Source organism: Gossypium hirsutum, chromosome D06, assembly GCF_007990345.1.
Source record: "Gossypium hirsutum isolate 1008001.06 chromosome D06, Gossypium_hirsutum_v2.1, whole genome shotgun sequence".
In the NCBI taxonomy this organism is placed as follows: Eukaryota; Viridiplantae; Streptophyta; class Magnoliopsida; order Malvales; family Malvaceae; genus Gossypium; species Gossypium hirsutum.
The window spans coordinates 4,504,045-4,560,520 of NC_053442.1; the positions used below are offsets into that span (position 1 = coordinate 4,504,045).

General features: G+C 34.7%; 8 protein-coding genes, 1 long non-coding RNA gene and 1 pseudogene across 13 annotated transcripts; 7 read left to right on the forward strand and 3 right to left on the reverse strand.

Annotated features, from left to right (window-relative positions):
* The first annotated feature begins 2,359 nt into the window (after positions 1-2,359).
* LOC107939578 (MDIS1-interacting receptor like kinase 2-like) lies at positions 2,360-3,907 on the forward strand. Its single transcript, XM_016872918.2, has one exon. It carries the CDS (start codon positions 2,360-2,362, stop codon positions 3,905-3,907), a length of 1,548 nt encoding a protein of 515 aa, XP_016728407.2.
* Positions 3,908-3,951: 44 nt separating this feature from the next.
* LOC121203584 (MDIS1-interacting receptor like kinase 2) lies at positions 3,952-5,764 on the forward strand. Its single transcript, XM_041095120.1, has 2 exons — positions 3,952-5,137; positions 5,220-5,764. Exons 1-2 carry the CDS (start codon positions 3,952-3,954, stop codon positions 5,513-5,515), a joined length of 1,482 nt encoding a protein of 493 aa, XP_040951054.1. The 3' UTR covers positions 5,516-5,764.
* A 4,798-nt stretch (positions 5,765-10,562) lies between these two features.
* Positions 10,563-12,311, reverse strand: LOC107900327 (uncharacterized). Its single transcript, XR_001684891.2, has 2 exons — positions 11,850-12,311; positions 10,563-11,126 (listed from the first exon to the last, which is right to left on the reverse strand). It is a non-coding gene; the product is annotated as an uncharacterized lncRNA (long non-coding RNA).
* Positions 12,312-16,631: 4,320 nt separating this feature from the next.
* On the reverse strand, positions 16,632-20,432 carry LOC107901451 (pentatricopeptide repeat-containing protein At5g42310, chloroplastic). 5 transcript variants are annotated; one of them, XR_001685256.2, is made up of 6 exons: positions 20,263-20,432; positions 18,420-18,471; positions 17,905-17,961; positions 17,663-17,714; positions 17,491-17,562; positions 16,632-17,009 (listed from the first exon to the last, which is right to left on the reverse strand). XR_001685256.2 is itself a non-coding variant. In XM_016827467.2 (3 exons), exons 1-3 carry the CDS (start codon positions 17,695-17,697, stop codon positions 16,899-16,901), a joined length of 234 nt encoding a protein of 77 aa, XP_016682956.1. In that variant the 5' UTR covers positions 17,698-17,896; the 3' UTR covers positions 16,632-16,898. The 5 variants fall into 5 exon arrangements, 1 of the variants encoding a protein (XP_016682956.1); XR_001685258.2 differs by having other exon boundaries at positions 17,491-17,578; XR_001685257.2 differs by lacking the exon at positions 17,905-17,961.
* Positions 20,433-24,459: 4,027 nt separating this feature from the next.
* Positions 24,460-26,341, forward strand: LOC121218725 (MDIS1-interacting receptor like kinase 2-like). Its single transcript, XM_041096417.1, has 2 exons — positions 24,460-25,558; positions 25,773-26,341. Exons 1-2 carry the CDS (start codon positions 24,460-24,462, stop codon positions 26,339-26,341), a joined length of 1,668 nt encoding a protein of 555 aa, XP_040952351.1.
* A 37-nt stretch (positions 26,342-26,378) lies between these two features.
* On the forward strand, positions 26,379-27,398 carry LOC107900030 (MDIS1-interacting receptor like kinase 2-like). Its single transcript, XM_041096418.1, has 4 exons — positions 26,379-26,673; positions 26,774-26,871; positions 26,991-27,071; positions 27,156-27,398. Exons 1-4 carry the CDS (start codon positions 26,379-26,381, stop codon positions 27,396-27,398), a joined length of 717 nt encoding a protein of 238 aa, XP_040952352.1.
* A 407-nt stretch (positions 27,399-27,805) lies between these two features.
* LOC107901453 (putative pumilio homolog 8, chloroplastic) lies at positions 27,806-36,019 on the reverse strand (annotated as a pseudogene).
* Positions 36,020-37,157: 1,138 nt separating this feature from the next.
* Positions 37,158-39,367, forward strand: LOC107900031 (probable LRR receptor-like serine/threonine-protein kinase IRK). Its single transcript, XM_041096419.1, has 5 exons — positions 37,158-37,242; positions 37,362-37,499; positions 37,634-37,924; positions 38,814-39,095; positions 39,141-39,367. Exons 1-5 carry the CDS (start codon positions 37,158-37,160, stop codon positions 39,365-39,367), a joined length of 1,023 nt encoding a protein of 340 aa, XP_040952353.1.
* A 5,581-nt stretch (positions 39,368-44,948) lies between these two features.
* LOC121218726 (MDIS1-interacting receptor like kinase 2-like) lies at positions 44,949-46,218 on the forward strand. The gene is made up of 2 exons (XM_041096420.1): positions 44,949-46,046; positions 46,114-46,218. Exons 1-2 carry the CDS (start codon positions 44,949-44,951, stop codon positions 46,216-46,218), a joined length of 1,203 nt encoding a protein of 400 aa, XP_040952354.1.
* On the forward strand, positions 46,202-47,553 carry LOC107901454 (MDIS1-interacting receptor like kinase 2). The gene is made up of 2 exons (XM_016827468.2): positions 46,202-46,926; positions 47,009-47,553. The coding sequence occupies exons 1-2, from the start codon at positions 46,224-46,226 to the stop codon at positions 47,302-47,304; spliced, it is 999 nt and encodes a 332-aa protein (XP_016682957.2). The 5' UTR covers positions 46,202-46,223; the 3' UTR covers positions 47,305-47,553.
* Positions 47,554-56,476: the final 8,923 nt, after the last annotated feature.

Consider the following 56,476-nt stretch of genomic DNA (forward strand, 5'->3'; position numbering starts at 1 on the left):
CGTATATCGATAGCTTCCGGAGGGGGCGACAATGGTTCCCAAATATCCCCACTTATATCGTAAACCTCGCCAAAAATTCAGAACCCATACATTCGAAGACGTAAATCTTTCCTTCAGCAGCAAGAACATGGGGAAAAGACCGAGGGAACAACATAGAAGTAGTTTTTCTCCACCCACGTTCAAGGTCCTTCAAATCTAATTGGAAAACATCGTTTACATCATCATAACCAAAAGGAGTAGCATCATTTTTGCGTATTCCCCCAATAACATAAACGTGGTTGCCACAGGAAACGGCAGTGGAACTTGAAGGAGCATCAGGTGGCATCGCCTTAATAAAGACTTTATTGCTTTCCAGATCAATAAAGTGCAAACCGAGCGTTCTTTTACCATCGGTACCCGGCCGTTTCTGGACGAGGGCCCTGATCAGTTCATCTGGCTCTCGCCCATCAAAGTAACTGGAGGAATCACTAGTATCGCCGCTCATGGTTCACCCTCAGCTTCGCCTTTCCAGATCCAAAATCGCTTTTAGTTTTAGGGTTTCTAGCTTGGGTTTTTTTTTTTTTTTAGTATGGTTTGGGTTTAGTAGTCATTGACAAAAAAGGATTTAAAGTTAAATAAATTTGTTGACAAGTTAGTAAACGGTTGATATATTTTTTTAAAATAGTAATTTGCTTGTCTCAGTTGTTAATTTCCAAAGTAGAGATATTGTCAATATGTGACTATTTGTATTTTAAAATTATTTATTAATTATGATTATTTTAGAATCAAAGCTGCTAATGGGTAGTAATTGCTACTAAGAAGAAATTGCCTTCGATCTTGGTTTATCTATTCAGAAAATACAGTGTCTGACACAAGTGTTGAAGTTGTTTACAGTGCTGGGCAGGTAATAGCATTTTGGATCAAGTGTAACATAAAATCTTTCTAAGCTCGGACAGAACTTCAGGAAGCAAAGTAAGGCATTGATTGGTTCTCTTTCCATTGAACAATCAATCCACCAAAGCTCTTTTAATTCGCTCAAATAACATTCAGGTCGCCTACTTGAGAAGACCAGAATGATTTCTTTTATAGAGACCATAACGATAACAAGAAGGGAAAGGGAGTCTCAGTCTCAAAGACGGTGAGTTATCTATATTCAAATGCCTATGCACAACCATTTGTCTGTGCATTACTATTTAAATAAAAATACAGAGTTGAAAGTGAAAGAGCTTTCTTTACAAGGAGGTATTGTTAGAGATGATCAAGGAATATCGTCAGTCTTACATTGTTAGTTGTTTGCCAAACTTTCGCTTGATTTTAGATACACTATCATCTTTCAATCTCTGGGATAGCGTTTTTTTTAACCGCATCACTTCACTTCTTGTATGTGCTCATTTTTTTTAAGACATTGTCATGATGTGAGTTCTTTCTTTTTTATGCTCGCCATTTGTCCCCTTAGAAATTTTCATTTTTAGTTCTGGTATCTTAGTTCTTGTTTTGGAACACTGAATTCATTGAAACACAATCAATTTTTGTTTCAATTATAGTTGGAACAGTGAGATATTCATTTGTACACATCTCCCACTTCGAGCCTCGTATGATATTTTATACTTGTTTAAGTTAGAGAAGAGTTGGTATAAACTCTGAAATGCTATAGCTTGGGACCCAAAAGAGACAAAAGAGAAAAGCTTATTGCCTGCGTGAATGCCCAAATAGAGAGGGAGAGTCTATCATACGTCAAGTATAAAAAGTACCAACAACCATTCACAAAGACTTAGATGCAAGTCAACAATGGTTTGAAAAATGGGTGAGAGACTTATGTTATTGCATTCTATTCATTTTTCCAGATCTTCTGTTTCAAGTCTCAAATGACAATTTTAACTCTGTAATAACAGAAAGGTTGATCTGAAATGCGATTGCTTTGGACCCAAAACAGAAATGAGCTTTTAGCCTGTGTGAATCAAAAGGGACAGTGTATCATACGTCAAGACTAAAAGGGGCAAAGGTCTCTTGACCTTGAATGGGGCTAACATAAATTACTATAATACAAAGACTTCAACTTTGGAGTGAAAAATGGGTGAGACTTTTAATAGTTAGTTCCTATATAGAGGGAGATAAAAGCTTATTGCCTATGTGAATGTCCACATCTCCATTTTGTAGTCTTATATGACAGTTGTCTTCTTGACACTAAATCGGCCAACATAAATTATTATAATACAAAGACATAAAACTATGGAGTGAAAAATGGGTGAAAGACTTAATAGTTTTTTTATTTGAGGGTTGAAAGACTTAAAAGTTAGTTTGATCGTACAGGCTACTGCAATTAACCTATATATAACCTTCATATCATAGCTGTTACTTGCATGCAGAGCATTTGTTACTCATGAAGAGTTTAACCTTGCTTGCTCCCTTACTCTTGTGTGTTACTTTACTATTTTCTTCTCTTAATGTCGCTTCTGATTCTGCAGCTGAAGCATTGGCAATCCTCAAATGGAAAGCCAGCCTTCAAAGCCAAAACCATTCTGTTTTGCTTTCCTGGAATACTTCCAACGACCCATATACCAAAACAAGTCCTTGTGCTTGGTTTGGAATCCATTGCAATCATGCTGACAGTGTTACTAAGATTAACCTCACTGGCTATGGTGTAAAAGGTACGCTCCATTCATTTCCATTCTCGTCTTTGCCTAATCTTGCAGAGTTGGACCTTAGCATCAATGAACTTTATGGCATAATCCCACATAATATCAGTCAGCTCTCCAAACTAACCTACCTCGATTTATCCTATAACCAGTTCTCTGGGCAAATACCACCTGAAATTAGCCACCTTCTACATCTTCAGACCCTTCACCTTGCTGGAAATCAGTTGAACGGCTCAATTCCTCAAGAACTTGGTCAGCTCAAATTTCTCACTGACCTTGCCTTGTGTAGCAACAAGCTAAATGGTTGCATTCCTGCTTCTCTTGGTAAACTAAGTCGACTTCTTTCCTTAATTCTCTTTGATAATTCCCTTTCTGGTCCCATTCCTCCAGAATTGGGAAACCTTAGGAATTTGGTTGAAGTTTACCTGGACACCAACCATCTAACTGGTCCAATCCCTTCCACGTTTGGAAACTTGAAAAAACTGACGGTGCTTCAGATGTTTAACAATAGTCTTTCAGGTCCCATCCCCTCTGAGTTAGGGAATATGGAATCTCTTTCTGAAATAAGCCTTTATCACAACAATCTATCTGGCTTGATCCCAACCTCATTTGGTGACTTGAGACATCTTACAGTTGCCCACCTTTATGAAAATCAACTCTCTGGTCCAATTCCTGAGGAGATAGGAAACTTGAATTCTCTTGTTGACCTGGAGTTGTGTGAAAACCAACTCAATGGCTCTATTCCTGCTTCACTTGGCAGTTTGAGCAACTTGGAAATTCTGTTCCTCCGAGACAACCGACTCTCAGGTTCCATTCCTAATGAAATCGGAAACTTGATGAAGTTGATCGTGTTAGAACTAGACCACAACAATCTGACAGGAAATTTGCCGCAAGGCATTTGCCGTGGTGGATCACTTGAATACTTCACAGCAGCTGACAACCAGCTTACCGGGCCAATCCCTCAAGGGTTGAAAAATTGCACTAGCTTGAAGAGAGTCTACCTTGAAAGAAACCGACTCAGAGGAAATATATCTGAAGATTTAGGCGTTTACCCAAACCTAAGATTCATTGAATTAAGTGACAACGAACTTTATGGTGAAGTGTCTTCCAATTGGGGATTGTGCAGGAGCTTACAGAGCCTATCTATTGCAAGGAACAATCTCAGTGGCACAATACCAGCTGAGATTGGAAACTCACGTCAGATACACAGGCTTGATCTTTCTTCAAATCATTTAGTTGGGGAGATTCCAAAGAAAATTTCAAAGTTGACATCTTTGCTTTATCTTTTTTGAATGGGAATCAACTTTCTGGTAGTGTACCCTTGGAACTAGGACTTATGTCCAAGCTTTTGTATCTAGATTTGTCTGCAAACCAATTGAGCAAGTCCATCCCTGAAACTATAGGGAATCTGTCCAGGTCATTCTACTTGAATTTGAGCATCAATCGGTTTAGCCAAAGAATTCCAATTCAAGTAGGTAAGTTAACTAGGCTGGTTCATCTAGATTTGAGTCATAACATGCTTTCAGGGGAGATTCCAGGGGAATTTCAAAGTTTGCAGAGCTTGGAGACACTAAACCTTTCTCACAATAATCTCTCTGGTGAAATACCAGCCTCTTTAGAGAAGCTCCGAGGCTTGTACACTGTTGACATTTCAAGTAATGAACTCCAGGGTCCCATTCCCAACTGCCAAGCATTTCTAAATGCTTCAGTACAAGAATTGGGACGGAACAAAGGATTATGTGGCAATGCTAGAGGCTTACCGCCTTGCACACCTTTTTCTAAGAAGGGTCACAACAACAACAAAACCTTTTTAGTAGTTATGTTCTTTCTTTTATCGGTTTCTTGTCTCTTGATTTCATCAATTGCTTTGTTGTTTGCCTTCAAGAGGAAGAAAGATACAGATGAAGAAAGACAAAGCAATGCAAGTGATGAAATATTTTTCTCTGTAACTCCCTTTAATGGAAGAATATTGTATAAAGAGATCACTAGAACCACCAAAGAGTTTGATGCTAAATATTGCATTGGGAAGGGAGGATATGGAAACGTATACAAAGCAGAGCTGTCATCAGGAGATGTTGTAGCTGTGAAGAAATTCCATCCGTTGCATACCGGTGAAATGGCAGATCAGAGACAGTTCCTAAATGAGGTAAGGGCATTAGTAGAAACAAGACACAGAAATATCGTGAAGTTCTACGGTTTTTGTTCCTCTGCAGGTCATTCCTTCTTAGTATACAAGTACCTTGAAAGGGGTAGCTTGGCTTCAGTTCTCAGTAAGAATGAAGAATCTAAGAAATTGGACTGGAACAAGAGGGTGAACATTGTCAAAGGTGTTGTTAATGCCCTCTCCTATTTGCACCATGACTGTTCACCGCCCATTGTTCATCGAGATATAACAAGCAACAACATTTTGCTTGATTTGGAGTATGAAGCTCACCTTTCAGACTTTGGCACTGCTAAGCTTCTCAATCCAGACTCATCCAATTGGAGTAATATTGCTGGAACATACGGATACATAGCACCAGGTGATTTTTCATTTTACTTCCATAGATGACATAGCATAGAGGATAATATTTGTTATCAACTATTATTTCTTTTTCTTTGCAGAGCTTTCCTACACCATGCAAGTTACTGAAAAATGTGATGTGTTTAGCTTTGGAGTGCTGGCATTGGAATTGATAGTTGGGGCATATCCGGGTGAATTTCTCTCTAATCTATCAATTTTAACAGCAGAAAGCATTCCACTAAACAATGTGTTAGATCAAAGTCTTTCGCCTCCACCACCAGAAGTTGTGAACAAACTCATATTCATCCTGAAGCTGGCTGTTTCATGTTTAAATATCAATCCAAAATCTAGGCCAACCATGCACACTGTTTCTCAGCTGGTGTTCGACCACATCTAGTCCCATCTAGGACTCTTTGATCTTCATCTAAGATACCACCTTAGAAACGTTTGGTATTTGCTCTAATGTTGTTTCTTTAGCTGTTGTGTAGTTATAATGGGTTAATGGATTAGCATTTTTGTACCCTCAATTACCTTTTTCCTTGAGAATTGCTACTAGCTTGTTGGTAGCGCAACAAGAGTTGTTTCCGATATTTGTCTGTGACAGTTTATCATAAATTGTATTCTAGTATCATCTTTTCAAAGGTTTCATCCTCTAATATTGATTGGGTCCTTCAAAGAGCTAAGCCTTTCGAAGCTTTCAACACCCTCCCTATTGCTATTAATCCAAGTCCTATTGTCTCATATTAGTCCTACATCAATTAAAGGATTCGCTAATCCATGTATTAATGCTCTCAAATTTTAATGTCGTCCCCGTCCTTTTTCTCTAAAGGGCCATACCTATATCAACCATCACTTGTATTTCATGGAGTGGTTTTCTTTTAATTGAATCTACTTGACCAGCCTCCATTAACTCCTACCTTGAATTAACTTAAATGTAGAACTCAAAGGATGGAGGAGTACGTTCTTTGAAAACCTACCTCGCTTTCTTCAATTGTAATACCCAACCCAAAATAAAATCTAATTATCTTTTTAGGATTTTATTTTATTTTTACTAAAGCCTACTATGAAAAAAAAATTGCAATAGGTGGATTAAAAAGAAAGATGAGAGAAAAAACATAAGAGAACAAAAATTGGGGAAAATGAAGGAGGATGGAAATTGAAGTTCTAGCCATAAATTCCCTGTTTTGATTGTTTAAAGAAATATTTATTAGATTGCTACAATTTGATGGAATTAGTTGAAAGAAAATTGATTAGTGAATAGACTTTGTAAAATTATTAGGTTTTATTTTATCACCTATTAAGAGATATAAGTATGATTTTTATTAGATTGAAGGGTTAGTAGATTAATCATAGCTTCCAACACATCAATACTTAATAAACTAATCTGCACATTCAAGCCTATATAATCAAGCATAAATAGTTAATTATCAAAAAAATAAAATTCAACCATGTTAACATTATAAGCTAAACTATTAAAATACCTGAACTTTTTTAAGTTACAAGCCCATCAACCTAGTTACATGCTATAAGACTCAAAACATTTATATATATATACAAAATTGCAACGAAATGATTTGAGTTTAGCTGAAGAAAATGAATGCTTAATCTCGAATTTACTAAAGCCTCTGCCTGAGATTTGCGCACAAAAACAGATATAACCGTACCCTAAACAACATGTACTCAATTATACTAATATGATTCGAATTCAATTATAAACGTAATAATATTGAATAAACAAATAAGTAAAAAGATTAAATATATTATTCATTAGCCATTTCAATATCAACATTAATATGCATATACCTATAAACCACTATTCCTTTAGAAGATTCATAATCATTTATCATTCCAACATGTTCATACTTGCTTACAAATCACATTATCTTCAAGGTATTTGCATTTATTTTTACCATATCAATTTCATATATCATATTTCCATTATTATCAAATTTCACTATACAAATGTTTAACATATAATTTCACATTTTAGCCTCTATTAACATAATCGAACTCAAAAACGGATATTCGGATAAATCCACCAACACACCAGTATATGCACCGAAGTGCTGACCATACATAAATTCACCAATCCTACCAATCACACCAGAATACGCTCATACTCTCAAGAAATTTGAACTGACGATGACAATTTGTTCTCGACCCTCAAGAAATTAGAGAATTATAGCAATAGACCCTATGACATGCCAACTATACCCGTGACTCTATCCAGCAATGTTAATAAAGAAATTTCATAATTAAAGACATATCATCAAGAAAGCATATACATATATAATCAATTTACCAAATGATCGCAAAACACATAGTTTGGCATATATGTACCTTTAAAATACAATCTCATTGATAGTTTACCATTTTTGAATATTTTACGAGTTGAACATATTCATATAATTATTTAATGAACTCAAATTATGAGAGTACAAATTAGATTATCTATTTGTCAATGCCCTTGGCTTTCCCTTTGCCTTTCGATGTCCCAGTGTCGTCTTTAGCTATGTACGAAAAAATCGAATACGGGAAATTAATTAATTATACAATTCAGACATAAAAGCATGATGATACAAGCCCTTATATTCGAAACACTCGTACCTCACAATTCACCGAATCAAATTTAAATATGAATAACAAATATAGTACAAGAACTTCCTACAACCATTTTTTATTATCAAACCTCAAGTTTTCATCCCTTACAATTAAGTCATTAATAACACATAAATTATCAATTTTCTAAGTTTGATTCAAGCTTAATTTAACACTTTTTACTAAAATTTTAACATATTCTACTATGATCTTAATTTATATCAACATGCATGAAATTAAATCTTTAACCTCAAATATTCTCAAGTTTTTCCATCAACGGAAAACCATATCAAAGCTCACTAATTCACTAGATTAACTAATGGGTTCTTAATAATCATTCGCTATTAACAAAAATCCTATTGAAATTCAAAGAAAACAACTCGCTAATGCTTGATGCAAGGTGCAGCAATGGTGGCTTGATGAAGAATTCTTCTTTCTTTTGTTTGTTTGTCTTAGCCGATTAAGGAAGAAGAGAACTGAATTTTCTCTTTCATCCGACTACTTTCGTATTTATATGCATAATTAGCATAACGCTTGACATAATTATTTCACTAATCCATGGTTAATCGACCCATAATATTAGTTTGTGGAAAACGATTGATATGGCTTTTACTTAACTATTAACATGAATTAACAATGATTTTATTACTACTAAAGTCCTCGACATAATTATACTCAAGCCCCTTAAATATATATTTTTAATTCCCCAATTAAAACCACTTTTCAGTTTAGTCCATGTACTATAATTATCAATTGACCCAAGTTACTTCCGCTAAACGATTCACACCTAAATGGACTATACCAATTTCTAGTGACTTGTTTTAAGAAATTTAACCCTAAAATTGAATTTATCGATGTCGATAAAATTAAGAATCGTTACAATTTACTGTTGTCATAATCTCCCTTTTTTGACAAAGATGTCAAAGAGACTTCTTCTCACCATATGATCTTCTTTAAATCAATCCAGCAAAGTGCATAAATATCCAATAAAGTAATAAGGTTTAAGAACAAAATCAAACACAACCACAATTAGCTTCAAGTATGCATAGTACAGAGATAGAACCTACTCTCTCAAACTTCTTATTTTATTCAACATTATTAATTTCTTATTCAAAATTTAGGTAAATTTCATTATAAATGTCACAACTGAATTAATCCATAAATGGATTTAGAAAAATTTTAATTCGGGTTCTGTTTAATGTATTGTAATCTATGCAATCTCATCTATGTCTTTATTTATAACAGTCAATCTAGTTCTGATAGTCAAGAGAAGTTATGTCTCCAATTAGAATTATAGAGGACATAATAATCCTAACATGAGTCATTTCCTCTTTCTGATGACTACGCATCTTTTAAATGAACTAATAATATAAGTTTCTCTTGCATTATAATCAATTCCTGTAATGCAAATTAATATTAATTAAATCTTAGATAATCAGTTGGGTTAAGGGCACAATTGGGCTAAGGGCACAATTTCTAACAAAAAGTACATTCTTAGGTTTGAATAAAGCTCTCTTATATTTTCCTTTAACATATTAAAGGATAGCTTATGCAATCCAACAACTAAGTTTTTCATAACAAATTCTGTTGGAAAAATTGATTAAGAAAATGGTTATTTTAGATACAATAAAAGTTTAATTTCTTTTCTAAAATTGAGCCATTTTGTTATTTATAACAATAAATTTATTGACTGAAGTAGTACATGTGCTTTGTACGAGGCGATTAAGTCGATCCTGACTTTTAATCGAACTACCTTCTTCACTATCCTTAAATTATGAATTGCCTCGAGTGTAGGCTTGAGCAACACAAATCAAATCTCTAAATGAAAACTTTTAATTAACCTTCAGTAGGTAAGTTAATTTCTCTCTTTCACTAGTAACAATACATTTTTCCTAGAAAATAGAATTTATTCTTGTTAAATATTTTTTTTACTATTTTCTCGCAGAATAACCAAATTATATGATGTGTGTATAAATTGTATAACTAGCATTTCTTATTTATAAAGAAAATGTATAAACTTTCTATTTGAATAATATCTAATTAAATAATAATATTTTAATAAAAATAACTATAGTATGGGGGTGGTGACAACCTTAGTAAAACACTAGGGGCACGTTTGGTTCGCTGTAATGGAATAGATGCGTAATGGAATAGAGGCGTAATAGTATTCTTGTGTTTGGTTAAATGGAATGGAGGTGTAATAGCATAAGGGAAAAAACTAAAATGACTAGATCATACCCTTAGCAGAATTTTTTTTAAGTTGAGGATTATTGTTTTGTTATAAAATTTTAATAAGATTATTAATATAAATAATAAATATTTTAATCATATTTTAACATAATTATTATTAAATATAATTTAATAAAAAATATATAATTTAATAAAATTCTTAATATAATTATTCTTATATGAATTTACTAAAATCATAATATATAATACTATAAAATATAATTTAACATAATTATTATGAAATATAATTTAATAAAAATATATAATTTAATAAAATTCTTAATATCAAATATTCTTATATGAATTTACTAAAATCATAATATATAATACTATAAAATATAATTTAAAATAATTATTATTAAATATAATTTAATAAAAATATATAATTTAATCTAAAGTTTGAATGTGTATTTACCTAGCAAAAATCAACGAACTCTCGTGTAACTATAACCTAATAATATATGATGTATAATTAATATTTCGTGACTAATTAATAGCATAGAGATAAATATAGTATACGATTAAAATGCTAATAATTTATAGTATACAATTAAAATATTATAAATAAAATAGTAGTAAATGATATATAAGATAAATTAACATATAAATAATTCATATATTTAGAAGGAATAAAGATAAATTTAGTGTGATAAAATACAACATTACTTTGAAATCAAGGTTGCGAATTAGTTTTCGTGCAAGCTTTTCCAAATGCTATATTAATGATATTGAACAAGTAGTAATGTAAAGCTCTTTTCTTATATCCTTCAAATACTTCAACTGATTTCTCCATTTATCAACAAAATAAAAGCCATCCTGATCAGCAAAACAACTTCCAAATATAGCATTTGATCCTGTCATCCTCATAAACAAACAAGTCAACCCCTATTACAAGCCTCAGTTCCCAATAGGCAATAGGAGAAAAACAAGATTCCAGTGGCAACATAATTCCAAAATATATAAACATGCATTTAAAAATTTTTAGATCAAACATCAAATTTACTGGCAATGCTGCAATAAAACTGCTTCACCGCTTCAAAGTTGTTATCGTCAAGGGAGAAATTGCTCAGTCTATTAACCATGGCATCCTCAGTAACTTGATCAAATTGGTACCTATTCCTGAACAACAAGTAACTTCCACATTCCCAGGCTGAGATGGCATGAGAGGCTGCACAAGTTTTCTGTTGGATGGATTAAAATTAATCCATCAGTAAGTTTTCAACAATATTGAATCCTCCAATTTGACATCAATTTTGATAAAACAAACCTACCACAATCTAGATTGTAATGTTCTGAAATTAAAGATGACAAAATCATACACTCATAAGGCTGTTCTGTTTTACATTTTCTGTCTCCTTGTTCTTCATAAATGATGATTGTCTACATATAAAGCTCTACAGATGCTGCAGTACCCTATCATCTTAAAATTAACTACTATAATTTGATGTGACAACCAGTAAGCCTGTCCAGTTAATGATATCAAAACTTTGCTTTCCTGCTAGTATTGCAGATCCCATGATAGGTAAATATATTATGTTCTTAAATAACTAATAAAAATTTGCCACACGTCCATATACTGCCACATCACTAGTGTAATTTTCCTCCCTATTTAGACTATAACCCATCACATGGCATTATATTGACAAGTGATGTTTTTAGTGGGTAATACTAATATTGAACATATTTGCTTCACTCATCATTTTGCACATCCCATTTACTCTGTTGGTCCAAGTACGATGTTTTCTAAAAATACTTAATAAAAATGTACAGGTCCATACTTCTCAACTAAAGAACAGTTTATTGTAGGTTCTTTTAAACGAAATAACTTGTGAGCAGAAAACAAGCTTATTTTCACGATGGAATTATACAAAATGTTCATACATCAAAAGATCATGTCTACTAACCTCAAACTGATAACTCAAACAACAATTTGTTCAGTCATGACTTGCTTTAGCCATATGGGTTATTGTTGGATCTAAGTGCTACAACAGCAAGCTTCAACAGAATGCTTGTTTAGCAAGTCTCGTGACTTGCAGCAGAAACAAAGCAAAAAACTCAAATAGATTTTGAAGCAAAACTAAAAATAGAGAGCATATGGATGAAAACTTGTTGAATTCATTCAAAAAACTGAATATGGCTTAAAGCCAATACATAAACAAGCTTACAACTTGACAAAACAGTAGGTTAACCTAAACTTCACCTACTACCACTAACAAACTTAGTAACTTGAGCTAATTAACTTGTACAAATCAACAAAGCTGATTAATCAGCTCAATCACCATCAGTTTTACATCAAATATAAACCTAACATAGTTGAAATACAACTAAGTTACATTGCATTAACTTAAAAATACAAAATAAGTGAAAACACAACTTGCTGGCTTAATGAACTTGCAGCTTCTGCATGTAGTGCCCTCGACAGTCTTGGTTGCTGCATGCTGACCATTGCTTCAACACTCCTCCTTGGTTAGCATGTTGCAAACTGCCATCTTAGTTCTTAGGTGTTGAAACTTGGAAACACTGAGTGACTTTGTCAAAATGTCAGCAGTTTGCTCTTCAGAACTACAATGAACTAATTTGATAACATGAGCTTGCTCCATTTCTCGAACTGCATGAAGTTTGATGTTGAAATGCTTGGTCCTTCCATGAAAGACAGGGTTCTTTGCAATTGCAACAGCAGATAGGTTGTCACACATTATCTCTGTTGCTTCCTTTTGCTCATGGCTAAGATCAGCTAAGATTTTTCTAAGCCATATGGCTTGATTAACTGCTGCAGCAGCAGCTATGTATTCAGCCTCTGCAGTAGATTGTGCTATTACTGCCTGTTTCTTTGAACTCCAGCAAATCATACCAGAGCCTAGGTTGAATGCATAACCTGTTGTGCTCTTCATATCATCCAAAGAACCTGCCCAATCACTATCACAATAGCCAACTAACTTTAAGTTCTCAGCCTTGGTAAATTGCATTCCATAGGACAAAGTTCCCTTGATGTATCTTAGAACTCTTTTTGCAGCTCTAAAGTGACTTTCATTTGAGCAATGCATGAACCTTGAGGGTAGACTCACAGCATACATTATATCAGGTTTGGTAGCAGTCAAATACAACAAACATCCAACTAGACTTCGATAGGTTGTTTCACAGACCTTTTCATGCTTATCTTGGCTCGAGAGTTTTTCTCCAACAGCAATTGGTGTGCTGGTTGCTTTGCAATTCTCCATTGAGAATTTGTTGAGAACCTTCATAGCAAAGGTCTTTTGACTAAGCCAAATTCCATTTTCAGCTTGAGTTACTTCCATGCCTAAGAAGTAAGACATCAATCCCAAGTCAAACATCTCAAAGTGCTGTTGCATTTTAGCTTTAAAGCTGCTTAGCATCTCTCGATCTCCTCCTGTCACCAGTAGGTCATCGACATATATTGACACAATGAGCTGAATTTCAGTACTAGTCAATTTAACATAGAGAGTTGGCTCACTTAGACTTCTCTCGAATCCCAAACTGGTCAGATATCCATCAATTCTGCTATACCAGGCCCTTGGAGCCTGTTTCAAGCCATACAAGGCTTTGTTGAGTTTGTACACCATTTCTTCCTTGCCAGACACCTTGCAACCTTGAGGTTGCTCCACATAAATCTCCTCTTCAAGGAATCCATTCAGAAATGCTGATTTTACATCAAGTTGGTGTATCAGCCACTGTTTTTGTGCTGCTAAGGCAACTAACAGTCTGATGGTGTCTAGCCTGGCCACTGGTGCAAAGGTTTCCAGGTAGCCTGATCCATACCTTTGACTGAAGCCTTTCACAACCAATCTAGCCTTTAACTTGTTTAGGCTACCATCAGCATTGTTCTTGACTCGATAAACCCATTTGACACCAATAATCTTCCTGTTTGTTGGTCTATCAACCAGACTCCAGGTCTGATTCTTTTCAATCATCCTGATTTCTTCAATCATTGCTTGCTTCCAGTCCTCCTGGCTTTCTGCTTCTTCAAAGCAACTTGGTTCAACAGTAGCCACTTGTGCTCTTTCATAAACATCAGCCAGTGATCGAGTGCCTCTGATTGGAACATCATCTACATCTATTTCAGGTGTGTTTTCATCATTTTCAACTTGGTCCAATGCCAGATCTTCAGCCACTGCCTCTGGTTCAGCCTTCTCCCAATTCCAGTGTCCTTTTTCATTGAAAACAACATCCCTGCTAACCAATATCTTGTTTGTAGCAGGTTCTAAGATTCTGTAGCCCTTTTTAACCAAGTTATAGCCGATCAGGATCCCTGCTTGAGCTCTTTTATCTAGCTTGCTTCTCTTCTCAGCTGGAACTTGAGTGTAGCACAGACAACCAAAGGTTCTGAGATGAGCCAGTGATGGCTTAAACCCAAACCAGGCTTCAAATGGAGTCTTCTCAGCCAGAGCCTTGGTTGGGAGCCTATTTTGGAGATAAACTGCTGTGTTAATAGCTTCAGCCCACAGAGTTTTGGGTAAATTCTTCTCAAACAGAAGACATCTTGCCATGTTCATCAAGCTTCTGTTTTTCCTTTCACTGACCCCATTCTGTTGGGGTGTATACACATTAGTCAACTGGTGTTTGATACCTGCTTCTTCATAGTAGGCTTGGAACTGAGCTGAGGTGTACTCAGTTCCATTATCTGACCTCATTGCTCTAAGTTTGCAACCAAACTCAGTTTCAACAGCAGCTTTATACTTCAGGAACACAGATGGAACTTCTGATTTCTGTTTTAGAAAATAAATCCAGCAGTATCTTGTAAAGTCATCAATAAATAGAATAAAGTACCTGCTTCCTTTGAGAGACTCAGTCTTCATTGGTCCACACACATCTGTATACACAAGCTGGAGCTTCTCTGATGCTCTCCATGTTGTACTTGTTGGAAATGGCAATCTTGCCAATTTTCCTTGCTGACATATCTCACAAAGCTCATCATTCTTTACTGAATCGATGAAATTTTCTGCCAGACCTTCATTGACCATGCGGGCTATGGATTTGTAGTTTGTATGTCCAAGCCTCTGATGCCAGAGTCTAGAGTCATCAGTGGAGGCTATGCAGGCTGAATGTAAGTCATTTGGCCAGTCTACTTCAAAACATTTATCAGTCATGGTGACTGTTATGAGGTTTGATCCACTTGGATCAAAAATTTGACATTCTTTCTCCTTGAACACAACTGAGTAACCTTTCTCAAGTAGTTGAGTTATACTGAGAAGGTTCCTATCGATTTCAAGTACCAAAAGTACATTTGAAATGATTTTGCCACCTGTAGAGGTATGAATCAGCACATCTCCTCTTCCTTCAGCATTAATCAACTGACCATTTCCAATTTTTACCTTGGTTTTGCAGGTTCTGTCCAGGGTTTTGAAGATAGTTGCATCTGGTGACATGTGGTTTGTGCACCCACTGTCTAAAAGCCAGCCCTTTAAACCCTTCTTCTGATTTGCTGCACATGACACAGCAAAAACATGTTCTTCTTGATCACTGCTTTCTTCAGCTACTCGAGCTTCTACCTTTTGTTGCTGAAATTGATTCTGTCTTGGTTTGCTTCTATTCTTGCAAACATTTTCAACATGGCCTTTTTTCTTGCAGTGTTGGCATACTGCATCTGGTCTAAACCAGCATCTATCTTCTGTATGACCAGCTCTTTTACAATGTCTGCAGAGTTGGTCACTGCTCCTAGCAGCGTCAGGCTTAGGCCTGTTTTTCCAGAACTTTTTGCCTTTGTGAGTTTTGATGCTCGAGGCTTATTTGGCTTGAAAAGCCCCTTCCTGGTGCTCCTCTTGTCTGCTGGCTCTTCTTTGCTCTTGTGCATACAAGGCATTGATTAGCTCAGTTAAGGAGATAGTTGTCAAGTCCCTTGAGTCTTCGAGGGATGAAATTTTAGCTTCATACCTCTCTGGTAGAGTGGACACAACTTTCTCAACTATTCTAGCTTCACTGAATTGCTCTCCTAGGAGCCTTATGCTGTTTACAACAGCCATAATCTGATCTGAGTACTGCTTAACTGTTTCTTCCTCTTTCATTTTGAGATTTTCGAAATCTCTTCTCAAGTTGAGCAGCTGTTGTTGCCTTGTTCTCTCAGTCCCCTGAAATTCTTCTTTCAGCTTGTCCCAAGCCTCCTTTGGTGTTTCACAGGCCATGATCCTCATAAAGATCACATCTGTCACACAATTCTGTATGCATGACATGGCCTTGTGCCTTTTTGTTCTTTCATCAGTGTGTTGCCTTATTTGAGCAACTGTTGGATTAGCTTGAAGAGGTGCTGGCTCAGCATCTGAGTTAACAACTTCCCATAGGTCGAATGCCTGCAGGTAAGTCCTCATCTTAACTGCCCAAATTTTGAAGCCCTCTCCATTGAAGACAGGTGGTGAAGCTGGTGAAAAACCTGATGATGCCATGGTTTTGATACTGAACTACAACAGGTCCTCTAAGAATATGGCTCTGATACCAATTGTTGGATCTAAGTGCTACAACAGCAAGCTTCAACAGAATGCTTGTTTAGCAAGTCTCGTGACTTGCAGCAGAAACAAAGCAGAAAACTCAAATAGATTTTGAAACAAAACTAAAAATAGAGAGCATATGGATGAAAACTTGTTGAATTCATTCAAAAAACTGAATATGGCTTAAAGCCAATACATAAACAAGCTTACAACTTGACAAAACAGTAGGTTAACCTAAACTTCACCTACTACCACTAACAAACTTAGTAACTTGAGCTAATTAACTTGTACAAATCAACAAAGCTGATTAATCAGCTCAATCACCATCAGTTTTACATCAAATATAAACCTAACATAGTTGAAATACAACTAAGTTACATTGCATTAACTTAAAAATACAAAATAAGTGAAAACACAGCTTGCTGGCTTGATGAACTTGTAGCTTCTGCATGTAGTGCCCTCGACAGTCTTGGTTGTTGCATGCTGACCATTGCTTCAACAATTATGGATTGTCAACTATGACTTCACTGCCTGCTTTATGTATCTTAGAGCAGACCGCAACATTGCCCTAGCTTTCCTATCAGGAGTGCAACCAGACAAAATCATCTCTTCATATACAGCTGGGACCTTAATCGAAACCACACAGAGTATCTTTAAATAACAAAACATGGATGTTACAATTGAAAATAGATGATGCATGCAATGCATTACGTTAAGAGCAACTGATGTAGAAGCAGAATTGATCAAACCAATACCACAAATCTGTTTGATCTTTCAACGTTTTTTAGTGGACAGGAAAACTAGAATAAATGTTGCTATATGCTACAGAAGAGAGGGGAGGGGTGAGGGATTGTCAGATCTCGGTAAGATGCAAGTTTATAGTTGTTTCAGTAGATGGTGACTTACAACCGAGATTCAAATCTCCAGTAACTATAATCAAATGACTCAACATAGTCATATAGGGAAAAATACAAAAACAGCAAAAAGCAAAGCTAGCATGCAACTGATCCAAATGGCTATCTATACAAAGGCACAGAAAATATTATGTGTGATGCAAAAAAGCAAAGGGCTATTATCTCGTTCTCATAACAGGAAGGACACGTTATACCTTATGAAACTTGTCAACACGGATAAGAGCTTTCATAAGTATGGTATATGTGACAACGTCTGGTTTCACACCCTGTATATAAATTGAACTAGATAATAGTGTCATAATTATGACCTAAAAGAATAGTACTAATAACTTCAAGGCAAGCAAACGAAGGTAACAGGGTACTCACGTTTGAATATGCAGGAGCAGCCTGTAGAAGAACATTCATTCTACCATCAATTCTAACAATGAAAAGATAATTAATAGCAGTTTGTCAGTTTGCCCTTCCAATAGAGGTGATCAAGTGCAATTTAGCAAATAAAACTGTTTATAGTGATATTCATAACCCCATTTCAAAACCAGAGGTCACAATACAAACAAACTCACACATACAATAACATGCGAAGCCTGAGAAAATTAACAAGAGAATACCATAGATATCCTGCTGAGGTTCTGCATCAGTATAGCTGCAGCTAAACCTACATCCGGCTAAGACAAGTCAACAGTTTCAGAAAAACATTTACCTCTAGGCTTGGGTTCAACCATAAATTTATTTTTTTTAAAAAAATTTGTAACAATATGAATCTAGTAGATAGCCATTTAAAATGTTTCAGCTATATCCGATAGCTCTTTGGTTCATAAAAGAAATTCCTAAGCTACCTCAAAGAACAAAGACTTGCAATCAGAAACTATGAGGCTTCACAGAATAAACTTTCTCGGATACATCACAGAATCATACTTCACCTCAAGAATTATTTTTCATGGAACAGAAATATACAAAGTTATACGCAACAAGTAATAGAACCACATTGAAAAAGTTTTCATATGTTCAATCGAACATGCAATAGAATCAGTCAAAGAAAAGCCGAATGAAAATCATAAGAAAGGAATCAAAATTAGGAGAACAAAAAACAAATATTCCAGATTTGAGTAAAAGCAAAACTAACCTGTAAAATAAACAGGGAACCAGCTACCTGCTAAAATAATGAAGGTAACGACCTGCTAAAATAATAAGTAGGTAGGTACTTAGTTATTAAAAATGAGATATTAAAATTATTTTTTTAATATTTTTCAAGATTATCCAAAATAATATGAAATATTATATTAAAAAGGTTAAAACTAAAAAATAAATAACATTTTGAAAATCAACTTTTACATTTATCCGAAAAATATAATTATATTTCATACTTAATTTTTATAAATTTACTAAACATTTTTTTGAATATAATTTTGTAATATTTAATATTTAATTTATCATGGTTTAAATATAAATTATTTGTTTTCATATTATTATAGAAGAAAAGCTTAATATAAATTAAACATAAAAAATGAATTTGGTTGGATTCAATTAATTTCAGTGTAAATCCAAAATTGAACTGAACAAAATACACTCAGGCATTATAGTATTGACAGCATATAGATAATTTTTAGAGGTTGATTATTTAAATCTATTTTATTTCATGGGTTAAAAATTTATATTAAGATATCTAATTTTAATAGTATTAAAATTTATTGGTTTTGAAGAATCGGAAGAAATATTGGGAGATGTAACGTTGAGTAAGTTGAATTATGGGTTATCTATGATGGTCTTTAATTTACATGGGAAGCTAAATGAATAAATGTTATCGTAGAGACAAATTGTGTTCTTTCTGTTGAGTCCATTCAGGGTAGATTTTAAAGTATAGAATAAAGTGTTAATTGAGAAAAATCAGCTCAATTAAGAGGTTAATTGAGCAGGGACGAAATTATCATTTATTGAAAGCTTAGGGGAAAAATGGTAATCAACATCCTACATTAAAACAGTTTTAGACAGCAACAATAGGATAACTTTGAAAAAATCACCATAAATTGTGAAAATCGAATTAGTTGATGAAAAAAATATGAAATTAAAGCTTATTGAGTCTAGTTTCTCATATAAGAAATGGTGTAATCAATGAAATTATAAATCATGAGATATAATAAATTTTTTGAGACAAGGTCAGAATGAATTCGGGTTCCCCTGTTCTGACTTTGGAAAATCATCAAAAATTGGATAAAAATAATTAAGGGCTTAAATTTATATGTTTAAAATTATAATGAGTATATTTTCAATAGAAACAAACAGGAACATCATTTGAATCCCGTACTAGGAGAAAATAAATTTGTAGTGAAGAAGGGTCGAAAATGTCAGACAGCATAATAGGGATGACTTTATAGAATTAACTGTACTTATTGACTAAACCATAAATTCTGAAAATTTTATGGTAAGAAGATATGTGAGTTTAGTTTTGGAAAAATCAAGCGGATCTTAATTTGGAGTTCCGTAGTTCAAGATATAAATAATTTAGTGACTATGACTCCTTAGAGACAACTCTGAATGAATTATAAATAATAATGGAATTATAGAGAATGTTACATATGAACATGAAATGTATTAAATTAATGATTAAATTTATTTATTTAAATCCAAAAAATTCAAATAAGAAGCTAGATCGAGGAAAAGAAAAAGTTTGGGATTAGTAGACTTTTTGTATATGAACAAGTATCGAGGTAAGTTCGTGTAACTTGAATTATATTCTTAAATGCTTGAAATATATTTTTATTGATGTGAATATGATTTGGATGTTTATTATATGATAATTGATGAAGTATTGATATTCTTCACTCAAAACTGAAGAGTTAGAAAATGGAAAAAAGAAAAACGAAATCGATTTTACAGAAAAGAAAAGAAAAACAGGGAAAGAGTGCGAGCATTTTTCGTTGTTAGAAGAAGAAGAAACAGAAATCGATGGAAGAAGAAGCAGAAATTACCTGTGCAATATCGATGGAAGAAGCAGAAATCGATGAGGGTAGAATATGGAATAGAAAATAAGAAACGGTAAGGAATCCCTAATCGGCGCTCAGCGTGGGGAATGCCTATTACGGGCAACCAAACGCCCGTTTGGTGGTGGGCCCGCAGATTAGGGGGGAATGCACTCCTATTCCCCCAACCAAACATAGTGTAGGATTTGCTGCCACTTACAAGGTATAAGGCCAAGTTGGGTTTTTTTTGTATTGAGTCTAATTTTATATGTTTCTTACACTTTAATCCAACATTTATAATTTATCCAACCCAAAGTCTAATTTTTAAAATATTAATTAATTAATTTTTCAATTAAATTATTTTCTAAACTTAATTCTAATTCTATAGAAGTCATTTCAACTTTATCATATCAAAATTTATGAGAAACTATATTTAATTGCTCTATTCAACAAATTTACGATGACTAATTAATTTAATTCATACTTCAAACTCTAATATTTTATTTGTAATTAAATAAATAATAATTCGAAGAAATCAAATTAATTCCTATGTCTTTTTTGTACTTAGCAAGAAAATGCATTCATTGTGGATAGTGATACATGCGATCTATTTTTCTTACTTCATCATTTTCATTCATTCCATATTATTGGTTCTGCATGCAATTCGTTTCTGGTTATCTCGAGCTAGGGAGGGACTGGTTGAACATATATAATTAGGCTCAAATAATTTGTAATTAAATTCCAATTTTTCACCTATTAACTATAACATTATTCAGTGAAAAAGTCATTCTACTAAAGTATCATGATTAAGCTCTCCCGTATTATATACCATTATGAAAGTCACTCATTGAGTGCTCGTCCAATGACCTTGTTATAAGTGTGTTAAACTTATAGAATATTCTCAATCTCTTTGGGATAAATCAATTCTCCCAGTATAATCATATTTTATCTCACGGTAAGTATTACATCTTCTTTTATGAAAAGTTAATTACTAACAAATAGTAATTAAATCATTTCTCACAAATACAAATAACTCATGACCACACTACTTTTCATCTATCATGTAATGTCGATGAGAGAATATCATTTCCTCTTTAATTGGGCTATAAATTTTACTGTTGTGAAATGATGCTACATACTGCAGAAGTTGTATACTCGACGCACCAGCTTTCAGTTTCTTACCTATTTGAACTCAAACTTTCACTTACATAAAATTATACGAGTCATGCATACATAGCTCATCATCCACTCAAGATTGAGGTAGGCCACACTATGAAAGTTTCAAGTAAATAGATTCATAAACAGATTTAGGATTTATTTTACTTGGGTCCTATTTGATGTATTGTCAATCCAATCAGTCACATCCATGTATGTATCTTTTAGGATTTAATTCGCTTCGATATCTAATACAATGTATCTCCTCAATTGAACTTGATAAATGTTATATTAGTCCTTTAATTGATTTACTCAATTTCAATTAGACTAATGATATGTTTAGATTATCTACTAATATAAGCTATCTTTCCGCATTGCAATCCTACCACACAATGTTGCTTAATATTAGTTAAATATTAGATAATCAGTAAACTAATATTTGCTTTCATTATGCTTTGTGTGCAAAAATCATTGAGGAGAATATACAAAAGATACTAATAATACTGATGCATATTTATTTAAACCATTGATATATTCAAAAAATTACAAGTACATAGTCGAAAATACTACACTGAAGACAGTAGATCCCAACACATTCATGCTAACATGTTTTAAATTTCTATGCCATAACCAATATGCCTCTTCACTATTTGTCATAAAACAAGAATGAAAAGAATCTAAAACATCTAGATGCACCACATAAATATTACCTAACCTATGACCTACAAAAATAATCCCATTAGACTCTAAATTTACAACTATTGAATGAGGTTTGAAGGATATTTTTCTTGAGAAATTTAGCAAAAAAAAACACATTTTTAATATGGGTGAAAGTATTTTTACCTAAATATGACAGATATGCAATTACAAGCAAATGCACTCTAATCTAATTATTAGGTAACTTTTCAAACCCACCCCTTAAAATATAATCCATCTTTATCAAAACTAAATAAATTTTGTATCTCAAGTATATCATTAAGCTTTTGATGCCCAGAAAGTTAGAAATTGAAGTATGCAAATTCATATTCTTTTTGTTCAAATTATAAATTTGAACTTACATATCATTTACTTTTGTTTCAAAATCACTTTTTTGCTTTGGTTAATGATTCATTTTCTCCTTTCACCTTTGAATTCATTTTTGGGTGATTGTGTAGTTTAACTCTTAAATATGTCTAAAAATATATAGTTTGTATTTCTTTTTTTTTTATAATTGGTATCTAAACTTATATTCCATTATACACTTTAATACTTCTATTTTGATATTGTTAATTTGTGATGACGACACACAAGTAACCAATTATATGGTGACACCCATTTGTGAGGAACTGCATTTCAAGATTAACCTTTAGCAGCTATGGTCTAGAAGCTACAGTTCCATTCTTGTCTTTGCCCAAGCTTGAACAGTTAGGCCTTGGTATAAATTAGATGAAATTTTTGTAACACTCCTTTTTTAAATTAATCAACTCATGAACTCACCAACATTGATTTGTCACTATACTCAATCCTAAGCTTTTTTTAGTAATACTCACCCTAGAATTTTCATTAACACTTAAAAACTAATGATTTGTTTCATTTACCAAAAAGAGGAAAAGAAAAACCATAAATGATTTAGGTATAATCTTCATTTACAAAATGTAGATGGGTTGATATCAACTAAATGGAGCTTACATGTATTTTTTACTGCATTACTACTTAAATAAAAATACAGAGTTGAAAGTTACAAGGTGGTATTGTTGGAGATGATTAAGGAATCATCAGTCTTACATTGTTTAGTTGTTTGTCAAACTTTGGCTTGATTTTGGATACGCTATCATCTTTCAATCTTTGGGTTAGTGTTGTTTTTAACCGCATCACTTCACTTCTCTTCCGACTTCCCGTCTTGAGTGTGCTCCTTTCTTTTTTATTGCGTGGTCACGTTTTGAGTTTCTTTCGTTTTCTGCTCGCAAGATGTTCGTCATTTATCCTCTTAGAAATTTTCTTTTTTAATTCTGGTATCTTAGTTCTTGTTTTGGAACCCTGAATTCATTGAAACATTATCAATTTTTGTTTCAGTTATAGTTAGAACAGTGAAATATTCATTTGCACACATCTCCCACTTCGAGCCTCGTATGATATTTTATACTCGTTTAAATTACAGGAGGGTTGGTATAAACTCTGAAATGCTATTGCTTGGGACCCAAAGAAGACAAAAGAGAAAAGCGTATTGCCTGTGTGAATGCCCAAAATAAAGATGGAGAGTCTATGATAAGCCAACTATAAAAGATACCAACGACCATTAACAAAGACTTAGATACAAGTCGACACTGGTTTGAGAAATGGGTGAGACTTATGTTACTACATTGTATTCATTTTTCGACATCTTCTGTTTCAAGTCTCATGTGACAATTTAACTCTGTAATAGCAGAAAGCTTTGTCTGAAATGCGATTGCCTTGGACCCAAAACAGAAAGACGCTTTTAGCCTGTGTGAATCAAAACGGACAGTGTATCATACGTTAAGACTGAAAGGGGAAAAGGTCTCTTGACCTTGAATGGGGCTAAAATAAATTACTATAATACAAAGACTTCAACTTTGGAGTGAAACATGGGTGAGAGACTTTTAATAGTTACTTTGATCGTACAGGCAACTGCAATTAACCTATATATATGGAGATAAAAGCTTATTGCCTGTGTGAATGTCCAAGTCAAGAGGGAGAGTCTATCGTAAGTACAGTACAAAAAATTGCCAACGAACTTAACGGAATAACATAAACTAATAGAATGCGAAGACTTAGAGGGATAAATTTATGTTCCTACACTGAATCCATTTTTCCACATCTCCATTTTGTAGTCTTATATGACAGTTGTCTTCTTGACACTAAATCGGCCGACATAAATTATTATAATACAAAGACATAAAACTATGGAGTGAAAAATGGGTGAAAGACTTAAAAGTTTTTTATTTGACGGTTGAAAGACTTAATAGTTAGTTTGATCGTACAGGCTACTGCAATTAACCTATATATTAACCTTCATATCATGGTTGTTACTTGCATGCAGAGCATTTGTTACTCATGAAGAGTTTAACCTTGCTTGCTCCCTTACTCTTGTGTGTTACTTTACTATGTTCTTCTCTTAATGTTGCTTCTGATTCTGCAGCAGCAGCATTGGCAATCCTCAAATGGAAAGCCAGCCTTCAAAGCCAAAACCATTCTGTTTTGCTTTCCTGGAATACTTCCAACAACCCAAATACCAAAACAAGTCCTTGTGCTTGGTTTGGAATCCATTGCAACCATGCTGACAGTGTTACAAAGATTAACCTCACTGGCTATGGTGTAAAAGGTACGCTCCATTTATTCCCATTCTTGTCTTTGCCTAATCTTGCAGAGTTGGACCTTAGCACCAATGAACTTTATGGCATAATCCCACCTAAAATCAGTCAGCTCTCCAAACTCACCTACCTCGATTTATCCTTTAACCAGATCTCTGGCCAAATCCCACCTGAAATTAGCCACCTTGTACATCGTCAGACCCTCCACCTTGCTGGAAATCAGTTGAACGGCTCAATTCCTCGAGAAATTGGTCAGCTCAAATTTCTCACTGACCTTGCCTTGTGTAGCAACAAGCTAAATGGTTGCATTCCTGCTTCTCTCGGTAAACTAAGTCCACTTGTTTCCTTGTTTCTCTATAATAATTCCCTTTCTGGTCCCATTCCTCCAGAATTGGGAAACCTTAGGAATTTAGTTGAAGTTTACCTGGACACCAACCGTCTAACTGGTCCCATCACTTCCACATTTGGAAACTTGAAAAAACTGACGGTGCTTCAGATGTTTAACAATAGTCTTTCAGGTCCCATCCCCTTTGAGTTAGGGAATATGGAATCTCTTTCTGAAATAAGCCTTTATCACAACAATCTATCTGGCTTGATCCCAACCTCATTTGGTGGCTTGAGACTTCTTACACTTGCCCACCTCTATGAAAATCAACTCTCTGGTCCAATTCCTGAGGAGATAGGAAACTTGAATTCTCTTGTTGACCTGGAGTTGAGTGAAAACCAACTCAATGGCTCTATTCCTGCTTCACTTGGCAATTTGAGCAACTTGGAAATTCTGTTCCTCCGAGACAACCGGCTCTCAGGTTCCATTCCTAATGAAATTGGAAACTTGATGAAGTGTTAGAACTAGACCACAACAATCTGACAGGAAATTTGCCACAAGGCATTTGCCGTGGTGGATCACTTGAATACTTCACAGCAAATGACAACCAGCTTACCAGACCAATCCCTCAAGGGTTGAAAATTTGCACTAGCTTGAAGAGAGTCTACCTTGAAAGAAACCGACTCAGAGGAAATATATCTGAAGATTTAAGCGTTTACCCGAATCTGAAGATTTAAGTGAGAACGAATTTTATGGTGAAGTGTCTTCCAATTGGGGGTTGTGCAAAAGTTTAGAGATCCTATCTATTTCAAGGAACAATCTCAGTGGTACAATACTCCTGGAACTAGGACTTATGTCCACGCTTTTGTATCTAGACTTGTCTGCAAACCAATTGAGCAAGTCCTTCCCTGAAACTATAGGGAATCTGTCCATGTCATTCTACTTGAATTTGAGCATCAATCAGTTTAGCCAAAATATTCCAATTCAAGTAGGCAAGTTAACTAGGCTGTTTCATCTAGATTTGAGTCACAACATGCTTTCAGGGGAGATTCCAGGGGAACTTCAAAGTTTGCAGAGCTTGGAGACGCTAAACCTTTCTCACAACAATCTCTCTGGTGAAATCCCAGCCTCTTTTGAGCATCTCCGGGGCTTGTACACTGTTGACATTTCATACAATGAGCTCCAGGGTCCCATTCCCAACAGCCAAGCATTTCTAAATGCTTCAGTACAAGAATTGAGAGGGAACAAAGCATTATGTGGCAATGCTAGTGGATTACCGCCTTGCACACCTTTTTTCTAAGAAGGGTCACAACAACAACAAAACCCTTTTCGTAGTTATGTTCCCTCTTTTATTGGTTTCTGGTCTCTCAATTTCATCAATTGCTTTATTGTTTGCCTTCAAGAAGAGGAAGATAGATACTGATGAAGAAAGACAAAGCAATGCAAGTGGTGAAATATTTTTCACTGTCACTCCCCTTAATGGAAGAATATTGTATGAAGAGATCATTAGAGCCGCCAAAGATTTTGATGCTCAATATTGCATTGGGAAGGGAGGATATGGAAACGTGTACAAAGCAGAGCCGTCATCAGGATATGTTGTAGCTGTGAAGAAATTCCATCCATTGCATACCGGTGAAATGGCAGATCAAAGACAGTTCCTGAATGGGGTAAGGGCATTAGTAGAACCAAGACACAAATATTGTGAAGTTCTACGGTTTTTGTTCCTCTGCAGGTCGTTCCTTCTTAGTATATAAGTACCTTGAAAGGGGTAGCTTGGCTTCTGGTCTCCGCAATGATGAAGAATCTAAGAAATTGGACTGGAACAAGAGGGTGAATATTGTCAAAGGTTTTGTTCATGCCCTTTCCTATTTGCTCACCGCCCATTGTTCATCGAGATATAACGAGCAACAACATTTTGCTTGATTTGGAGTATTAAGCTCACCTTTCAGACTTTGGCACTGCTAAGCTTCTCAATCCAGACTCATCCAATTAGAGTAATATTGCTGGAACATACGGATACATTGCACCAGGTGATTTTTCATTTTACTTCCATAGATGACATAGCATAGAGGATAATATTTGTTATCAACTATTATTTCTTTTTCTTTGCAAAGCTTTCCTACACCATGCAAGTTACTGAAAAATGTGATGTGTTTAGTTTTGGTGTGCTGGCATTGGAATTGATAGTCGGGGCATATCCGGGTGAATTTCTCTCTAATCTATCAATTTTAACTGCTGAAAGCATTCCACTAAACAATGTGTTGGATCAAAGGCTTACACCTCCACTGCCGGAAGTTGTGAACAAACTCGTATTCATCCTGAAGTTGGTTGTTTCCTGTTTCTCAGCTGTTGTTTGACCACATCTAGTCCCATCTATGACTCTTTGATCTTCATCTAAGATACCACCTTAGAAACGTTTGGTATTTGCTCTAATGTTGTTTGTTTAGCTTTTGTGTAGTTATCATGGGTTAATGGATTAACATTTTTATACCCTTAATTACCTTTTCCTTGAGAATTGGTAGTGCAATAGGAGTTGCTTCAGATCTGTCTGTAACAGTTCATCATACGTTCTATTCTATGGAATAAAAAGGTGTTACCCGACCCTTATATTTCCATACTTTTAAGCCCTCTATGGTTTAGACAATTAACTTCTATTTTTAGCAAAGTTCACTTGTTTTTCTGAAGAACTTGACATGATGTTCAATTATTTTCCAAATTCCAAATGAGAAAAAGGGAAATTGGGGCATAAGATTTGCAACATTCCTAAGCAGAAATTGAAGTCCTTGAACGTGATAAAAATATCATACATCCAAAGTTTGGCTCCATAAGACAACAAGAAGACAACAGAATAATACAAGTTGCAACTACATAATAAACAACTAGAAGCAAAATTTTTCTTCTACATCCTTAGGACTCTTTCCAAAGCAGATGATCCGCTGATCTGAGGCTGTAAGTCTTTTCATCAAAGACTTCAGCACCAGTAGCTTCGTCTTACATTCTCTATCTAGTAATCCCAGGACATTTACTTATTTTGTACTGAACAAGCTAGCAAACTTTGGACGAACAACAACACTTTGGCAAACTGACTTCGATCACTTCTTTAGGAGGTTCCTTGAGAAAATTCTCTTGCAATACGGGCTGGTCAGAAGGATCGTGTGTGGTCGAACCGCATCTACTAGAGAAGCATGTAGAGGACCCTACTCAAGACAAAATTGATTATGTGATGAAGAGAATTCCTATGGGAGGTTTCATGCGGATTTGAACTAGTTATGAATCAAAGCATAAAAAATGGCAGAAGAAACGACAAGTTGTTCCCTTACCTTGGTTACTACTAAAGCAGATTGAATTACATAGTTGGCAAATGGGTTTTGCAATAATTGTTCAAAGTGAACAACATAAGTTAACTCACGGATGATCTGAGATCTACTCTCTGCAAAATGCTTGAGGCATTTTTCAACCACATGGCTGCTGAATTTCTGCATTGAGAGATGAACATTGTGCCCTTTGAACTGAGATAGTAAGTTGCCAGAGTTGACCTTCAGCTCTATAATGTACTGAACAACATAGTTCCTGTTCCAGCCAACAAAAGAAGACTACAAATGAGGGAGAGAGCGCCATTTTCTTGATGAAATCCTTGTCATTCATGATTATATATGGTTCTAAGGATGAGTCTATTTCTAATGTAGGAGAGTTGTTAGAGGGCCTTTTTTTTCCCTTTTAGGCACTCTGATATGCCAACACACATATTGCAGCTATGAAGAATCTAATTGTAGAAAATAAAAAATCCAGCACACATATTGCAGCTAATGACACAAAAGCTGACCCAGAAAGCACAGACAGCATTTCGATTCACAGCCAACTAATTATAACTAATAAGCATGTTAGCATTCTAGAAGTAAAATACCCATCAATATTAGATAAATGTGATGCAAATCTTATGCACTTACCGGCAGGTTTTTGACACATGAAAGCTTGTCTGGCACCACATTGAGCTCAAGATGTTAGCTTGTCATTTATTCTCAATCCCAATGAGTACATACCATACTCATTTGACATATGGTAGAAGGAACAGAAGTGGCTGAAGAATTAAATACCAAAAGAGAAATGGCTATGTTTATTAAATGGATTAATGACTCTCAAAAACCTGATCTATTGGCCGCAGACAATCCCTAAGGATGCATCCATTCAACTCTAATGAAAGATGCCAGTCATCACCCTGTTCTATGAAGCAAGATTGTTATCCTATCATGAATTTTTACATGATGATACAGTTCATTAGCATGCTAAACACATAAATATGTAAGTGGGATGATTTTTTCATTAAGCTGGATCCAAGTTTACTCAACTTGATTCAAGTAAATTTCTAAAGTAGTCAGAACCAGTAATGGAAACCTAACTTGTCAGAAAACTAGGAAGCAAAGAAATAAACAATCAGAGCTTCACTTATTACCCAAAAGGATCCTGAGCAAGAAGAAGTCCATTTCTGGAAATTTGAGTGATTAGCTTATCTCGATGTGGTCCATTGGAATGAGCAATGCAACGTTGCAACACACAGCAGCCATGGATCTACGCAAAATTTTGCAGCAGCATCAAAAATAATCTGCATCAACCAAAAAAGTTTAAGAATCAAAATTTAGTAAAAATATAAGATGTTAGGTCATACGAAAATGCATAAAATCAAAGTGGAGATAGAATTCTTAAAACAGAAATGCACCAAGCCAGCCAACTACGGTATGAAAAGAAGCATACTTCATCATGAATTTGGACAAAATTCTGTAAGTTTACAACTCAACACAGGAGTGCTTGATCAATCATAAGAAGTTGCAAGGTACAAGAGTTTCTTCCAATGGACTAAGAACTCTTCAAGTGTTTTATTTAATCTCTATCTCACTTGCTATTATAACCTGTAACATGTTGGTTCATCCCATGGAAAGAATATTCGCATTAATAAATATTCGAAAAGATGGAACAGATTCCTTCTAACAGGCTCCTTGGACACATGACAGTTGACTGTCATGCATCGGCAGTATGCAAATAACCAAATAGCCAAAATTAAGCCTGTAGAAGAAAGCCTTTTCCCCGTTTAAAACACACTCCTATGAACAATGAGTTAAAATATACTAAGAGTATACATACAAAGAATACCCTGAACCGACGAAGAGGAGCTACATGTTCAAACAGAACATCGTTGTGATCTCTAACCTTCAAACTTTGTATTGAATCAAACCAAGGTATGCCTCCAAATGGCATCAGAGACAAAATTAAGTGCATAGGTAATAGGCCATAGAATAAAGACCCCTAAAATAGCCATACAATTTTCTTTAGAAGAATTGAGTAACTTTTGTCAAGATGAAATACATGGGAACAAGACATATCTTCAAATAATTAACTAGAGATAGATCATGCAGTAGGTTGGCGTGATGTAATGAGACTGTAGTTGAAGGCCAGATTCTTTAATACAGTTCCGGTTGATTTATTAATCAATGAACCTACAACATGCTACTGAAACAAAGAAAGTTGGATGAGTAAAAATCATTTAATACAATGAAAAAGATTCGTGTTGCATAAACTGTTACTAAACAATGTAAAATGTGCATTTTGAGACTTAAAATATAAATCATCGTCAAAAAGAAAACTCATGATGGTATCATAACATGACCTTCACAACATATTAAACAAATAGTAGTGAACCACACATGAAAAGTGATTCATTTTAGAGATAAAATATGATTCTAAGTAACAATTAGCCCAAAACAAAAAGAACTTAGAAATGTACATGACTGGGATAATTTACGAGAACAAATATTAAACCTCAAAAGTTAATTTACCCCTCATCTTTATACCTTATTATCTTCATTGTTAAGACATTGCAAGCAGCGCTGCAACACATGATTCCCATTAAGATCCTTGATGAGATCAAGAATTCCAGGTTTAAGAGCAGATTTGATAAGAGAAATCTGTTGTCTGGATTTGAGAGTCTCAATCAACTTCTGTACCACACGTGTACTGAAATATAGCACGGTGAATCCCCTTAGCAACATATATATATATTGACAAACAATATCATTAAAACGAAAAGAAAATGAATGATAAATGAAGCAAATACCCATATGTGTTCAAGGAAATCCTCACTAGCTGTCCGGTTTCTTTGGTCACAGTGAGAATAATCTGCAGCCTTTGGTCTTCGTTACACACATCTAGTAACTTTCGGACAAGGTAGTTTCCAAAGGGATCCATCATTAGTTCAACAATGTTATCAGTAACCTCGTTGAATATAATTTGAACATCCAAGCAGCTTCCTTCATCAAATATCCTTCGTTGGAAGCGACAACCTTTCTGGTCCTTAGCCATGTAATATATACAACCTTGAAACTCAACTGAGGAATATGGACTTGGCATCAGTATCACATTTTCTCCATGTCTTTTATCAAGTTTAGAGTTTTTCTCTTGCAGGTTTTGCAATCCAAACTCCTTGAGAGTCTTTTTCTTACAACATTTGAACGAATCAAAGCCCTTGTTCTTGATATCATATTTCAAACCTCTTCCTTGAATGATAACACTATGATCCTCCATTACATTCTCCTCAAGAGGAATCTTACTGTGCAAGAACCCGGGAGAACTCAATGAATCAATGGCAGCTCTTCCTCCATTACCATCAATTCCACATTGCTGGGAACAAACAAAAGGGTTACCAATGTAGGGCCTAGTGGTAAAAGCACCCTGCAGCAACATCCCCCTATTATCCAATCCCCTACTCTGTTCCATTCTCTGCTCCAAAAGATAGTTTCTTTGGTTATCATGCCAACTCGGTACTGAAGACAAATCATTGGACTGATTGTAACCAATACTATAAGACCCAAATGAATCACCCTTTCCGTATCCAGTACCTTGCAGCCCAAGAAAGGTGGAGCTGAAGACATCACCACCATCTAAACACATCGAAACGTGTTGTGGAGATGATTGAAACCCTTTGTTAAAACCATCGTAAGAACCATATTTTTCGGCGTGATAAGACGAGACATCACCAAAACTGAAGGCGAAACCATCTGGGTCCCTTTCAAATTTCATGGAATCCATGGGCTGTTATAAAAATTCAAACCTCGTAATGGGTGTTATTTGAAGGGCAAGAGAGACGGCCTTAAGAAAACTGAATAAAGTGCAAAATCACAATACTATATACTTTTAACATTGTCAATATTTCGGTATCCAAAAAGAAAGCATCCAATTACATCAACAACTTCAAAGTTTTAACCAAAATAATTGACGGCATCTTCAAAGTCTCTCTTCACCATCAACATGGGGCTTGACTCAACTCCATGCACCAACACGTTCCAGCTGAGGCCTAAAAGGGAGGGAAAAAAATCTGAGATTAGGAATATAATTTTATATCATTGCAGCGAAAATTGCAGGCTTAGGGGACAAAAACCAAAAAAGTCCCCTACACTATTCCAAAAAAAATCAATTGAACCCCTACACATTAGAATTATAATAAATTAAGCCCTTTTATCATTAAAGTTATCCCTCAAAGTTACAAAAACAAAAGTGCCATTTTTTTGCTGGTTGTTTTCACATGGCAAAAACTAGTATTTAATGTATAAAACATTAAAAAATCAACAAACATTTATAAAAAGTCATAGAAAATCGTAAAATATTTTTTTAAAATTTTCTATTTATTTTATATGTAAAATGCATGTTTTTACCACATGGCCACGTGCCAAAGACAGCCTCAAGAAAACTGGCACCCTTGGCTTTGTAACATTGACCGTTAACTTTAACGGTCAAAGGGCTTGACTGATTGATTGTAATTCAGATGTTCAAGGGCTCAATTGAGTGAAACGAAAAAGTTCAGGGAGCTTAATTGATTTTTTGAAAAAGTTTGGGGGGCTTTTCTTTACCCTTCAGCCAAAATTAAAGTATATTTGATTGATATATAATATAATGATTCTGATCCATAAAAATAATCATTAAAAATATATACACACATATCCATCACCAGACCACATCAACAGGCACCAAATGAGCCCTAAAAATCAATATTGTTAACAATAATAAAAGCTTCCATGACCTTTAACAGCAATGAAAAATGAGTAAGATTACTATTATTATTATAACTCACAACTACCAACAAAACAAACACATCGGAGAAACGATCTCCATAATCTATTAATGGTTTTTCAGATATACATCTGCAGTCTGCAGCATTCATCTTCATATGTAATTCATTCCATTTTCATTTTTGACTTCTTACGTGTTGGAGCTTCATCAGTCAAGCACGCAAGAACAAAATCAAAGAAACGAGGAAAAAACAATACAGATATAATTATCACTCCCAAACCTTCTTACTTTACGATTCATATGTATACAAAACCGGAAATAGGATGGCAAAATATTTAACAAGAATTTCCAAATAAACATTTTTGTCCCCTACTAATTACTTTTTCTCTACTTCAAATTTTCTAGTTGTAGGACTAAGTAATTCCCATTTATTAGAGTTATATTCTTAAGTAATATTTTGTCCACTCTCTTACCGATTTCAACAAGCTAATAGCTCACTTAGTAATAACATTCACTATCTCAAATCAAATTCAGCCCATTGAATAAATCTATCCTCACTTAGTAATAGTTATATTTTCTGCACTTTCATCTTGCTTCTTATCATATGCATGTTGCAAAAATTTCTGTTCAGTAAGATGAGGAAACCTTGTAAACCAGTAAAATAAGATGTTGCAGGAAGACAGAAAGGAAGACTAAAAGGAACAAGTGCGGTGATGAAGGTTGTACGTTCCCGAGGCCAGTTAAATCATGATGATCGTACCAATCGTACAGAATTTCTTGAGAGCCAAAACTTCATCTCTGGGACAACTGTATAGCCTCTTCGAGTGATGTTAAAAGGGCTGGGAATTTATTAGGAAAGCACTACTATGAAAGTAACACCAATCATGCGTAGTGGGAGAGACGTAGGTTATCAAAAGTAATTGGGGGGATGGAAGTCAAGTAGAAGTTACAACCTAAGTAACAGTTTGGTCATAGGTAGGCCTGCTCACAAGTCCAGCCTAGACAGGATACTAACACCTTTCACGTTTGGCTAGGCCCCTGACCCAGCACAAAATATTGGCAATATCATTCTACTAGACCCAACCCTAATTACCAATAGGGAGCCATGCTTGGCCCAACACAACCCACCCAAATTCTTTTTCTAATTTTATTTAACTGGCAGTCAAGCTTTACTTTGTTTACTTATTGTTCAAGGTTATCATAGTCCTTATTAATATTGGCATTTTTATGTGTGGCATCCATAACCGACAAAAGGACATCATTTTACTAAATCTTCCCTTGCCTATAGGTAATGACCTCGCTCTGATATTTTAAGCAGGAACATTGTCATAGTCTACCAACTTCCTAAGTAGGAATTTAAGCCTTTGTTTAGATCATATTTTATTTTCTTTTTGGAACAAAAAACTAGAAGCAACTATTGGGGGTAAGGCAAGACAGAACCTGAGTTCTAGTTCTCTAAAGTTGCTAGGAGCCTCGAGCCCATTTAAAACAACAAATAGAGCACAGCGCATAGTCCTAATAAAACTGAGTCTTGGAAAAAGTCCAAAGGAAGACATTTTCACACAATGCAAATCCGACGCCTAATTCGTCTACTCCATACCTTAGCATTACTCAAGTTTTATACAGGAAGTTCCAGGCTCACTGTCAACTTCTTAGTGACAACAAGAGCAAACAAAATGCAATGACAAGCAGTATTGGCAAACGAAAACTCCGTCAATTTACAAGGATGGGAATAATTAAGATGTGGTAGTGATGTGTAGGGGGCACTAAACTTCATTTAGAGCAAACCAAATGTAATGGCAAGCAGCATTGTCAAATGAAAAATTATGATGTAGTAGTGATATGAAGGGGCCTCTAACCTTCATTCAGAACAACTTTATATCAGAAATATCTTTGGGATATGGAACACTGATGGCAGATTGATGCTCTGCAGCTGCATGAATCCCTCCCTGCTCGTTGCACCAAATATGAAATCTTATGTACTCAAAACTCTTATCGAGACGGTTGAACCAAACGAAAATACACTTGCCATTGCCCAAACGATACAGAGTGCCATGTGGATCCACTGAAAATTCTGATGACCATTTGACGGGCAAATGTTTCTTATCAAGCAAATTATACGCCTCCAAAGAACGGAACTTATCATAATAATTATAAATGGCAGTATACAGCACATCGTCCACGATTGTCGCTGCGTCAGACCAGTAACAAAATTTTTGTTCGAGGCAAACCCATGATTTACGATCATAGTAATAAGCGTAAAGAGTATCATTGGCATTGCAGTGCACCAAAATCCGAGATCGGGAAGAATCTAGAACAGGAACACATAGATCGATATCTTCCGGAGGGGGCGACAATGGTTCCCAAATATCCCCACTTATATCGTAAACCTCACCAAAAGATTCAGAACCCATATATTCGAAGACGAAAATCTTTCCTTCAGCAGCAACAACCCGGGGCAAAACCCGAGGGAACAACATAGAAGTAGTTTTTCTCCACCCACGTTCAAGGTCCTTCAAATCTAATTGGAAAACATCGTTTACACCATCATTATCAAAAAGAGTAGCATCATTTTGGCGTATTCCCCCAATAACGTAAACGTGGTCGCCACAGACAACGGCAGTGGAACAAAAAGGAGCATCAGGTGGCATCGCCTTAATAAAGACTTCATTGCTTTCCAGATCCAAAAAGTGCAAACCGACCGTAATTTTACCATCGGTACCCGGCCATTTCTGGACGAGGGCCCTGATCAGTTCATCTGGCTCTCGCCCATCAAAGTAACTGGAGGAATCACTAGTATCGCCGCTCATGGTTCACCCTCAGCTTCGCCTTTCCAGATCCAAAATCGCTTTAGTTTTAGGGTTTCTAGCTTCGGGTTATTTCTTTTTTTTTTTTGTTATTTAAATTTGGTTTGGGTTTAGTAGTCAATGACAAAAAAAAAAGATATATACTTAAATAAATTTGTTGACAAGTTAGCAAACGGTTGATATATTTTGTTTTAAATAGTAATTTGCTTGTTTTAGTTGTTAATTTCTAAAGTAAAATATTGTCAATATGTGACTGTTTGTATTTTAAAATTATTTATTAATTATGATTATTTTTAATGAATATAAAATAATATTATTTCGTATTAGATATTAGAAGTTTTTTAAAATTTGATTGGTCAATTAAATCAGGAGCTGATACGTATATTAATTTGAATGAGATAAAAAATTAGTTGATATGTTGATATGAACAAGTTGAATCAGATTAAATGATTAAACCAAGTTTTATGATTCTTTATTATTTACTTAATATGATTGTTTAGAGTATTAAAAAAGATGTGGAAATGTGAAGCTTTTAAAGTTTTAAGTTTTTTGTTTATTCAGTAAATAATAATGGTGATTTTTTAAGCTGATAGCTTTGTGTGTGTATATATATATATTGTTTTGCATGTGCTTTGTGCGATAATTATATTTGTAGGTGTTGGCACATTGAAGTTGAACTCCCGTCTCTGATAGCAGTGATATTCCTTTCTCAAAATTTTGACAGCAGCCGGTGCTTATGATAATGGTGTTTAAAAAACTGAGTTCACTTGTCATACTGATTGTTCAGGCCTCATTAGTGTTGCATCATGTCCATCGGGAAAGCTAGTTCAAATTGAGCACGCCTTGTCGGCAATCGAATCAGGTCTAACATCTCTTAGAATCAAAGCTGCTAATGGGGTAGTAATTGCTACTGAGAAGAAATTGCTTTCGATCTTGGTTTATCTGTTAAGAAAATACAGTGTCTAACACCAAGTGTTGAAGTTGTTTACAGTGTTGGGCAGGTAATAGCATTTTGGATCAAGTGTAACATAAAATCTTTCTAAGCTCGGACAGAGCTTCAGGAAGCAAAGTAAGGCATTGATTGGTTCTCTTTCCATTGAACAATCAATCCACCAAAGCTCTTTTAATTCGCTCAAATAACATTCAGGTCGCCTACTTGAGAAGGCCAAAATGATTTCTTTTGCAGAGACCATAACGATAACGAGAAGGGAAAGGGAATCTCAGTCTCAAAGACAGTGAGTTATCTAGATTCAAATGCCTACGCACAACCATTTGTCTGTGCATTACTATTTAAATGAAAATACAGAGTTGAAAGTGAATGAGCTTTCTTTACAAGGAGGTATTGTTAGAGATGATCAAGGAATCGTCAGTCTTACATTGTTAGTTGTTTGCCAAACTTTCGCTTGATTTTAGATACACTATCATGTTTCAATCTCTGGGATAGTGTTTTTTTTACAGCATCCCTTCACTTCTTGTATGTGATAGAACCGGACCACAACAATCTGACAGGAAATTTGCCGCAAGGCATTTACCGTGGTGGATCACTTGAATATTTCACAGCAGCTGACAGCCAGCTTACCGGGCAATCCCTCAAGGGTTGAAAAATTGAACTAGCTTGAAGAGAGTCTACCTTGAAAGAAACCGACTCAGAGGAAATATATCTGAACATTTAGGCGTTTACCCAAACCTAAGATTCATTGAATTAAGTGACATTGAACTTTATGGTGAAGTGCCTTCCAATTGTGGATTGTGCAGAAGATTACAGAGCCTATCTATTGCAAGGAATAATCTCAGGGGTACAATACCAGCTGAGATTGGAAACTCACGTCAGATACACAGGCTTGATCTTTCTTCAAATCATTTAGTTGGGGAGATTCTAAAGAAAATTTCAAAGTTGACATCTTTGCTTTATCTTTATTTGAATGGGAATAAACTTTCTGGCAGTGTACCCCTGGAACTAGGACTTATGCTCGCAATATTTTCGCCGTTTGTCCTCTTAGAAATTTTCATTTTTAGTTCTGGTATCTTAGTTCTTGTTTTGGAACACTGAATTCATTGAAACACAATCAATTTTTGTTTCAATTATAGTAAGAACAGTGAGATATTCATTTGTACACATCTCCCACTTCGAGCCTCGTATGATATTTTATACTTGTTTAAGTTAGAGAAGAGTTGGTATAAACTCTGAAATGCTATAGCTTGGGACCCAAAAGAGACAAAAGAGAAAAGCTTATTGCCTGCGTGAATGCCCAAATAGAGAGGGAGAGTCTATCATACGTCAAGTATAAAAAGTACCAACGACCATTCACAAAGACTTAGATGCAAGTCAACAATGGTTTGAGAAATGGGTGAGAGACTTATGTTATTGCATTGTATTCATTTTTCCACATCTTCTGTTTCAAGTCTCAAATGACAATTTTAACTCTGTAATAGCAGAAAGGTTGGTCTGAAATGCGATTGCTTTGGACCCAAAATAGAAATGTGCTTTTAGCCTGTGTGAATCCAAAGGGACAGTGTATCATACGTCAAGACTGAAAGGGGCAAAGGTCTCTTGACCTTGAATGGGGCTAACATAAATTACTATAATACAAAGACTTCAACTTTGGAGTGAAAAATGGGTGAGACTTTTAATAGTTAGTTCCTATATAGAGGGAGATAAAAGCTTATCGCCTGTGTGAATGTCCACATCTCCATTTTGTAGTCTTATATGACAGTTGTCTTCTTGACACTAAATCGGCCAACATAAATTATTATAATACCAAGACATAAAACTATGGAGTGAAAAATGGGTGAAAGACTTAATAGTTTTTTTATTTGAGGGTTGAAAGACTTAAAAGTTAGTTTGATCGTACAGGCTACTGCAATTAACCTATATATAACCTTCATATCATGGCTGTTACTTGCATGCAGAGCATTTGTTACTCATGAAGAGTTTAACCTTGCTTGCTCCCTTACTCTTGTGTGTTACTTTACTATGTTCTTCTCTTAATGTTGCTTCTGATTCTGCAGCAGAAGCATTGGCAATCCTCAAATGGAAAGCCAGCCTTCAAAGCCAAAACCATTCTGTTTTGCTTTCCTGGAATACTTCCAACAACCCAAATACCAAAACAAGTCCTTGTGCTTGGTTTGGAATCCATTGCAACCATGCTGACAGTGTTACAAAGATTAACCTCACTGGCTATGGTGTAAAAGGTACGCTCCATTTATTTCCATTCTTGTCTTTGCCTAATCTTGCAGAGTTGGACCTTAGCACCAATGAACTTTATGGCATAATCCCACCTCAAATCAGTCAGCTCTCCAAACTCACCTACCTCGATTTATCCTTTAACCAGTTCTCTGGGAAAATCCCACCTGAAATTAGCCACCTTGTACATCTTCAGACCCTCCACCTTGCTGGAAATCAGTTGAACGGCTCAATTCCTCGAGAAATTGGTCAGCTCAAATTTCTCACTGACCTTGCCTAGTGTAGCAACAAGCTAAATGGTTACATTCCTGCTTCTCTCGGTAAACTAAGTCGACTTGTTTCCTTGCTTCTCTATAATAATTCCCTTTCTGGTCCCATTCCTCCAGAATTGGGAAACCTAAGGAATTTGGTTGAAGTTGACTTGGACACCAACCGTCTAACTGTTGTTCCAATAGGGTCGGAAGCGTGTAAATTATTGTACTAAAAAATCACACAAAGTTCAATTCCCAGGAAAGAGAGGTGGATCACATGGATCTCTTAAATACCAAGTCTTTCCTTAGACAGAATATCCCTTCTATAGTAATTTAATAGCACAATTAAATACTACTATTATACCCTCAAATATTGAAAGAAAAATAGGACAAGAAAGAACACAAGAGTTTTAACGAGGTTCGGTAAATTATACCTACGTCCTCGGGCACTAACACCAGATGATAACTTTACTATCTCCAAAATATTACAAACAAATAGAATTCCTTAAGAATTCTCAAATGGGAGAAGAGAGAAAACTAAGAGAGAAAGATTGGTTGGGATGGTTGAAATGAGAAATGGTTAGGCCTATTTATAGTTGAGGTTCAGGGACTAACTTGCAAATGGCCTAAAAAATTAAGGACCAAAATTGCAATTATCCCATTCAACTTTAAACAACTTGCCTATCACTTTTTTTCTTTCGGTGCCACTTGCACCTCCCATTTTTAACTTTTCAACAATCTCCACCTTGAAGATTTGATTAGGATAATCACATCTTCACACACTTCCTTCAACTCCCCAAATTCGATAAAGCTATCTTTTGTAGTGCCTCTAAATGCGCTCTCCAGCGCCATACACCTAAAGGTGCTCAAATTCTCAGGATATTAATCAAGTTCAAACAATGATTAAACTTGATTGTTGTTACCACCTTGGTCATCATATCTGTGGGATTATCTGCTGTCGGAATCTTCTAAAGTAGAATTTTTCCTTTTTCAAAGACTTCCCGCACAAAGTGATATCTTACATCGATATGCTTGGTTCTTGAATGATAGACTTGATTTTTCGCTAAATGAATAGCGCTCTGACTGTCACAATATAAACTTATGTGACTTTGAACAACTCCTAAGTCTTTCAACAATCCATTAAGCCAAATAACCTCCTTAACAGCTTCTGTAACTGCCATATATTCTGCCTCTGTAGTAGACACAGCTACTGTAGACTGTAAGGTAGACTTCCAACTCACTGGGGCTTTCGCAAGAGTAAACAGATACCCCGTAGTTGAACGACGTTTATCTAAATCACCAGCAAAGTCGGAATCAACATATCCAACTACAAACTGACCAAGTGCTTTATCCTGTTCAAAAATTAAACCAACATCTACGGTTTTTCGAAGATACCGTAGAATCCATTTCACAGCTTGCCAATGTCCTTTTCCAGGATCATGCATATACCTGCTCACAACTCCAACAGCTTGTTAAATGTCAGGCTTCGTACACACCATCGCATACATCAAACTCCCAACTGCATTAGCATATGGGACTTTAGCCATATATTCTCTTTCATCTTCAGTCTTCGGAGATAATTGAGCACTAAGTTTCAAATGAGAAGCAAGTGGGGTACTTACATGTTTTGTGTTTTCATTTACACCAAAACATTGTAATACCTTTGTCAGATATTGCTTCTGATTTAAACAAAGCTTGCCTCTCGTTCTATCTCTACTTATCTCCATGCCGAGAATCTTCTTAGCCTCACCTAGATCTTTCATCTCGAACTCTTGATTCAACTGAGCCTTCAGCTTATCTATCTCATTTTGGCTCTTTGAAGCGATTAACATATCATCAACATACAAGAGTAGATAAATGAAAGATCCGTCATGCAGCTTCTGCAAATATACACAATTGTCATATTTGCTTCTTGTGTACTTCTGCCTTCTCATAAAGCTATCAAATCGCTTGTACCACTGCCTCGGGGATTGCTTCAATCCATATAGCGATTTGTTAAGCTTACAAACCCAATTTCTACCACCAGCATCTGTGTATCCTTCGGGCTGAGTCATATAGATCTCCTCTTCTAACTCACCATGCAAGAAAGCCGTCTTAACATCAAGTTGAGCTAGCTCCAAATTCAACTGTGCTACCAAGGCCAACAAAATTCTAATGGAGGAATGCTTCACAATAGGGGAAAATAAATCATTGTAGTCAATTCCCTCCTTCTGAGCGTAGCCTTTAGCTACCAATCTTGCCTTGTAGCGAATATCCTTCTTGCTAGGAGATCCATCTTTCTTTGCGAATACCCACTTGCATCCGATTGCCCTTTTACCTTTCGGTAATTGCGCCAACTCCCAAGTATTGTTCTTCCGGAGAGACTGCATTTCTTCATCCATGGCGCTTTTCCATTTATCACTTTTTAAGCTTTGCATTGCTTCTTGATAAGTGATAGGAATATCATCAACAACGGGAAGGGCGTAGACCACCATATCAGTAAATCGAGCAGGTTTACGAATTTCTCTCCGTGGCCTTACAACTGCAACTGGTTCTGGTGTACTTAGTGGTTCTTGGGTCAGAACCTCTTCAACCTCTAATTCCTCCATTGTGGCTGGAGAATTAGACTTATTAACTGGGCAAATCCCCATCTGCTCAAACTCCACCTGTTTTGGAGTACACTCCACCTGCTGTGGAGTATTGCTCGTCTGAATATCTTTATCTGCTACCTTTTTCAATGTGGCAGATTCATCAAAGGTAACATCTCTGCTACAGATCATTTTCTTTGTGCTTAAGCACCAAAGACGAAATCCCTTCACTCCAGAAGTGATTCCCATAAAGAGAGCTTTCTTTGCCCTCGGATCTAACTTTAACTCCTTCACATGGTAATATGCAGTGGTTCCAAACACATGTAAGGAATCATAATCTGTAGCCGGTTTTCCAGACCATACCTCCATAGGAGTTTTTCTTTCTAATACAGATGATGGCAAACGATTAATAAGATGGCCAGCGTATGTCACAACCTCAGCCCAAAATTTCTTGCCCAACCCAGCATTGGACAACATACATCGAACTTTCTCAAGTAATGTTCCATTCATACGCTCTGCCAATCCATTCTGCTGTGGTGTATCCCTAACTGTGAAGTGTCGAACAATACCATACTCTTGGCACACATCGAAGAACGGATCACTTTTATATTCCCCTCCATTGTCCGTCCTAAGCCGCTTGATTTTCTTGCCAGTCTGGTTTTCGATCATAGTTTTCCATTTAAGAAAAACTCTAAGCACTTCATCCTTAGTTCTCATGGTATACACCCAAACTCTTCTGGAAAAGTCATCAACAAAAGTAACAAAGTAGTGTTTTCCTCCCAATGAAGGTGTCTTGGAAGGCCCCCACACATCTGAGTGAACATATTCCAAAATACCTTTTGTATTATGGATAGCAGTACCGAATTTCACTCTCTTTTGCTTTCCCAGAACACAATGCTCGTAAAATTTTAATTTGTAAGCCTTTGCACCTTTCAACAATCCTTGCTTTGCCAGAATTTGCAAGGATTTTTCGCTGGCATGTCCCAACTTCATATGCCACAACTGCATTGAGTCCAAGTCTTTGTTACCGGAAACTGTAGCGACTGCTCCAATAACTGTACTACCTTGGTAGTAATACAAGTTATTTTTCCTGATGCCCTTCAATATCAAAAGTGCGCCAGATGTCACTTTCAAAATCCCATCTCTCATAGTAACAACTGAACCATTGGATTCCAAGGCTCCCAATGAGATGAGATTTTTCTTCAAACTGGGCACGTACCGAACATCAGTCAGAACTCTGGTTGATCCATCTTGATTCTTTAATTGGATTGAACCTATCCCAACAGTTTTATAGGCATTGTCATTGCCCATATAAACAACTCCTCCATTTAGTTCTACTAAATCAGAGAACCACTCCCGGTTAGGGGACATATGATAAGTACAACCCGAATCTAATATCCACTCATCTGAATGGAACGACGATGATGATGCAACCAGTGATAGTTCAGAGTCACTAGTATCATGCTTAGCAACACAAGCATCTACAGCAGCTTTTCCCTTATTCTTCAGCTTTGGACAATTTTTCTTCCAGTGGCCTTTCTCATGACAAAAAGCACATTCATCTTTCCCGAGTCTGGACTTTGACTTTGATCTCCCCTTTTGAGTTTTCTTCCGAGTGTATGAATGACCTCGGACTACTAAAGCTTCTGTATCTCTGATTGAGTTTTTCTGTTTGTCCTTCTTTCTCTGTTCATAACTGTATAAGGCCGCACAGACTTCGCTCAGAGATATATCACTCCTGCCATGAAGTAGAGTAGTTTCTAGGAACTCAAACTCCTCAGGAAGTGACCCCAACAGCATCAAAGCCAAATCTTCATCTTTGAATGTCTCATCCATATTCAGCAAATCAGTGACTAACTGATTAAATTTGGTGATATGATCATTCATTGTGGTACTTGGGACGTAAGTGAAGCGAAACAGTCTTTTCTTCAAGTGGAGCTTATTTTGACTGTTTTTCTTCAAAAATTTTTCTTCAAGTGCCACCCACAACTTATTTGCAGAAGTCTCCTTTGAAAAAGCATACCTCTGCTCTCGAGAAAGGCATGATCGAATTGTGTCACATGCCAACCGATTGATCGCCTTCCAATCTTTCTCCTGTACATCATCCGGTTTCTCTTCATCAATGGCAATGTCTAGACCCTGCTGAAAAAAGGGCATCTAGAACCTCACTTTGCCACATACCAAAATGGCCTGTGCCATCAAAGATCTCCACGGCCAATCTTGCATTTGCAATTGTCGGTCTTGTCCACATGGACGATGTTAAAGCTCCTACACCGACCGTTTTCTCCATAATCTTTCAATATACCTAAGGAAATATTTTCTGATGTGGAATATCAGTTTAAACTGCAACCACAGAGCATACTACGATTAACCTTCGGCTCTGATACCACTTGTTGTTCCAATAGGGTCGGAAGCGTGTAAATTATTGTACTAAAAAATCACACAAAGTTCAATTCCCAGGAAAGAGAGGTGGATCACATGGATCTCTTAAATACCAAGTCTTTCCTTAGACAGAATATCCCTTCTATAGTAATTTAATAGCACAATTAAATACTACTATTATACCCTCAAATATTGAAAGAAAAATAGGACAAGAAAGAACACAAGAGTTTTAACGAGGTTCGGTAAATTATACCTACGTCCTCGGGCACTAACACCAGATGATAACTTTACTATCTCCAAAATATTACAAACAAATAGAATTCTTTAAGAATTCTCAAATGGGAGAAGAGAGAAAACTAAGAGAGAAAGATTGGTTGGGATGGTTGAAATGAGAAATTGTTAGGCCTATTTATAGTTGAGGTTCAGGGACTAACTTGCAAATGGCCTAAAAAATTAGGGACCAAAATTGCAATTATCCCATTCAACTTTAAACAACTTGCCTATCACTTTTTTTCTTTCGGTGCCACTTGCACCTCCCATTTTTGACTTTTCAACACTAACTCGTCCCATCCCTTCCACATTTGGAAACTTGAAAAAACTGACGGTGCTTCATATGCTTAGCAATAGTCTTTCAGGTCCCATCCCCTCTGAGTTAGGGAATATGGAATCTCTTTCTGAAATAAGCCTTTATCACAACAATCTATCTGGCTTGATCCCAACCTCATTTGGTGACTTGAGACATCTTACACTTGCCCACCTTTATGGAAATCAACTCTCTGGTCCAATTCCTGAGGAGATAGGAAACTTGAATTCTCTTGTTGACCTGGAGTTGAGTGAAAACCAACTCAATGGCTCTATTCCAGCTTCACTTGGAAATCTGAGCAACTTGGAAATTTTGTTCCTCCGAAACAACCTGCTCTCAGGCTCCATTCCTAATGAAATTGGAAACTTGATGAAGTTGAGCATGTTAGAACTTGACCACAACAATCTGACAGGAAATTTGCCGCAAGGAATTTGCCGTGGTGGATCACTTGAATACTTCACAGCAAATGACAACCAGCTTACCGGACCAATCCCTCAAGGGTTGAAAAATTGCACTAGATTGAAGAGAGTCTACCTTGAAAGAAACCGACTCAGAGGAAATATATCTGAAGATTTAGGCGTTTACCCGAATCTAAAATTCATTGAATTAAGTGACAATGAATTTTATGGTGAAGTGTCTTCCAATTGGGGGTTGTGCAGAAGCCTATGGAGCCTATCTATTGCAAGGAACAATCTCAGTGGTAAAATACCAGCTGAGATTGGAAACTCACGTCAGATACAAAGGCTTGATCTTTCGTCAAATCATTTAGTCGGGGAGATTCCAAAGGAAATTGCAAAGTTGACTTCTTTGCTTGATCTTCGTTTGAATGGGAATCAACTTTCTGGTAGTGTACCCTTGGAACTAGGACTTATGTCTAAGCTTTTGTATCTAGATTTGTCTGCAAACCAATTGAGCAAGTCCATCCCTGAAACTATAGGGAATCTGTTCATGTCATTCTACTTGAATTTGAGCATCAATCAGTTTAGCCAAAGAATTCCAATTCAAGTAGGCAAGTTAACTAGGCTGGTTCAACTAGATTTGAGTCACAACATGCTTTCAGAGGAGATTCCAGGGGAATTTCAAAGTTTGCAGAGCTTGGAGACACTAAACCTTTCTCACAATAATCTCTCTGGTGAAATACCAGCCTCTTTGGAGAAGCTCCGAGGCTTGCACACTGTTGACATTTCATGTAATGAACTCCAGGGTCCCATTCCCAACTGCCAAGCATTTCTAAATGCTTCAGCACAAGAATTGGGATGGAACAAAGGATTATGTGGCAATGCTAGAGGATTACCGCCTTGCACACCTTTTTCTAAGAAGGGTCACAACAACAACAAAACCGTTTTAGTAGTTATGTTCTCTCTTTTATCGGTTTCTTGTCTCTTGAATTCATCAATTGCTTTGTTGTTTGCCTTCAAGAGGAAGAAAGATACAGATGAAGAAAGACAAAGCAATGCAAGTGATGAAATATTTTTCTCTGTAACTCCCTTTAATGGAAGAATATTGTATAAAGAGATCATTAGAGCCACCAAAGATTTTGATGCTCAATATTGCATTGGGAAGGGAGGATATGGAAACGTATACAAAGCAGAGCTGTCATCAGGAGATGTTGTAGCTGTGAAGAAATTCCATCCGTTGCATCCAGGTGAAATGGCAGATCAAAGACAGTTCCTAAATGAGGTAAGGGCATTAATAGAAACAAGACACAGAAATATCGTGAAGTTCTACGGTTTTTGTTCCTCTGCAGGTCATTCCTTCTTAGTATACAAGTACCTTGAAAGGGGTAGCTTGGCTTCAGTTCTCAGTAAGAATGAAGAATCTAAGAAATTGGACTGGAACAAGAGGGTGAACATTGTCAAAGGTGTTGTTAATGCCCTCTCCTATTTGCACCATGACTGTTCACCGCCCATTGTTCATCGAGATATAACAAGCAACAACATTTTGCTTGATTTGGAGTATGAAGCTCACCTTTCAGACTTTTGCACTGCTAAGCTTCTCAAGCCAGACTCATCCAATTGGAGTAATATTGCTGGAACATACGGATACATAGCACCAGGTGATTTTTCATTTTACTTCCATAGATGACATAGCATAGAGGATAATATTTGTTATCAACTATTATTTCTTTTTCTTTGCAGAGCTTTCCTACACCATGCAAGTTACTGAAAAATGTGATGTGTTTAGTTTTGGAGTGCTAGCATTGGAATTGATAGTTGGGGCATATCCGGGTGAATTTCTCTCTAATCTATCAATTTTAACAGCAGAAAGCATTCCACTAAACAATGTGTTAGATCAAAGTCTTTCGCCTCCACCACCAGAAGTTGTGAACAAACTCATGTTCATCCTGAAGCTGGCTGTTTCATGTTTAAATATCAATCCAAAATCTAGGCCAACCATGCACACTGTTTCTCAGCTGGTGTTCGACCACATCTAGTCCCATCTAGGACTCTTTGATCTTCATCTAAGATACCACCTTAGAAACGTTTGGTATTTGCTCTAATGTTGTTTCTTTAGCTGTTGTGTAGTTATAATGGGTTAATGGATTAGCATTTTTGTACCCTCAATTACCTTTTTCCTTGAGAATTGCTACTAGCTTGTTGGTAGCGCAACAAGAGTTGTTTCCGATATTTGTCTGTGACAGTTTATCATAAATTGTATTCTAGTATCATCTTTTCAAAGGTTTCATCCTCTAATATTGATTGGGTCCTTCAAAGAGCTAAGCCTTTCGAAGCTTTCAACACCCTCCCTATCGCTATTAATCCAAGTCCTATTGTCTCATATTAGTTTTACATCAATTAAAGGATTCGCTAATCCATGTATTAATGCTCTCAAATTTTAATGTCGTCCCCGTCCTTTTTCTCTAAAGGGCCATACCTATATCAACCATCACTTGTATTTCATGGAGTGGTTTTCTTTTAATTGAATCTACTTGACCAGCCTCCATTAACTCCTACCTTGAATTAACTTAAATGTAGAACTCAAAGGATGGAGGAGTACGTTCTTTGAAAACCTACCTCGCGTTCTTCAATTGTAATACCCAACCCAAAATAAAATCTAATTATCTTTTTAGGATTTTATTTTATTTTTACTAAAGCCTACTATGAAAAAGAAATTGCAATAGGTGGATTAAAAAGAAAAATGAGAGAAAAAACATAAGAGAACAAAAATTAGGGAAAATGAAGGAGGATGGAAATTGAAGTTCTAGCCATAAATTCCCTGTTTTGATTGTTTAAAGAAATATTTATTAGATTGCTACAATTTGATGGAATTAGTTGAAAGAAAATTGATTAGTGAATAGACTTTGTAAAATTTTTAGGTTTTATTTTATCACCTATTAAGAGATATAAGTATGATTTTTATTAGATTGAAGGGTTAGTAGATTAATCATAGCTTCCAACACATCAATACTTAATAAACTAATTTGCACATTAAAATACCTGAACTTTTTTAAGTTACAAGCCCATCAACCTAGTTACATGCTATAAGACTCAAAACATTTATATATATATACAAAATTGCAACGAAATGATTTGAGTTTAGCTGAAGAAAATGAATGCTTAATCTCGAATTTACTAAAGCCTCTGCTTGAGATTTGCGCACAAAAACATATATAACCGTACCCTAAACAACATATACTCAATTATACTAATATGATTCGAATTCAATTATAAACGTAATAATATTGAATAAACAAATAAGTAAAAAAAGTAAATATATTATTCATTAACCATTTCAATATCACCATTAATTTGCATATACCTATAAACCACTATTCCTTTAGAAGATCCATAATCATTTATCATTCCAACATGTTCATACTTGCTTACAAATCACATTATCTTCAAGTATTGCATTTATTTTACAATATCAATTCATATATCATATATACAAATGTTTAACATATAATTTCACATTTTAGCCTCTATTAACATAATCGAACTCAAAAACGGATATTCGGATAAATTCATCAACACACCAGTATATGCACTGAAGTGCTGACCATACATAAATGCACCAATCACACCGGAATATGCTCATACTTTCAAGAAATTTGAGCTGACGATGACAATTTATTCTTGACCCTCAAGAAATTAGAGAATTATCGCAATAAATCCTATGACATGCCAACAATACCCGTGACTCTATCCAACAATGTTAATAGGGCAATTTCATCATTAAAGAACACATATCATCAAGAAAGCATATACATATATAATCAATTTACCAAATGATCGCAAAACACATAGTTGGGTATATACGTACCTTTAAAATACAATCTCATTGATAGTTTACCATTTTTGAATATTTTACGAGTTGAACATATTCATATAATTATTTAATAAACTCAAATTATGAGAGTACAAATTAGATTATCTATTTGTCAATGCCCTTGGCTTTCCCTTTGCCTTTCGATGTCTCAGTGTCGTCTTTAGCTATGTACGAAAAAATCGTGTAATACCCCGAAAATTTCTACAGTAAGGAAAGTAAGATAATATCTCTGATATAGTAAAATAAGGAAATAAAGTGCTAAAAAGGGGTAATTTTGAGTTATGGCAATATTGGGAAGTAAATTATAACATATTAATTCAAGAAAGGATTAAATCGCAAAACTGAGAAAAGTTTTGTTACCCAAGAGTAAATACTTAAAAGTTGAGGGGTTAAAGTGTAAATATAAAAAAGTTGAAGGACCAATGGTGTAAATATTTTAAGGGTGGAATAATCTAGAAACTAAGAAAAATGGATGGATTAGGACCAAATTAAAAAAAGGTGAAGAAGTTTGAGGGACTAAATCACAATTTTACCAAATTAAGTGATGACTCAAGGATGGAATTTTAAAAGATCATAAAGGGCAAAATGGTAAATTAGAAGAGAGAGAATCTAGAAGATAATGATGATGTTGGAGATATTTTAGATTAATAAATAAATAAATATTAGTTTAATAATATTTTAATTTGATTTTTTTTAAAATGATATTGTTTTATTATTAATTTATTTAGTATATATATATGTGGAAAGAAGGATGAAAAGTAGCAATCCCCACCATTTTTGCATGCATTAACGTGAGAAGAAGAGGGGAAGAAAGAAAGCTTTGCTTTCTTTACAATTTGGTCCTTTCACCAAAAATCCACCATTTTTACTTAGAAATCAAAGAAATTTCCATTGACACCGAGAGAGAAAATTGACAAAGAGACTATGGAGAGCTAGAATATCAAGTTAGATTCAAGAAATAGAGGCTGGAGGAGAGAGAAAATCAAGTTAAAGATTGAAGTCAATTGAGCAAGGTAAGAACATCATGATTTCAATATATTTTTGAGTTTGATATTATTGAAAAAGTGTGAGATTGATGTTAATGTAGGGTTTTATTATATAAAGTTATAAGTTCTTGATATGTTAGTGAAGAAAAAAATAAGAGAAAGTGTTGAGAAATAGTGTAAAAAAAGAAAATAAGAGTGTTATAGACTTAGTAATCAATATTCTGCACTAAAGCAGTTTTGGACAGCAGCAGTAGGTTAACTTTGAAAAATCACCATAAATTGTGGAAATCGAATTATAGGATAAATAAAATATGAAATTAAAGATTATTGAGTCTAGTTTCACATAGAAGAAACATTGTAAGCAATGAAATTATAAATTATGAGATATAATAGGTTATGTGAGATAAGGTCAGAATGATTTCGAGTTCCCCTGTTTTGACTTTGAAAAATCATTAAAAATTTTAAAAATATAATTATGGGATAAAATTTATATTATTAGAATATTTTATGAGTCTATTTTCAAATAAAACAAACGGAAACATCATCCAAATTCTGTACAATTAGATAATTCATTTTTAGTGAAGAGTGGTCGGAACTGTCAGACAGTGAAACAGAGGAAACTTTAAAGAATAAACTGTACCATTTGGCTGAACCAAAAATTCTGAAAATTTTATGGCAAGAAGATATGTGAGCCTAGTTTCAGGGAAAATTAATGGATCTTAATTTGGATTTCTGTAGCTTAAGATAAAAATATTTTAGTGACTATGACTCAAATGGACAGCTTTGATTAAATTTCCAAGAAAATAGTGAAAATTATAGACAATATTACTTATAAGCATGTTATATAAATTAAGGATGTGGAATGGAGAGGAGGAGGAGGAAAATAAATGTATGAATATTATGGATTTGCATTACAAATGGTTAATTTACATGATTTGGGTTCGAGGACTAAATTGAATAAAAGTAAAACTTCAGGGGCAATTTTGGAAAATGTAAAAAATGACCAAATTTCATGAAATGAGTTGTTTTATTAAAATGAAAAATTAATTTAGATCAAGGTCGGGTAGAAAATCGAGAAAATGGAAAATTATCAAAATGCTCTTGTATTTTAGTATTTTTACAATTTAACCCGGTAAGTTCGTGTAACTTGAATTATGTTCTTAAATGCTTGAAATGTTTGTTATTGATGTGAAAATGAGTTGGATGTTTATTGTATGATAATTGATGAAGTATTGATATTCTTGATGAAAAGAGAAAATAAATCCCGGTTGAATGAAAGGAAAATTCGATGGATCTCTGAAAAGGAATTGACGGTAAAAAGGATCTGGCCCGGACGGGTGATCCTATCCTGATATAGCCCTCCCGAAGAATATGTGTGAAAAAGATCTAGCCCAGACGGGTGATCTTGATATAGCCCTCCCGAAGAATATGTGGAAAATGGATTTAGCCCGGACGGGTAATCCGAATTAGGGTCTGAATTTAGCCTGGACTGGTAATTCAGATCCAAGCTCATTAGAGTAATTGTCGTTGCAGGGGATTTAGCCTGGACTGGTAATCTCGACAATACTCTATGAGTTTATATTGCAGGGGATTTAGCCTGGACTGGTAATCCCGTTGTAAGGATGAGGTTCGCGGGAGTGTGCTCTCTGAAATGGAAATGTGTGCACATGAATATGAATTGACGGACCCGGAATTGTACACTAAAAGTGTACCTCTGAAAATCCATCGAATTTCTGAGAAATTCAACGGGATAAATATGGAAAATAATAAGGGTATTAGAAAATATGGAATTGAATTATTATTGGTATTGATCTGAAATAAATGTAACCATTGATATTTAAATAATATAACGGGTAAAGTTTTGAAGTGAGATAACATGAATTTGAAATGAACTATTACTGGTATGTACAAAATTCATGAAAATGATAGTACATGAAATATCGAAATAATGAAATGGAAATGTAGCATTAAATTGCATGAGTATGTATCGGGTTTCGTAAGCCCTAATTATTATGATCATAATATTTTGAAGGTATATTATGAAAAATTATAAAAGCATGTTAATAATTTTGAAAATTTTAATTTAGATGAAATTTATAACTCGGTTAAATACGTTTACAAGCGTATGGGTTCTGGTAATGCCTCGTACCCTATTTCGATGTTGACTACGGGTAAGGGGTGTTACAAATCGAATACGGGAAATTAATTAATTATACAATTCAGACATAAAAGCATGATGGTACAAGCCCTTATATTCGAAACACTCGTACCTCACAATTCACTGAATCAAATTTAAATATAACTAACAAATATAGTACAAGAACTTCCTACAATCATTTTTTATTATCAAATCTCAAGTTTTCATCCCTTACAATTAAGTCATTAATAACACAAAATTTATCAATTTTCTAAGTTTGATTCAAGCTTAATTTAACACTTTTTACTAAAATTTTAACATATTCTACTATGATCTTAATTAATATCAACATGCATGAAATTATCTTTAACCTCAAATATTCTCAAGTTTTTCCATCAATGGAAAACCATATCAAAGCTCACTAATTCACTAGATTAACTAATGGGTTCTTAATAATTATTCGCTATTAACAAAAATCCTATTGAAATTCAAAGAAAACAACTCGCTAATGCTTGATGCAAGGTGCAGCAATGGTGGCTTGATGAAGAATTCTTCTTTCTTTTGTTTGTTTGTCTTAGCCGATTAAGGAAGAAGAGAACTGAATTTTCTCTTTCATCCGACTACTTTCATATTTATATGCATAATTAGCATAACGCTTGACATAATTATTTCACTAATCCATGGTTAATCGACCCATAATATTAGTTTGTGGAAAACGATTGATATGGCTTTTACTTAACTATTAACATGAATTAACAATGATTTTATTACTCCTAAAGTCCTCGACATAATTATACTCAAGCCCCTTAAATATATATTTTTAATTCCCCAATTAAAGCCACTTTTCAATTAAGTCCATGTACTACAATTATCAATTGACCCAAGTTAATTCCGCTAAATGATTCACACCTAAAATGACTATACCAATTTCTAGTGACTTGTTTTAAGAAATTTAACTCTAAAATTAAATTTATCGATGTCGATAAAATTAAGAATCGTTACAATTTACTATTGTCATAATCTCCCTTTTTTTTTTGACAAAGATGTCAAAAAGACTTCTTCTCACCTTATGATCTTCTTTAAATCAATCCAGCAAAGTGCATAAATATCCAATAAAAAATAAGGTTTAAGAACAAAATCAAACACAACCACAATTAGCTTCAAGTATGCATAGTACAACTGGTCAGCAAAGTCAGTTATCAACAACTAAATCCATAGCATATTTAATGATATCATTTTTTCCAATGCCAGTTCATAGTCTTGCTCTTTTTTGAACGAGTCTCCCTTTTAAGAGATAGAACCTACTCTATCAAACTTCTTATTTTATTCAACATTATTAATTTCTTATTAAAAAATTAGGTAAATTTCATTATAAATGTCATAACTGCATTAATCCATAAATGGATTTAGGAATATTTTAATTCGGGTTTTGTTTAATGTATTGTAATCTATGCAATCTCATTCATGTCTTTATTTATAATAGTCAATCTAGTTCTGATAATCAAGAGAAGTTATCTCTCCAATTAGAATTATAGAGGACATAATAATCCTAACATGAGCCATTTTCTCTTTCTGATGACTACGCATCATTTAAATGAACTAATAATATAAGTTTCTTTTGCATTATAGTCAATTCCTGTAATCCATATTAATATTAATTAAATATTAAATAATCAGTGATTAAATATTTGTTTCTTTATCTTATTTTTCATGCAAAAATTATTGAGAATAAAATACAAAAAATATTAAATAGTCATGTGAAAATATTATTAGTTCAAAATAATTAAAAATATTACAAGTAAATTGCGGTGAAATAATTGGGCTAAGGGCACAATTTCTAACAAAAAGAAAGTACATTCTTAGATTTGAATAAAGCTCTCTTATATTTTCCTTTAACATATTAAAGGATAGCTTATGCAATCCAACAACTAAGTTTTTCATAACAAATTCTGTTGGAAAAATTGATTAAGAAAATGGTTATTTTAGATACAATAAAAGTTTAATTTTTTTTTAAAATTGAGCCATTTTGTTATTTATAATAATAAATTTATTGACTGAAATAGTACATGTGCTTTGTACGAGGCGATTAAGTCGATCCTGACTTTTAACCGAACTACCTTCTTCACTATTCTTGAATCATGAATTACGTCGAGTGTAGGCTTGAGCAACACAAATCAAATCTCTAAATGAAAACTTTTAATTAACTTTCAGTAGGAAGTTAATTTCTCTCTTTCACTAGTAACAATACATTTTTCCTAGAAAATAGAATTTATTTTTGTTAAATAATTTTTTACTATTTTCTCGTAGAATAACCAAATCATATGATGTGTGTATAAATTGTATAACTAGTAGTTCTTATTTATAAAGAAAATGTATAAAATTTCTATTTGAATAATATCTAATTAAATATAATATTTTAATAAAAATAACTATAGTATAGGGGGTGGCGACAACCTTAGTAAAACACTAGGGTTTGCCGCCACTTTCATGGTATAAGGCCAAGTTGGGTTTTTTTTTGTATTGGGTCTAATTTTATGTGTTTCTTACACTTTAATCCAACATTTATAATTTATTCAACCCAAAATCTAATTTCTAAAATATTAATTAATTAATTTTTCAATTAAATTATTTTCTAAACCTAATTCTAATTCTGCAGAAGTCGTTTCAACTTTATAATATCAGAATTTATGAGAAACTATATTTAATTGCTCTATTCAACAAATCTATGGTGACTAATTAATTTAATTCATACTTCAAACTCTAATAATTTAATTGTAATTAAATAAATAATAATTCGAAGAAATCAAATTAATTCCTATGTTATTTTTGTACTTAGCAAGAAAACGTATTTATTGCGATAATGATATATGAGATTTATTTTTCTTACTTCATCATTTTCATTCATTCCATATTATTGGTTCTGCATGCAATTTGTTTCTGATTATCTCGGGCTAGGGAGGGACCGATTGAACATATATAATTAGGCTCAAATAATTTGTAATTAAATTCCAATTTTTCACCTATTAACTATAACATTAATCAATGAAAAAGTCATTCCACTAAAATATCATGATTAAGCTCTCCCGTATTATATACCATTATGAAAGTCACTCATGGAGTGCTTGTCCAATGACCTTATTGAGTTAAACTTATAGAATATTCTCAATCTCTTTGGGATAAATCAATTCTCCCAATATGATCATATTTTATCTCACGGTAAGTATTACATCTTCTTTTATGAAAAGTCAATTACTAACAAATAGTAATTAAATCATTTATCACAAATAAAAATGACTCATGACCACACTACTTTTTATCTATGATGTAATGTCGATGAGAGAATATCATTTACCCTTTAATTGGGCTATAAATTTCACTATTGTGAAATGATGCTACATACTGCAAAAGTTGTATACCCGACGCACTAACTTTCAGTTCCTTACCTATTTGAGCTCAAACTTTCACTTACATAAAATTATACGAGTCATGCATACATAGTTTATCATCCACTCAAGATTAAGGTATGCCACACTATGAAAGTCACAAGTAAATAGATTCATAAATGGATCTAGGATTTATTTTACTTGGGTCCTATCTGATGTATTGTCAATTCCATCAGTTACATCCATGTAAACTTGATAAATGTTATATTAGTCTTTTAATTGATTTGCTCAATTGCAATTAGACTAAGGATATGTTTAGATTATCTACTAATATAAGCTATCTTTCCGCATTACGATCCTACCACACAATGTCACTTAATATTAGTTAAATATTAGATAATCAGTAAACTAATATTTGCTTTCAATTTGCTTTGTGTGCAAAAATCATTGAGGAGAATATACAAAAGATATTAATAATACTGATGCATATTTATTTAAACCATTAATATATTCAAAAAAATTACAAGTACATAGTCAAAAATACTACACTGAAGACACTAGATCTCAACACATTTATGCTAACATGTTTTAAATTTCTATGCCATAACCAATATGCCTCTTCACTATTTGTCATAAAACAATAATGAAAAGAATCTAAAACATCTAGATGCACCACATAAATATTACCTAACCTATGACCTACAAAAATAATCCTATTAGACTCTAAATTTACAACTTTAGAAAAAAAGAAAAAAATAGAAACAAGTTGTAACAATGGCTATAAAAGGTCATTCAAACATCTGTAATGGGGTTGGCCCCTCTTTCACATTT

Coding starts and splice junctions, on each gene's coding strand:
- LOC107939578 (XM_016872918.2), top strand. CDS start 2,360: ATGAAGAGTTTAACCTTGCTTGCTCCCTTACTCTTGTGTGTTACTTTA.
- LOC121203584 (XM_041095120.1), top strand. CDS start 3,952: ATGTCCAAGCTTTTGTATCTAGATTTGTCTGCAAACCAATTGAGCAAG. Junction 5,138..5,219: donor ATACGGATACATAGCACCAG/GTGATTTTTCAT, acceptor TTTTCTTTGCAG/AGCTTTCCTACACCATGCAA.
- LOC107901451 (XM_016827467.2), bottom strand. CDS start 17,697: ATGTTCTTCTACAGGCTGCTCCTGCATATTCAAAC. Junction 17,579..17,662: donor CTGCTCCTGCATATTCAAAC/GTGAGTACCCTG, acceptor ACTATTATCTAG/TTCAATTTATATACAGGGTG. Junction 17,010..17,490: donor GTGTTGACAAGTTTCATAAG/GTATAACGTGTC, acceptor GTTTCGATTAAG/GTCCCAGCTGTATATGAAGA.
- LOC121218725 (XM_041096417.1), top strand. CDS start 24,460: ATGAAGAGTTTAACCTTGCTTGCTCCCTTACTCTTGTGTGTTACTTTA. Junction 25,559..25,772: donor AATTGGAAACTTGATGAAGT/GTTAGAACTAGA, acceptor CCGAATCTGAAG/ATTTAAGTGAGAACGAATTT.
- LOC107900030 (XM_041096418.1), top strand. CDS start 26,379: ATGTTCCCTCTTTTATTGGTTTCTGGTCTCTCAATTTCATCAATTGCT. Junction 26,674..26,773: donor ATTCCATCCATTGCATACCG/GTGAAATGGCAG, acceptor GTTCCTCTGCAG/GTCGTTCCTTCTTAGTATAT. Junction 27,072..27,155: donor ATACGGATACATTGCACCAG/GTGATTTTTCAT, acceptor TTCTTTGCAAAG/CTTTCCTACACCATGCAAGT.
- LOC107900031 (XM_041096419.1), top strand. CDS start 37,158: ATGCCTACGCACAACCATTTGTCTGTGCATTACTATTTAAATGAAAAT. Junction 37,500..37,633: donor TACCGGGCAATCCCTCAAGG/GTTGAAAAATTG, acceptor TTTATGGTGAAG/TGCCTTCCAATTGTGGATTG. Junction 37,925..38,813: donor AATTTTCATTTTTAGTTCTG/GTATCTTAGTTC, acceptor ACTTGCATGCAG/AGCATTTGTTACTCATGAAG.
- LOC121218726 (XM_041096420.1), top strand. CDS start 44,949: ATGGAATCTCTTTCTGAAATAAGCCTTTATCACAACAATCTATCTGGC. Junction 46,047..46,113: donor AGCTCCGAGGCTTGCACACT/GTTGACATTTCA, acceptor TAAATGCTTCAG/CACAAGAATTGGGATGGAAC.
- LOC107901454 (XM_016827468.2), top strand. CDS start 46,224: ATGTTCTCTCTTTTATCGGTTTCTTGTCTCTTGAATTCATCAATTGCT. Junction 46,927..47,008: donor ATACGGATACATAGCACCAG/GTGATTTTTCAT, acceptor TTTTCTTTGCAG/AGCTTTCCTACACCATGCAA.